This window comes from Periplaneta americana, chromosome 9 (assembly GCF_040183065.1).
Source record: "Periplaneta americana isolate PAMFEO1 chromosome 9, P.americana_PAMFEO1_priV1, whole genome shotgun sequence".
Lineage (NCBI taxonomy): Eukaryota > Metazoa > Arthropoda > Insecta > Blattodea > Blattidae > Periplaneta > Periplaneta americana.
The window spans coordinates 80598748-80659695 of NC_091125.1; the positions used below are offsets into that span (position 1 = coordinate 80598748).

The 60948-nt window shown below is 34.9% G+C and overlaps 1 protein-coding gene and 1 long non-coding RNA gene across 9 annotated transcripts; both read right to left on the reverse strand.

Annotated features, from left to right (window-relative positions):
* Positions 1 to 25459: 25459 nt before the first annotated feature.
* On the reverse strand, positions 25460 to 39500 carry LOC138705671 (uncharacterized). Of its 3 annotated transcripts, none has more exons than XR_011333725.1 (3): positions 38925 to 39500; positions 30546 to 30614; positions 25460 to 25688 (listed from the first exon to the last, which is right to left on the reverse strand). It is a non-coding gene; the product is annotated as an uncharacterized lncRNA (long non-coding RNA). The 3 variants fall into 3 exon arrangements; XR_011333723.1 differs by lacking the exon at positions 38925 to 39500 and adding an exon at positions 37149 to 37226; XR_011333724.1 differs by lacking the exon at positions 38925 to 39500 and adding an exon at positions 33526 to 33738.
* A 5918-nt stretch (positions 39501 to 45418) lies between these two features.
* On the reverse strand, positions 45419 to 59899 carry LOC138706137 (uncharacterized). Of its 6 annotated transcripts, none has more exons than XR_011333908.1 (3): positions 53222 to 53302; positions 47706 to 47774; positions 45419 to 46061 (listed from the first exon to the last, which is right to left on the reverse strand). XR_011333908.1 is itself a non-coding variant. In XM_069835124.1 (3 exons), the coding sequence occupies exons 1-3, from the start codon at positions 59882 to 59884 to the stop codon at positions 45949 to 45951; spliced, it is 333 nt and encodes a 110-aa protein (XP_069691225.1). In that variant the 5' UTR covers positions 59885 to 59899; the 3' UTR covers positions 45419 to 45948. The 6 variants fall into 6 exon arrangements, 2 of the variants coding, with proteins under 2 accessions (XP_069691225.1, XP_069691226.1); XR_011333910.1 differs by lacking the exon at positions 53222 to 53302 and adding an exon at positions 53083 to 53105; XR_011333911.1 differs by lacking the exon at positions 53222 to 53302 and adding an exon at positions 51215 to 51237.
* Between the last annotated feature and the right edge of the window lie 1049 nt (positions 59900 to 60948).

The window sequence follows — 60948 nt, forward strand, 5'->3', positions numbered from 1 at the left end:
TCTATGTCTTCCCCCGCACCGGATATGGACACTCGTTCCGGGATCCGTGATGAAACAAAATTAATTGCAGAAATTCAAATGCTTCCACATTTAAATGCTAATGTTATTAGTAATTAGAACCCGAACCAATGTATTTGTAAGACTACGACCCATGATGCCTCCCCTTTCACTATAGGCACAAGGACGCCGAACTTGCAGATAAAATTAGTCGTGCCGCGCGTAATCTCTGTGTAATATATCGGCGTTGACAGTAGCTACACACCTGTACTTCTACTCGTTTGATTTCTAACTGTGCTGTCTCCAATATTACTTAATGTGATAATAGACACGATACACTTTAAATAGATTAGAGCGAAACATTTTTTGTGAGTTGCGACTAATTCGAAATGTCGCTTCGTATGAAGAAAACATATATTGCAATGTCCTTCACTAATTATTGCTCTTATCATAGTTCTTATACGATTCTCGTTAGCACCTTTGTAACATGGCGATCGGAACACTCAGTACAAGCACACTCTGAATTGGAATGAATAGCTGCCTTGGTCTGTTCTATCCTATAGGATACATACATACATACATACATACATACAAAGTGCTTGCATATTCACATGTGTGTAATATAGAGTGGAATAAAAAAAAACAGGACGCGCTCAAATTTAATAATCCCTTCGCAGATGAAGCCTAGTTCTTAAGGTAGATTTTCGCGTGGCCTCGCTGAGTCAAATCTATTAGAGTAGAGAAAGAGGGTGGAAGAATTTTGAAAGTTGTATCGCCCATACTAGCAAGCAGTAGAGTTGGGCAACACGGTTCTTTTTCAGAAGTTCATTCCAACGATTCAATCATACATTACGAATCGATTCTAACGATTCGTTCACGATTCTTCACAGTCTGCGATTCCAACTATTCTTTTGAATCGTCAACGAGTTCACGATTCTTCCCAGTCTGCGATTTCACCGATTCTTTTGAATCGTCAACGAGTTCACGATTCTTCCTAGTCTGCGATCTCAACGATTCTTTTGAATCGTCAACTAACGACTCACAGGACACTTTCCTTTGCAAACCACAGATAGAACAAAAACGTTCTACTTCTCTCGCAGAGATGGCGTAAGAGGCGAGACGTTGGATTCTCTCTTTGTCATTGGCTGGAACCATTCATCATGACCTCCGTTACTCAAACAAAATTATTCAAGTTAGTGTTTCTTAATTGTAATTTATCAACTGGACCTTAATACCAAGTACATTTTTTGTATTATATCTCTATTTAACCATGAAAATTTCAGGTTCGTGTTCATTATTTTTGACACTTAATAAATGCGGTATTTTGATTTCACTCTCGCTCGGGACCGTTCGGCACTGTTCGGATATGTCCGCTGACAGGTTACATGAAAAAAAGTGAATAGAATCGTGGGTTACGATACCATGCCGATTCGTTACTATTCTTTTGAACGACGATTCGTTGATACCACGAATCGATTCTTACGATCCTTTATTATTAGCCGTTCGAATGAACGATTCGTTCACGAATCGACCCAACTCTAGCAAGCAATGCTTTGTGGAGGGAATAGGTGAACGCATATTGCTGGAATGTACAGTATGCTTGACCTCGGCGCTAGAAAGATGGGATTGGCCAGCACTTCATTCCACCTACGTATTATCACTGGGGAAGATTTTGTACTGTGATTTATTGTAGTCTGAATGTGATCTGATTTTTATATTTATATTTAAAATTCCGCCGTACTCTGGACTTCAACTCTTTCGATATGCAATCTGTAACTGTACCAAGAATCAACTTGAATTTGAAAGACATAGTGAGGACCGATAAGCTAATACATTAAAATTAGGAGTAATCAGGATTCGTCAGTGCTTGCTTAACAAATATTAATTGTTAGAATACTTGTCACATTAGTTTATTCAGTTTTTTTTAATGTTTTCGGCTTGAATAAGCCATCTTCAGAAAGGTTATATGCATAATTACATGAATGAAATTGGTACGTGTGTGTATAGACAAAACAGATGAATCAGTTAAAAGTATAAGTCTCTGTGGTGACAATATTAAACATAAATTGATTAAATTGTTAAAACAAGGGCTATATGAGCCATGGTCATAGATTATTAAAATACTAAAATTTTAAAACTGTGCAATATTGTTACAATTACAATATGTTGGACCATCTGTGGCAATTTCCAATGCTGACTAGAGTGAAGGTGATTCAATATCGTTTATACGGTGATTACATCATTGTGGTCGAAGGTGGTGGATGGACAACTGTCTATACAGATGTACCAATATCATTCATGTAATTAGGCATATAACTTTTATGAAGATGGCTTATTCAAGCCGAAAACGTTAAAAAACTGAATAAACTAATGAGACAAGTATTCTAAGAATTAATATTTGTTAAGCAGGTAAGCACTGACGGACCCTGATTACTCCTAATTTCAAGAGTCAACTTGGTTACATACTGTAAAATTGCACATATACGTACTGTATATGAAAACAATATTATATTTCGGTGCGACCATTTCTGTTTTGCGTGCTGGATACTAGATTCATTATTACGTACGATGAAATGTAGTCCGACCTAGAAGACGGAATGTGACCAAATCATTCATGTAGTAATTGAAATAAAGGATCTAACTTCAGTTTAATTCCAACGAGACTGTAGGTTGCGGATAGAGGAGACGGCCTCCAGATATGGAGGGTAGCTGCGAATATATTGAATAAGCAGTCGTGGACAGCCGATAAGGGGTGGTCCTCCAGCTTGGGGGTTGGGCGAAGGGCTAACAACCCATTACCGTAAAAAACAGCTTGTTACGAATTCCTACAGTAAGCCTCGGAATAGGACTGATTCTCTGGCACGACCACAGCAAAGGAATAAGGTTTTGAGTTAAACGCAGAATAAATATGGGAAATGCGTGTTATTATTCGGTTGAGAAGCTCTTATCATCCAGTCTGCTGTCCAAAAATCTGAAAGTTAGAATTTATAAAAGAGTTATATTACCGGTTCTTCTATATGGCTGTGAAACTTGGACTCTCACTCTAAGAGAGGAACATAGGTTAAGGGTGTTTGAGAATAAGGTGCTTAGGAAAATATTTGGGGCTAAGCGGGATGAAGTTACAGGAGAATGGAGAAAGTTACACAACACAGAACTGCAAGCATTGTATTCTTCACCTGACATAATTAGGAACTTGAAATCCAGACGTTTGAGATGGGCAGGGCATGTAGCACGTATGGGCGAATCCAGAAATGCATATAGAGTGTTAGTTGGGAGACCGGAGGGAAAAAGACCTTTATGGAGGCCGAGACGTAGATGGGAGGATAATATTAAAATAGATTTGAGGGAGGTGGGGTATGATGATAGAGACTGGCTTAATCTTGCACAGGATAGGGACCGATGGCGGGCTTATGTGAGGGCGGCAATGAACCTTCGGGTTCCTTAAAAGCCATTTGTAAGTAAGTAAGTAATAATACATAAAATTCTGTACTGTGGCGATTCTCAGGCATTTCAGTTCAGTATTTTCAGATATAGTACATTCGAAAATTGTTCGTCCATATTCATCGCCAAACATTTTAATTGCTGCGTAATGGCCTGCAGAGACATGAAGGTACATAACAGAGTACGAATAACACTTGTGCTGCATTTCATACAAATATATTTACATTGTTAATTACGATTATGAAATGGGGCATTCATCGGACAGGTTTGTCATTATATGCTGGATCTGTTATTTATGTAAGCTCGTATTATGGAGTCGGGAAGTGCACTAATTTACATAGTTAATTATTAGTATGGAATATTAATCATAATTTTCGGCTTATGAGCTCAGCTTTGCATATCACAGTGTTATTTATATAAGCAGATTTTAACTAGGGGATGCATAGCAATGCAGAAGAGGTCACCGTGACATAAAGAGAGGATTACAACGAACGGAATCAACGCGCGCAGCAGATACTGCTTCATGTACAACTCTACAGTGTTTTCTCTATATTCGATTTTTTATACGCATGAACATGAACTGAATTTAGTCTAAAGCAACGTTCATTTCATTGGTGCTGCGGCTGTTTCTCGTAGGCAAAACGCTAATTTATTTTGTGTTACATAATTATAATCTTCTTTGCTTCCTGAATTTCCTGATAGCGCCAAAATTTTTTGTCCAGACTTATTATTCATTTCCTTAACTGTCTGTGTTTAGACTTACTGTACATCTCCAAAATATTTGGTGTCATTTACAGAGTCTTTCAGTAGGAATAGTATTTTATGGGGAGGTAGTGTGGATTATTCTGAGTAAAACAGTTGAATTGTCAATTTCAGAAACTCCACAAGTTACAATTTTTCTCAAATTCAGTTGTTGCTATGGTTGTAATATTCCTTCTAATTATTTATTTATTTACCTATTTATTTCATCAATCTTTATTCACGTCATGGCGAATTAGATATATTCCAGTTCTTAATCCACCATCACTCTCAATACAAATATTACAAAAACTAATACATAATGAACCTATAAGTATCCTCTGTTTACAATGATAATAATAATAATACTAATAATAATAATAATAATAATAATAATACACAACTAATAATAAGTATAGCTCTTGTATTTAAAACTCCTACCTTAGCTTTTTCATTTTTTATGCTCAATCTCTTAAGAATTATTCTGTTAACTTCATTGGCTACTCTTCGTAGTTTCTTATCATGTGACTACTCAACATTTATAATTCCATCTCCGTTAGAGCTTAGACTTTCTCTTCCCATCTAATTTTAACTCTAAAAAAAAGAAATTTTCCTAATTTGTGCAGATTGCTGGCGTTTAGATAACCATTCATTTTTTTTATAAGCTACTAGCTATAGCGTTTATTTGTAGAAATTTTTTATCTACCCAACTGTGTCTCAAATCATTCGTTGTCTGACACTTTAGCGCAATATGCATTGCGTCTTCAGCTAGTCCACACAAAGGACATATCCTTCTCTACATTCCCTCTCTTATTCTTGAGTCTCCAGATACCTAATCTCCACCATGCCATTCCTGTTCTCTCTTCCCTTGAATTTAGTCTAACATATTCTTCTTGTTCCCAAAACTGCTTCATCTCCCTATAGTATTTCAGTGATCCTAGATCTTTAATATTACTAAAAATATCTTGTCTCGAAATTTCGTTTGCCCTCTCTTGTAGTATTCTTCCAATAGTTTTCGTGTTTATAGACCCTAGTTCTCTCCATAGCCAATTTAGACCTAATCTGTTTATTTCTTGTTCCAGCTCTTTCAGTCAATTCGATTTCCAATTAGCGGCTTTCATACAAAATATACATGTTTTCATAACTGCCTAATCATTCCTACACAGAATATTACCTAAATATTTGATTTTTCTTTCTAGAATAATTCCCAGACTCGAATCGGTTCCCATCTCTAGTAACGCTGCAAGGTTAGAAGCATTCTTCGGTATTCCTAGAAATGTTTTACACATTTTGGCTCTTACTTTATCGATGTTTCTGCTGGATAACCTACTACCCCAGATCTCAATATTATATAATATTTTTATGGTTGTAATATTCATACAAAAGCCTTTCAAGTGTTACAGAAATCCTACACTACCAGTGCTCGGTGTACAGTTGTGGCAAAAAAAAAAAAACGGACCGACCCTTGTAGCTGATTTCAGAGCCTTGTTCACTCCAGAGCACGATAGACTGGTAACTAATACTTTCGTGGTTCGATTCCTGCCTGGGAAGGAAACTATTTTTGTTTGTTCCTTAATCAAATTTATTCTCAGTACACTTCGATTGCTGGTAAAATTCATGTTCTGTGAATAATAAGTTAATTAATTAGTAAAAATATCGCTGCAATCGAAAAGTATTGGGAATAAATTTGATTAAGGAACAAAAAAAAAAGTTTCCTTCCCAGGCAGGATTCGAACACTGAAGTCTTAGTTATCAATCTATCGTGTTCTGGAGTGAACAAGGCCCTGAAATTCAGCTACAAGGGTCGGTCCTGTTTTGTTTTTGCCACTACTGTACATTTCACAGCAGCAATAAGTTACAGTGAATTGCAGGAAATTTGCAGAAACACCACAAATCCAGGACATGTGGAATTTTTTAGATCATTAAAAAAATTGCCTTTACATTTCTTTGCTTTTATATAATTATTAAAGCAGTTTCAAGAATTAAATATGCAATGCACTTAATGTTTCATTTTTGTATGTTTGTGTACTTTTTTCAATTTCTTAGCTTAAATAAACATTTAAAGTTCTTTATGACAGAAAGTCCACACCTGTGCAGTAACGGTTAGTGCGTCTGGCCGCGAAACCAGGTTGCCCGGGTTCGAATCCCGGTCGGAACAAGTTACCTGGTCGGAACAAGTTACCTGGTTGGAACAAGTTACCTGGTTGAGATTTTTTCCGGGGTTTTCCCTCAACCCTATATGACCAAATGCTGGGTAACTATCGTTACTGGACCCCGGACACATTTCACTGTCATTATCACCTTAATCTCATTCAGACGCTAACTAACCTGAGATGTTGATAAAGTGTCGTAAAACAACTTACTTTATGACAGAAAAAATTGTTCTTCTTCGTCTTCTTAACCCAAAAATTGCTTGTTGATTGTTGCAAGTCGTGAACTGCAGAAAGCCCACTTGTCCAGGCAATTCAGATTTTCTTCCAGATAATACTAAAAAAGGTAAAGTTCATGTATGTCCAACACTAGAAATTATTACTAAGCTTTAATAAAAAAAATCAGTTCAAAATAACAAAAGCTTTTGAAGATAATCAGTTTTTGTGCCTCCTGAAAAAATTACTCAAATGGACATATGGGGTTTCTGCAATTCACGATCCATATCATATAAACATGTGTCCAATTTACAATATGTATGGCGATATACAGTAGTTGTTTGAATGTTACTCATAACAGGCGTTAAGAGTGAAAAGAAGGAAAGAAAAATGACGTCATGATTACATTTACTCCTTAGGTATCAATGCTTTTCAACATTTCAGTGCGCTTTTCCCCTCTGTTTCTCTGTTATTGGATTCCTGATTATAGCCAGAACACTAATTTAAATTGCGATTTATTACGTAGCCATGCCTCACAAAAGACAATCCATTCGTGAACGGATAACCACATCGGTCGAGTTTGTGAATATTTCAAGATCAATTGTATCTCGTCGCTATAGAATTCCAGGTCGCACGGTCGACGATGGGTAGCTCAATATAAGGACTCCGGATATTTATACTCGTCAACGACGGTTATGATTTTGGCGTTTTTCAAGCTGATGACTCTGTGCTGGTGGACCTGACTCAGGGAAATTCATTCTATTCCATCTGAATGAAACGTATCAGTAATTTTTCCGGGTGTTCGAGAACTGCTAGGAACCTTCTCAAGGACGCCGGCCTCTAAAGTAGATGCGCGGCTATAAAAGAGCCGCTCTCCGAGGGCCACAGACAATACCGGCTCGCGTTCCTTCAAGGTGATATGGATTAAAATTGCAAAAATTTAATTTACTCAGACGAGCACGTGCTTTCTTCGTCAAAACGATGGACCGGTACGAATTTAGACCCGCATGAACCCGATATAACGCAAAATACGTGAAGGAATGTATACAATGAAGTGGTAAGGAACTGGCCACCCTACTCCATTATCTCCTGGCCTAGTTGCCTCATAAGTGGTGCCTTGTTGTATCTCTTGTGAGGTTCAGACCTGTCTTCGGAGAGTTGACTAAACAGTCTTGGATTATTGTGAAGTAACTAAATTTCTGTTAAGGATACTTGAAGATAAATGACGGTAAGGTTAATTATGATCATAATCATGATCATGATGCCCATATTTATTGTGATTACACTTAATTAAATAATTTGATTGAGAGTTCTCCGAAACTATTTAGGTTCAATCTTAATCCTTTTATTTGGGCTCAAACAGAGATTCCAGCGACAAGGGGTTAGCACGACGCCGGACTTCAGTCTAAAGAAACAGTAACTTATAGTATTAACACAATGCTTTTTAAGAATTTCTAATAAAAATATGTGTCCTGTTGTTAAAAAATAGAGGTAGCGTTTCGTAACGTTATAAAAAATATACTAAAATTAATTGAAACCATACCAACTGAGGAAAAAAGAACTAAAAACTGGAGGAAATAATAACAAATATAATTAGACAAAATTCTAATGTGTGATAAAAAAATAATACTATTAGTACTGAATTATGAAAGCAAAGTTTCGAATTCATACAAATTAGTTGTTTTAAAAAAATGCAGCTTAAATGAAGTTACATAGGACGCTAGTATGACTCCGTACTGGGCGAACGAAGTACCATAATATACGAGAAAAATTAAAGTATTATTTGAGAAAGTGAAATTTTACAACAAGAATTTCGGAAATACTAAAATGAATGGATAATAAGCTACATTTATTTCCAGTATCGTTATTCCGATTTAGATACAGAAGCATTTCCTGTAGTTAGGCTCTCACGGTGTGACCAAATGTATCTTAATCCTGAAGGAACAATTGTTAACGATGTTGTGATGAGGATAATGATGTTATTAACGACGAAGATAAAAATAATATGATAATACAAATTTAATACATACTTCATTACTTATTTCAAATCTTCCTATCCTTCAATCTTTCTTGCTTTCAAACGTCCATCTTGCGGCAGTCAGAACGTTTATTACCTTTGTACATCCGTGTTATGAAATACAACGATCCAAAAAGAACCCTACTTCTCCTTCGTGATTAATTTCAAATGAAGTGTATCCATGGAAACACAATCTAACAAATGAATAATATTTTAAACTTTGATTCTTATTCCTAACAATGCCAGTTTTCTAAAAATATGCACCGTCATGCTTTCAGAAATGTTAAATTCTTTAAAACGCCTATTACACCATCATTTAATCTGCACAAATTACTTTGGAGACTCAATAAATGTTTCGAATTGCAACTGTATTGCAGAAGTCTCTTGTACTAAATGTATTTGGTGATTTTGAAGATGGCTCTGCAATGTATCTGTCATTTGTATCTACAATATTTAGTACGTCTTGGTTTAAATGAGTACATGTAGTTTGTTATGTAATTTATATAGCCTTTAAATAATTCGTAATCGGCTTCCAATAATTTGCACAAACTTCTGTTCGTTTTCAGACAAGATGTGAACTTACTCAAATCATGCATGAGCACATGTCAGTTTATACAAATTTGGAAGATTGTGTAAGCGGTAGTTTACAATAATAATACACTCGTATTTAAGAAATTTTAAGGCGGAGAAAAAGGATAAAATTAATCAGACCCAAGTTCGAATCCCATAATATGTTCCGAGTTGTTTGAAGCGAGATGACGCCTGTAAGCCCATATCAGATTAGCAATTCTCATGTTATGAAATGACAACATAAAATGAGAACAACCATCAGAGCATCCACTGTCGAAAATGCATTTTTTGGTAATGACCGCTAAATGGTAGTAGAATAATTGGTCCATGCAATTCTATAAGCATTATAACATAACTTCCTTTGCAGTCGCTAGATATCAGCATAGTGAAATTGATAAAAGTGGTTGCCTTGAAAGTCCATTAGACTAATCATTCTGTCATATATGATCAGGGCTGTATGTCATACTGATGATTCATTCATTCATTCATAGAGTGTACTGAAACAATCATTTTTAATTCAGAAATGGATGTCCTTTATCGCAATAGTACGGCGCTACACTTGTTTCATTTTTGTGGCTGGTAAACAATCATTCATTCAAGAACCAGTGTCTTGACTCTTTGATGACTAAGCTTTCAATGTAAAACAACAGACAATGATGCTTGACAACTTGTACATTACAGAAGAGCTTCGAACTGACGCCCTCTTTCTTGTAAACAATACTGGCACCGTCGAAGCATTGATTCTCGCACCTGTTCAAATATGCCAGGTGTAGTATATATGGTGTTATAGGCGTCGACAATCTATGGAAGAAGATCATGGGCATGATCTACAGGTGTGGCATACACTAAGATCTTCAGATGTCCCCACAAGAAGTCAGGTGGATTAAGATTGGTGATGTTTCTGGTCGTGGGATCGGACCTTGATAACCAAACCGTCACCAATAATGTTGCCGTCAGCTGTTGCCTTGCCACAAGATTGAAGTGCGCAGGAGCTCCGTCATGTTAGAACCATGTCCTGGCGCCTACTAGGTATAAGCGGTACCTCCCCCGATAAAGTGGGCAAGATGTTTTTAAAAAGTGCCTGTAATTTTCTCTCCTTAAGCGATTTGTCATGATATGTGGACAGAGTAATGTGTCGTTAATGTTATCACACCCCACATTGAAACTAAATAGCGCCTGATGAGAACTGACTGCAATGGATTATGGATTTTTCTGTTCCCAAATGTGCTTGTTATGTGTGTTAAAAATACCATCCCGTGTGAAAGTTTCTTCATCAGTGAACAACACATAACTTGCGAACTGAGATATCACTACGCTTTGTTGCGAAAACCAAATGCACGTCGGCTAGTTCTTTCAGGCTCCAACGCTCCAGTTCTTTAATGTTGAGTCTCTGTTGACTGAGATGTCACTGAGATGTCAATAAATGTATCTAAAAAGAACAGACAATGACAAATCAATGCGCATAACAACAAATAATCACAATGTGGCAAACAGTCATAATATTAAAACAAGTGCAGCGCCATGTCGGTGCGAGATAGGACACACATTGATTAATGAAAAATGTTTGTTTTAGTACCCTCTATCTACCATATTGTCCACACCTGTGGAGTAACGGTCAGCGCGTCTGGCCGCGAAACCAGGTGGCCCGGGTTCGAATCCCGGTCGGGGCAAGTTACCTGGTTGAGGTTTTTTTCGGGGTTTTCCCTCAACCCAATACGAGCAAATGCTGGGTAACTTTCGGTGTTGGACCCCGGACTCATTCCACCGGCATTATCGCCTTCTTTTCATTCAGACGCTAACTAACCTGGATGTTGATACAGCGTCGTAAAATAACCCAATAAAATAAATAAATAAATAAATCTACCATAGTCTTCTTTAACATAAGTTCTGAATCACCCTGTATAATCGTATATTTACATATTTTATACTACACATACCGGTACACAAATTACAGCTTTCGATTCTCGCCAAATTTATAGCCTATATTTGCCTCGAGATTAGACTGAGTTGTACTACAAGCAAATAATATTTCGTTGACGGTTGCTGCGTTTGACTTGGTTGTCACGGTTTTCTATTCCGATTAACAGTGACAGAACAAAGCATTTTAACGTCACAGTATTCATATCTAATGTTAGATTTGGCGCATCAGGACTAACGTTTGATGTTTCCGTAAATTGACAGGCGTAAATAACATTCATGTTTGAAGTTGCTATAAACCCATTAATCAATCATACATTCAATCAATCAATCAATTAATCTACCATAATGTCATATACGTAGAACGCATTGAATTTTGCATAGCCGACGGAAATAAACAGAAGAGCTTCGCAGTCGACTAGTACACGGAACAACAAGCTCTTCCATTTGTTAAGTTTCAGAAAGTTCTTGTTTAAAATTATTATTGTAGTAATGTAGTGTCTCAAGAACGCTGTACAAAGACGTATATTTCATTACGTGTAATAATCATGGTCGTGAGTTAGAATCGTTTCTGAAGCATTCATTTCTGTGCTTTGTTCTGTATTGTCACAGATTGTAGTGGGAGTTCTGAAAGTCTAAATTTAGATACAGAATCAATACCTAAATTATGGTGACAGATATATGCAATACAGTGTAATACGTACTCTATAGTGTTTTAGTGAAAATCTGTCTCTGCTATACTATGAACTGTGAAGCATCTGGTATATCGTGGTTAAAGAAAGATAATCAATAATTATTCAATTGACTGTTTTACACTGCATTTCAATTATATTTCCCGTGTTTTAAACTCTTATGGATAGTTACTTTATTTTACATAACTTTTCTGCACAGTGCCTAACTATGTATGAGTTCTCGGTATATGTTTCGAATTTAATATTCCGAAGGTTCCCTTGTAATATTGAAACACAACCAAGACTGAGATGAGCTTGTTTCCCCGGTGGTTATAGGAAAATGTTGTGTCCTTTATATGGCACATTAAATTTTGTAGAGTTACGAAAAGAATTTAATGAAATACGCAAGTTAATAAATGACAGAACGAATTATCTGTAAAACGTAATTAATATTATTCAGATTTAATGTTCGAATGCTGGAACAGAGATATTTGCTAATAAACTGGAATGAAAGCGGAAATTAAAAATTCCTCAACTGATTTAATCTTTCAGTAGCTTTGTTAATGACAGCGGAAAGTAAAGCAAAAATATGCAATACCCGAGGAATTCAATGGAAATGAGTTTTGAACATATTTTATACTTGATTAACATTTTCAATTTGTGGTCTCTCATGCCTTAAATAACCTTAATACTACATAAAACTATCTCAATGCCGTTTACAAAGAGAACGCTTGGTTTTATTTCTAAAGTTGATAACATCGTAGATAACAATTCGGAACATATTGTTATTGAATGGCATTGCTGTGGGGATTCTATACTGTTTAGGCCTATTCGAATAAGGATTAATGCCATCCTTTACAGCTGGATAAGTTAAGTCGTGGCTTTAAAAGTGATAACAACTTTACAAATTCTAGTGCTCAAAGATAACCTGCATATTATCGTATCTCGAATGGAGAGAGCTAACCCTAAAGCCTATGTCCGCCTGAGTGAACTTTACGTTCGCCCACAATCTATGCGCAGTCCCAATACGTATAATGTAAACTACAATGCTCAGTTTGATGCGCAGCGGTCTCGAAGAGTCCATTGACAGAATGTGTTCACTTTGAGGGGTATTGGGTTAGTAGTGAAACGGTATTCAGTTCGGTCAGATCTTTGTACTGTGTACGACGTCCCGCTGCACAGTCAGTCGAGCGAGGAAAACAATCACTTCTTACACTCCCTGCCACTAACTCGACCTCTCCTCCTTAGCGACTTATTTGAGAGATGCATAACTCCCAAAACACTTTGAATATTGTATACAAGGTGTGCTGTCGACAAGCAAATTTGAATAATGCCTTATGTATTGTATTGATTAAAGCTGGTTGAGTGGAAGAGAAGGCCTTATGGCCTTAACTGTGCCAGCGAAAATAAAACATTATTATTATTATTATTATTATTATTATTATTAACAACCCACTGATACTGGCAACAGATTTACCAAAACACTCTTAGAGACAGCGAACTCATTTTTTCCGCAAGACACTAGTGACAATATAATCCAAAATAATGTGCGTTTGGAATTCCTTACTGCTCCAATAAACACTCAAAATGATGAACAGTTCATTGAGAACGAGATAGCCCATGAGATAGGAAAACAAAATGATAAGAAATTTCCGGGATTCGACGGTATTTCTGTCAATATAATTAAGCATGTTTATCACATAATTTCAGCACTATTTGTCAAGTTATACGAGTACAAAGATGTTTGGAAGCAGGAGTGTTCCCAAATATATGGAAGAATGAGCAGGTAAAAAATTATACCAAAATCGAAAATAAAAATGAAGAACAAGCGACAGGCAAATTTAGGACAATGCCTTCCTATCTATGATGGAGAAAATTCTTGAAGAACCTATCATGGAGAGAGTTGTGTACCACATAAACCTTAATAATCAATTGACATTCAAACAATATGGATCTAAGCCGGATAATTCTACAGGAATGCGGATTACCTAGTGGTACGGTGAATGGAAAACATTATGACACACCGGAAGTTTGGTCTACTCATTTCACAAGATATCTCCGGAGCTTTCAATCATTCCTGGTGGCCAAAAATACTGCAATAACTGAAAAGGAAAACATTCCAAGTAAATCTGTTTCAACCTTAGAAGAAACTATTCTGCAAACACAACTGTACAACTATCAGCACGAGGGACAACTGCAACTACAACTGTCACAACAGGATGTCTACAAGGCTCCACGTACAGCCCTAGCTTCTGGATGATTCTCAGCCTACCCAAAGGAGCAAATATTATAGCATATGCCAATGACGCCCTTATATGGTTATATGTAAACTAGCTGGAATTTAATCCTGGAAAGACTACAGCTGTGATTGTCACTAACAGATGCAAGTTCGATGTTTCTCGTATATATGGATAAAGGGGCTATAAAACTAGTGAATAATTTTAAATATCTAGGCATTATCTTGAACAGGAAATTAACATTTCGACCGCATCTCGAGAATCTCGGAACAAAATCCAGCAAACTCTTCACAGGACTCTTTATGCCAGTTAGACCTACAGTACCTGGGGACTTAACACAAATATTCTCTCAACAATCTCTCATGGATCTATTGAACCTCTACTATTATATTCTTTTACAATTTTTGAAGACATGTTAAGTAGGAGGTGGACACGTATCAAACTAGATCAGATCCAGCGCGGATTCTTATTCTGCATGACGAGAGTCTTCCACAGCATATCAACAGAGGCAGCTCTAATAATAGCTGGAATTGAACCACTGTACCTGTCAATACTAAGAAAGGGCGTGATATGCTGTTGAAGATCCCAGGTATAGAAATGAGACTGGCACCGGCGTCGACTATAGGGCATCCGAACTTGTTCCCAAACACTGTAACAGAAGTCAGTTGTGAGAACAGTCACCATTTTTATATTAACACAGAAGGCTCACTTTCAAGAAATTATTGGAAAAGCTCGAGTGGCTGTGCATTTGTTGATTATCAAAATGGCATCGAAAGTTTCTCTGCGAGGTTTAAACTAGCATCACAATGTACAGTTTTCAAGCCAGAACTTTTTGCTATAAAAGAAGCAGTGAAATGGAGCGTAGACAACAAAGATAATGCTCGTCCGTACAGTGAATGACAAGCTGCACTCAAATCAGTCAACAAGTACTGTCTTAATACAATAGCTGTGGATATCCCGGGGGAAATCAGAACAACTCATATCACATAATATAAATGTTATGTTTTATTTAACGACGCTCGCAACTGCAGTGGTTATATCAGCGTCGCCGGATGTGCCGGAATTTTGTCCCGCAGGAGTTCTTTTACATGCCAGTAAATCTACTGACATGAGCCTGTCGCATTTAAGCACACTTAAATGCCATCGACCTGGCCCGGGATCGAACCCGCAACCTTGGGTACAGAAGGCCAGCGCTATACCAACTTGCCAACCAGGTCGACCACATAATATATGGACTGGGTGTAAGTTCATATTGACATAGATGACAATAAATGAGATGACCAACTTGCCGAAACAGCAGCAATAAACAACTTACGACACAACTACAACAAATGTCCATTCTCATATTTATATTAAGAAGGCTGGCAAAATCATAACTACTGAGATGTATAATGAAGAATGGAGCAATAGCACAACTGGTGAGTTAACCAAGCGGCTCTACTTTAATACAGTTCAGGACCGACTCAAGTGTACAAGTTTTTCAACCAACGTTGTTCTTACGCTTTTTCTATCAAAACATGGTAAATTCGTCAGCTATTCCGAGAGATTTGATTTTGGTGTCACCAGTGGAAATCTATACATGTGTGAAGAAAGTGTTTCATCAGTAGAACATCTTTTGTTTGACTGCTCGGATTTTAATTTCATTTTACTGCACATCTCCAAAGTTGCACCAAGGACTACAGAACCCCACACAGTGACATTTTAATTCACAAGTGCTGGGCAAGAAAGTTTTGTTTTATGTTCATTAACTAAATCTTCTCAAAACTTCAAGCTCTGTACTAAATTCACTATTCTATTTATACTTAAGACTACATATGATAAATAATCTGGTATTTGGTTAAATCACGATCTAGTGGTAAGTTTGAATATTATAATAATTTCAGTATATCTTAGGTTAAGTCACACTACTGTACTTAAAGGTATAGTTATTTTTAGGATATTTTAAATCATAACCCTAACATACTTTTGTCTAAGATTCAACAACAACAACAATAATAATAATAATAATAATAATAATAATAATAATCATTGTACCCTAAATCCTCCAAACAGTAGCCAGTTGCTATACCAACTGAGATTTGATTTGCCTTGTTAAATACAACGTGTCCCGCTTAGAGGGATCGAGAAATAAGTGCTAATTTAAAGTATAAATAATGGTCTTATAATATAACTTTTTGTATAACTTGATGTAAAAATTCTCCGAGTTTCGGAGAATGGTCAGTGCAACTAGATGTGTGCGCCTCGAGCTACCTGAAGACTTCCAAAAGGTACTCAACCTTCTGCCAAGTGTTCCATAAAATTTGTGGAGTGATTAAAGCAGCTGCATTTATAATGCGTTGTCTCAGTTTTTCCAAAGTGCCAACTGTACCACGTTGGTACACAACATTTGTCATGAAGTCCCAGAAAAAGGTCAATGGGCGTCAAGTCGGGTGACCTAGGTTGCTAAGCAAGGGTTCTCCTTTTCCGATCAACCTATTGTGAAAATTTGCATTCAAGAACCCACGCACTGCTCCATACTAATGGGGTGAAGCCCCATGTTGCTGAAAAACCTACCCTGGGGGATTTGATCAACAACAAAAGTTCTGCACATGTCCAGATACACATTCCCTGTAACTGTTGCCTCGATGAAGAAGAATGGTCCAATGACGGAATGTTCAACTGAATGGCGCTAGGCTTGTTTCCACGATAAACGTTAGTGCACATGCAACTGTTTTTAAACCATTGGTGCATAAACTTGGACAGTTTCTGCATCTTGTCAGATGTAAATCAAAACAATATCATCTGATTTTAAATTGTGAGCATTTATTTCTCGCTCGCTCTAAGCGGGACACTGTGTAGGCCTATTAAGTAGAATATTTTCCAATTTCTAGACTGTAATATACGCTACTGAAAAACACTGCATTCCCATTCAAAATTCAGTAGCAGTCTCTGACATAGATTGAGCTTGATAAACATGTAGATTCTGCTTAGCAGACACTTAATAATGTTTCTTAAATGCTATTCTATGCCACTATTGTAATTTGAACCTTTCTGAGGTATAGCCTACTAATCTGTCAGAATGGTTATTTCTATTCGGGTCTGAACTTCAGATATAGGATTTATTTCACATATTCCTTGATACTTTAAATTTTATTTCTGACTTTGACTTAAGTTGTGAAAAATTTTCCGTGTGGAATTATGTATATCGCCACTGTCGTCACTTCGACTTTGTTCTGTAATCTCGAGCGGAGAAACGAGTTTGAATTTATCTAATATCCTTGCAAGCAATAAATTTCTGCATATGCATACAGTATTTTCCTACTGCGATGTACAGGCTTCCGGCAAGTTGATAAAAAAAATTATCATATACGATTTTAATAATCTTAATAGGCTTTTGATATACTGTCTACAAGTTATGTTTCATAATTTTACATTCATAAGATTGTAAGTTATTGACTGAAAAAAATGTAACGTCAATAGATATTCGGCTTCCTTACTGCGATGATTTCTGGACAATCAACGTTAGTATTCGTCATCGTAGTAATTATATTCAACTATATGTTACTTCTGTTTACAACGATTATAAAATGATTAATGTCACAAAGAGTTATCTTATGCGATCGTCGTTGAACACTGTTTCAGAATAAATTTTTCGACGATGCGTCTCTCGTGTCGACTAACTAGAAGACGTGAAGGAATGAAAAATGATTACTTACAGTCTTAAAAAAAACGTTTTGTCGCACAGGTACTTCATAATTCCCAGAAATGAGGAAGTGAGCATGATCAGATATACAACGAAACAAAACTAATTTTATTACCTCAACTAGTCCTTTTCTTGTGAACCAGGTCTCTCGTCGTCTGATCATGCGCACTGCCTTCTTTCTGGTATTTATGTAGTACCTGTGCGACAAAACTTTTTTCTAGGACTATACATTGGCAATCAAATAACCTGATTCCTACTAATCAATAATGATTGATAATTTGTTGGTGTAAGTGTCGCTTCTATAGTTATTACTTCTATGTATAGATGGCGAATTTATAGGTCAGTGTTGCCAATAGTACATAAATATACTCGCATTATACATAGAATTCAGTATTTCATCCTACTCTGCGTATTATAAAACAGCACTAGGTTTAGTGCGAAACCCCTCATTTATCAGTTATGTGAATAATTTATGCTTAATCAACATCATCACTGTCTCCGACATTTTTTAACTGCTCCAATAATTGTGCTACCTATTGAGAACTAGCTGAACTATTTAAAATTATGTCAATTTTTTATATATTTGGTTCTGATTTATCCCTTGGTTGGAAATTTCGCTTACACGATCATATAATCGTAGGTCAGGTATCTTTGAACGTCAGTGTACAAATGAATAGTATATAGAACATTACAATTGATGAACAACTGCGACTTTCTCAGACAGATGTCGCTTCCGTTAGTGCATGCCCTCAAAACTAGTCAAATATGGTATAAATGTAGAGGCTGAATGTGACTGCACTACTTACTATTTCATGAATGTATAAATGTACATAGGAAGAAATGAGAACGGATCTAGAGAAGTAAATTAGGGAAAAGAAGTAGTTTTGGCCATGGTCTAAAGTTTAGAAGGAAATGGAAGGAAGATCACAACTGATAATTTTATTTCTTTACAAGTTTGAACCTAGCAAGAGAGTTAGGTAGGAACCAGTTCATATTACTTGGCACAATGCGAAAAAAGTTCCAAGGACTACCAGCAGAATTATTTGTCTTGACAAAAGGATGAACTTCTCCTTCCTCTCTCTTTGCATTCCAAGAAAAACTACTGTAGTTTCTTATTTCCAAAACAAGGATAAGGTGGAGACATTGCTAAGTACCATGCACTTCAAGGAAGGGGCAGAACATTGAGAAGCAGTCATGATACTCGACTACAATGCTACGAACTCAATGTATACACTATGGACAAATTTGTCAGAACTTACACCACAAAACAATACTATGGCCTACAGTTATTTTCTGCAATATATTGGATGCCAATGCTTTCATAATTTGGATGCACATAAATTCTGAGCGGACACAGAACAATAATTATAAAAGAAGAGTTTTTCTCCTAGAGTTGGGTACGTCTCTAACATACAAAAACAGAAGCAAACGTAGTGAAGTTCCATTAGCCATTAATATTATTAAAATACTGTACGAATACTCAGTTTTGTCAATATAATGCTGTGTGTAAGTGTGTCAGTACATAAGTATAACCATATAAATAAATTTAGTTCTTAAAACAAAATTTTACCTTAGCACTTAATTTACTTACTGTAATAATAATTCTGGTAGTAGAAGAGTTAAAGTTATAATTTATGCCCTTAAATGTCATGTTATGAGACATGTTAGTCTAAAAGGGCTAATAATAATTTTTATATTTTATCTCTGGCTTAATTTTTTTTCAAAACGATGTGTTCCAATCTTCAGTTATCCTTTATCAGAAACTTCAAGTCCAATTTGATTTAAAAATTTGGACATACCCTTATTATACTACTTTACACTAAGTAACGAACAATCATATTGATGTTTTAAGACTCATTTATATTGCATGTGAAATATTCTGAAAGTACTTATTTTCCGATTGAAAATGTTGAACATCACAAATATAAATGTTAAAATGTTATGTTTTATTTAACGACGCTCGCAACTGTCGAGGTTATATCAGTGTCGCCGGTGTGCCGGAATTTTGTCCCGCAGGAGTTTTTTACATGCCAGTAAATCTACTGACATGAGCCTGTCGCATTTAAGCACACTTAAATGGCATCGACCTGGCCCGGGATCGAACCCGAAACCTCGGGCATAGAAGGCCAGCGCTATACCAACTGTGCCAACCAGGCCGACGTCACATATATTTTTCTGTCATCATAATGAATATATGAGATATTCTGTTCCTTAAATTGTAAATGTGTATCCTAACATGTGTAAAAAAAGATATAACTTATATGCCTCTATCTGTGTTAGATTTTTTGAGAGAATTTAGATTAAAAAGCAATGTTTTGAATTTAAAGGAACAAAAAGTATTTAAATAAGCTTATAAATACAGCGGAACTATTCATCCAATAAAAATTAAATTGATGTGGCATTTTATGTGAGAGACATATTGACAGATATCTTAAAATTTAGACATTATTTTAGAGTAGGTTTCAAGATAAAAATATGAATAAATTTGAACATCAGTTTCGGTCACTTCAGTTGTCAACCTTCTTTTAACCTGGTTCTGTAATAAATTTTATATATGAAAATTACTTATATTGATAATAAAGCCAATAGAAAAAAATTAATAATCGCTGCTATTTAACGGAGCCTGCTAAGAATGTAAATAGGGTTTCAGTATGAAACATTATTTTTTTGTTGACTAAACTTAGCAATTCAGTCTCTTACCGAGGGCACTTTCATGTAATAAAATTAGCAGAAATGGAATTAATTCAAATGTCGCTTACCGCTTCAATTGAACACTAAAGACATGTTATAAAAATTCACCATTTATTATAATGACAGAATGAATATTACACTTACTTCTTCACATGGAACCTCATGGAACTCAATTATTTTAATTATAATTATGAATCAGTAACAGGACCACCACTAGCGAATGATACACAAGTTGTACATGATTTTGATTACAATAAATATATATATATATAATATATATATATATATATATATTTATTTATAAATCAAGAAGAAAACAGAATATTGACAGACCAGGAAAAGGACGCAGATAGCAGTTTTATACCAACATAATTTTTGTCATACTGAAATAGGAAAATTTACTCATATTCTATAGCTTAAAATGAAAAACATTAAAATAACTGTGATTATAATTATGATACATTTTTACGCATATATTGTAGTCTTACCCGTCCATCGTCTGCCTGTCCGTAAGCGTGTTTATCTGTCCGGAGGCGTGTCTGTCTAGCTGTCCGTCAGCCTGTCCATCTGAACACATATCCACCTGTCCAACCACCCTCGTATCAAGAATGCTACTGCAGGCGATAGTGTGAATAAACCATGCCAGGATGAGGCAGGCTGGTCAAATTAGGCCATTCGGTGCGAACTGTATCTCCTATGATTTTTGGAAATATGTTTATGTGGATAAGTGGAGAATCCTATTCCATTTCGTTTAGGGACACGAGGAAATAAATATTAATCTTAATTTTGATAAAGGAAGAGCTGATTTTAGCTCAAGTTTTTTAATATAACAGGCATTAAAATTAGGAAGATGCCAAAGAAGAATGGAAAGGAAAATTCTCGGAATAAGCCTGAAAGACAGAATCAGAAACGAAGAAGTACGGCGACGAAGCGGCGTAGAGGACGTGGTGACACTCGCTAAAAGGATGAAATGGCGCTGGGGAGGACACGTGATACGAATGCAACCTACCAGATGGGCACACACGGCGACACTGTGGGATCCAAGAATTGGCTGGAGAAACCGTGGACGACCGAGGACCAGATGGGGGGACGAGTTCCAGTTGCAGCTAGGAGGACTGTGGACCAGAATAGGACGCCAAAGAACACGGTGGAAGGACGCAGTCAACCAACTTTGAGCGGGGGCAACAACCAGTGCTAGCGAAATTGTGGACAAAGAACTAGGAATGTAAATAGACCATCAGGTCGGCTCTTCTGATGGTCAAGACTTGAGCCATCCATGCCCAAGCAGGAAGCCTTGCCCCACTGGGGATTTACGGCTTTATTATTATTATTATTATTATTATTATTATTATTATTATTATTATTATTATTTTTTAATAGCTTAAGAGAATTATATTGAAACTTTCCATTGGATCTAAATATTTTGCGCGGTTTCTTTGCCGGCATCAGCTTGCAATTATTAATTACGAAAAGGAAATCAAATTTTATGTTAATAATATCTTATTTCTAAAGTCTGATTAGTGGAATATGTAGCTAATCGGCGGTTGTATGCAATGGAGGGGTAAAGAATCTGGCCACCCTACCCCATTATCTCCTGGCCTAGTTGCCTCGTGGATGATGCCTTATTGGTGTCACTTATGGGTTTCAAACCTGTCTTCGGAGAGTTGACTAAACAAAAACAACAATATCTTCTTCATAGTTTTACCAAAGTTCAGTATATACAGTCACGAAGCTCAATACGTAGGAAATAAGCATCCATAGATAGATGGTAACCACAAGGATCGGTACTATCGCCTCATCACTGACAGTGCGAAATAGTACCGACATAGTCTATTGTTCCTAGTAGCCTCAACAATCAAGCTTCGTGAATGTATATACTAGACTGTGGTTTTACATTGGAGACGATCCTATAAGAAAATTAATGGTCTGATGAACTACTGCGGACATCATGACGAATAAGGAACTGTAAATTATTTGAATACTGGTCAAAAATTAATTTTAAGTGTAGTCCTTCTTCATAATTGTAACAAATTTCTGTAAATTCTAGTGTTGTCATGGAAAAGATCAGCTATGTTCAAAATCCAGAATGTTATGAATTACACACTTGAATGGTGATCTTAAGATGGTCGTACCAATTGTAGAATTGCAAGGAGGATTATCCAAAAGTCTGATATTTCCTTTGACTGTTGGATAGATCTGACAGTAAAATATTATAATTTTAAAATTTCCAAATACATAAAAGAATTTACGTAAGGAGACTGCCACATAAACCCATTACATTAGCAATTTTTTTTTAAATTTTCCATGTTTCCGTTCAACAATAAATTATTGTTAATGAAGAGCTATGTTAAAGAATTGGGTAAAAAGACAATGAACTTTAATGTTAGGAAAGTGTGTTCCCTAGCTTATGGTGTCTAAGCTGAATTGAATGAAATAATTTTTTATTTAACCTGGGATAAATAAAGTAATAAGAGACGACCAACAGATTTTTAGGAAGGTAACTTACGGTGTTCCTTGGGCATAGAAAGAGTTAAAATATAAATCTCTGCAACAAATAGACTTCAATATAACAAATACAGGACACCATTATCTACAAATTATTACCTCTATTCACATTTCGTCATTTTCGTTAACGTCTTGGGGCCCTGTAAAGGACGAAAATGGTAAGCGTGTTCACAAAGACATGTTTCCAAAGAAAGAATATTATGGGAATAGAAAATGTGTGCACGACAGGAACTTATAAGGATTTCGGTCTTATGCCTTTGATTAAAATATGTTCGTGTATTATTTCTATGCTTCACAGGTAATTTAAAGTATTTTTCAGTGAATATGGCTGTAATATATACTAATAATATATCTGTAAACAAAATCTTTGTGGTAATTTTAGCTTTTCCAAAAATAATTGGTGTTAATATATGTAATTAATCATTCTGAGATCAGAAATCACATTTTTTTTCAAATTTTTGTTTGTATTTCTGTCTGTCTGCCTGCTAGTCTATCTGTCTTTCTGGATGTTTGTTACCTTTTCACGCAATATGAAAATTAGTACATAATTTAAGTTAGTTCCAACTTAGATTTTAGGCTATATCACATTCAAAATACTTGATTTAAAAGGGGGTAATGAGGGGACCTGAATTAAATAAATCGAAATATCTCGCTTATTAGTGATTTTTGTGGAAAATGTTTCATAAGAAAAAGTTTCTTTAAAAACGATTTCCTATACGTTTTATTCTATCCAAAATTTTGATAGATTGATATTTAACGAGATATACGAGTTTTAAAATAACAATGCGTTTATCAGTGCCGCCTCAGGCTAAAAGGCTGTAACGAAATGAAAACAAATGACGGCGTCTGTTTAAGGCGGCCTTGAACAAAAAAGGAAGATATTCATTTAACACTATTTTTATAAGGAATATAATTATTGTATTCTATGACAGGAATAGGATTTATAAATGTTTATCAATATTAATATATAGAGAATGTTTGTGTGTTTGTATGAAGTAATCTCAGAAACAACCGATTTGGATAATTATTTAATCATTTGAAATTGTAGTTTCTCTGAATGGACATAATGCTACGTGCCATTACGGCAATTCCTGAGTGAATCGAGGACTGAGATAGGGTTAAAATAGATACTTATTCACAGAAAACTTGATATTATATCGCAATATTGTATTACTTGATTTGGCCGGGTAGCTCAATTGGTAGAGCAGCTGGCTATGGACTGGAAGATCCGGGGTTCGATCTTGGATGATGACGGGATTTTCTCGTTGCCAAACTTTCAGAATGGCCCCGAGGTTCATTCAGCCTCCTATCAAATGTAATACCGGGTCTTTCCCGCCAGTAAAAGGCGTTGGAGCGTGATGCCGACGACACTACTTCATTCTAGTGGCGAGGTCAAGAAAGCATGCCTCCCCCAAGTGTCATCATGGCATGTGAAGGGGCTACATTTACCTTCACTGTTGTGGTACTCTACCAGAACCGATTACTTCCGATGACACTACACGAAAGAAAACATCGAGACCATAGTTGACTTAATAATATTAAGATATGCAGTTAGATAATCTGCACAATTTTAATTTAAAGAAATGGTTCACAAGAGAAAGACTAGTTGAGGTAATAAAATTTGTTTTGTTTCCCTGTATGTCTGATCATGCGCATTGCCTCCTTTTTGGAACTTATGAAAGTATCTGTGAGACAAAACTTTTTTCTAAGAATGCACATTATGAAGAATGAATTAGCATATTTAAAAAATATATACCGTAAATTACTCTGAACTCAAAGTCCTCTTAAAATACTGAAGAAATACATTTGAAAATGTATTTCTATATCTTGTGATATATTAACAAATCTAAATTAGAGCTAGTGAAACAGTAAAAAAGAAGCCAAAAATCACCCCTGACCAAGTAAATGAGAAGATAGTGGAGGATATTTTTGTTCTCATCATTATATAGCCTAACTACGATATAATATTTCTGAAAACAAGTGAATTGAAAGTCGGTGAATTAGTGAATGAATTGAATATGGCAATTAAAACAGAAATACAATTTATTTCAAATACAACTGTATAGAGGCACTCGTTGTTCTCTACGGTTGTGAAACTTGGACTCTCACTTTGAGAGAGGAACAGAGGTTAAGTGTTTGAGAATAAGGTGCTTAGGAAAATATTTGGGGCTAAGAGGGATGAAGTTACAGGAGAATGGAGAAAGTTACACAACTCAGAACTGCACGCATTGTATTCTTCACCTGACATAATTAGGAACATTAAGTCCAGACGTTAGAGATGGGCAGGGCTTGTAGCACGTATGGGCCAATCCAGAAATGCATATAAAGTGTTAGTTGGGAGGTCGGAGGGATAAAGAGGATAAAGACCTTTGGGGAGGCCAAGACGTAGATGGGAGGGTGGTATTAAAATGGATTTGAGGGATCGATGTCGGCCTTATGTGAGGGCGGGTTATGTGAGGGTTCCTTAAAAGCCATAAGTAAGGAAGTAAGTAAGTAAGAGACACTCGTGAGATAATCTTAATATATAATTACTAATGTAGCCGTTGTTACAGAGGCAGTCAGTATCTCTCTAGCCGAGTTACAAAGGTGTCAGATAGATATCTGTTATAATAATTATATATATATATATATATATATATATATATGGCATGATTTCAATTGAATATACTCCGAGATTCAGGCTTCCCAATTGAATTCTTCACGCATTCATCCCGCTATCGCTTGCACAACTTTGCCGGTTAACAATCCTTCACCAGCAGTCTTGACTCCCTTGACTATAAATTTACCAGCTTTTCCAAATGCGTGTTTGATTCTGTGCCAAAATCCATGGTGATGTTTTCCTTCGTAAATTGTTACCTGTAAGAATAATGTATTCATTATCACAGAATTCTTATCTGCAAGAATTTGGTCCTTTGACCATTTTATTGCATTGCAGGAAATACGACCGTGACCGTCAACAATATGCAATTCGGCCGACTATACGTGCAAATGCAGTTCTGAGATTTTTCTCGAATACAGGACTTGACAGGGTAATTTAGTTTTTATTGACCCTTTTTGAGTAAGCTCCGGACCTTTTACATCCGGAGGTTAGAGCTACATTTGTTTTATAGCTATTTGTTTTCTTCATATCTGACATTTCGGACCGCTTACAGCCGAATATTTTATAAAATTTTATTGTTTTGAAATGTGCTTTAGACTTTTTCTCGGGTGGCCTTTGTTTTATAATTTTATTGGTTCGTTTTGAATACTACCGAGATCTAAGAACTGCTGACTTTTATGAATTTTTATGAATCACCTTATTGATGCTGCATTTGTGTACCCGTTTTTACCGTGACAACGTTTTTTTTTAGTTCTTTTTAGCATTGTGGTTATCGTATTGTTTGTGTTTTTGAGCGCCCTTTTTAAACCCCGCTAACTAGACCATTTTAGATGATACAGAACATTAGATATCGGCGGTGGTTTATTTTCATTGAAGTCAGGATTAGATTCTGAACATTCTATAGCCTAAGACTTTCGGAGTAAAAATGATCTTAAAGCTAGTTTTTTAACATCCTCTTGTTTCTTCAATCACCTATAATTAAAATATAATATAATTCAGTGGCGTGTATTCCATAGAAGCAAGGCAAGCAGTGCATACTCTGTATTTACGAGAAAGAAAATGATGAGATGAACGTATTATTTTGTACAGGATATTCAAGTATATTGACATATAATATAAAAGAAGTAATTTTTGTTATCCAGTTTGCAGCGAGGGTCCTCCATTGGACCAATGTCCATGCCATATCTTAGTACGTATTCCTTAGTGTTGTCACCACCATGTCCGGCCGAAAAATCCCAACCGCAGCCGGGTCTCATTCACCCCGCTCTCCCATTTCAAGATCCCAAGCTGTTTCCTTGGTTGGAATCAGGAAGCACTGCTTTGATCTGCTTTACTTTCGCTCGCAAAGAAAGCCTTTTTCGGTTAAAGCCTTGGTTTTTCTGAACCGACGCATGCGACGTGCGAGGTGCGAGGCCCGCCTCGCACAAATCTGGACTACAGGAGAGATAGTGAGTGGTTTCTAGGACTGAGAGATGCGAGGTCTGCGCACCTTGCAGCGTTAGAAACCACTCGCTACCTCTCGTGTAGTCCGGATTTGTGCGAGGCCCGCCTCGCACCTCGCTAGTCGCATGCGTCGGTTCAGAAAAACCTAGGCTTTAGTGAGGTTGAATCTACGCCCAATCCGAAACGAAGAATGTTTTATCTTTACAAAAATATTTATAGTTAACATCATATGCTGTGTTTCGTAAGTGTTTGTAACAGTTTTCTTTATCTTATTTAGTGATAAACTGAACCTAGTGTTGCAGTGAACTACGGTGCTCTAGGCTATTAGGAGGCTGGGGTATGGAATTGCATAAACTGCATAAACTAAAGTACCAGCGTTAATTGTTCGAAAAGGAGGCGGATACCGGACCTCCAGCTAAATGTGACTGTGTAATATGTGATCTTTCTCGTTGCAATTTTTTTCTCTGTCGTTTGAAAAAAAAAAACATTAATTTTGCAGAAAGATCATTCAACTCCAGAATTAAATATTTGCACCAAAGATTAAACTTGCGTAAAGCATTTTAATTTTACTTTATATTTCAACAATGACTGGATGTTCTTCAGTTGAAAAATTATGCTGCTGGCCCTGCCTTCCTTTTTCAAACGATAAAATGATTTGGAATCACGGAGGTTATATTACGAACATTATGTGCAAGGCTATAAAAAGCACAGTTTTTCTCAGAATCACCTGTATCCAATAATATTGTAAAAAGTCTTTTGGTACGGTACATCTAGAATAGATCATATGACTGATAACCAAAAGAAAAGGGGGGGGGGAGTGACCAAACCATAATGAACTTGTTAGCAGATACAGAGACATTGTGAAACGTTTGATCGATATTTTGTTTTTGGGAAAGCAAGAAGAAGCTTGAGCACAACGAGGGCAGAGATTCTTCAAATAGTGAAAATTATGTTCAGTACTAGGCTATATAACGTCTTTGAACTGAACTTAGTATTGTCACAGTCGGCTTCTAATATCAGAGACTGCAGAGTATTCTTGTTAATTTTGAATGAGCTGGCAATCGTTTTTTTTTCTAAGTCAAATAAGAGAAGCCATGCCCTATATGAGGAAGTCAGGAAGAGATTGCCCAAAGTTTCGGCCATACGCAAGAACTTCAGTTCACGATTAGTAGGAAGAGTTTCGGAATATCGCGACCAGCTAATCGCACTATTTGAGAAGATGACTGATCTTGATGAAAAGTGGGATCACGAGGCGTTGCTTTCTGCCCGTTAGTTTTTAGATTAATTGAACTTCTATTTTATGTTGACGGTATTTGGAAGTATTTCCCCTCTTACCGACGTTTTGTTCTCTATATTGCAAACAAAGTCCCCTCATATTGGTTAATGTGTAAATAAAGTCGAAGAGTTGAAAATAGAACTTCAAGCAACTAAGTGGGAATTTAAATGAGCCCGACAGAAAAAGCGCAAGATAATATAAAGTACTTGATATTACGACATCCTTTAAATACCTGTTTTGTGAAATTATTGCTATAATTTTATTTTGCAATAGCTCGACAACAGGTTCGATAATCTCGATTCCTTAAGCTTCTTGGAACCTATTAATCCTATTAATTCAGATCAGAATAAAAGGATGTTCCCCGAGATCGGTTTTGATTCCCTTAAAGGTAATTAAGGCTGGTTCACAATAAACCGGGAACGAGAACCAGAATGAAAACGAGAAGCAAAGGACGTGAATATGAAAATTTTTGATTCGCAATAAACCGAGAACGTAGACGACTATGCATATCGATATGCATGTCAATAACGATTTGTAAAGTCGATATTACGCATTCTGATATTATTTGTGTATAATTGACCAATGGCGTTCTCTCATGAGTACAAGGCAGCCAACATAAACACAGGTTAACCAACTTCGAAATTTCAACTGAAACATTTCATTAGGTACGGTACTGTAACTATGCCCATGCACCTTTAATTTTCACAACCTATTTTAAGTCTACCATAACGTAAAATAATTAGAGAAGAAACATTTGTAATAGAACAAAAATGAACACAACAGTAGTTATTGAATAATTGAAGCAGGAATATATAGGGTGTAATACAACCAATACAGTAATAAAATATTATTCACTTACGATCAGTGTTCAAAGATGCAGCTATTGAAAGCCACGTATTCTCCTTCATTTTCTCATCTTTATACGAGGCGCGCCGCTTATCGCAAACGTGATGATTTTCCTCAACACTCAATATTAGAATCTCATCAAATAAAACTTGCTCCATGATGCACAGCACAGAAAAAAATAATGCATAGGTTATGTCACGGTCTTCTTGCTACAAAATATGCGACAAAATAACTTTTAGATGGCAATAGAATGAATCTAGTGGGCTGTGATCGGAAACGTGAACGCCAAAGTTGAAACTTGGCCAACTCTCCGTTCCCGATCCCGGGGTCCGGCAAGCTTTTCTTTAATTGTAAATGCTCACATTTAAATGTACACATTTTATCAATTTTACCATTTTCCTTCTCGTTCTGATTCTCGTTTCCGGTTTATTGTGAACCAGCCTTTGCACCAACATGTTTCACTTTCCTGCTTTTCGATCTCAATTAACTGTCATAAATATTTCCGTCGACCTGCGTAAAAAAATGTTAATGGTCTATTAGTTTTCATCAAACTAAACTATCTGAATGCAGTATTAGGAGAGGTAGAGAAACTCTGTGAATTTATTTTATCAATTCCTGCTACAATTGTCTCCATAGAGGGAAGTTTCACTGCTTTTATTATTAATATTATTATTATTATTATTATTATTATTATTTTAATATATCATTTATTAAGGATTAGGTGCATTAAATCTTGTGCAAAAAAAACTTGCATTTTATTACTGTACTCTTATTTATTTGTACCGTAATGTTTTAATTTCTCGTTGCTTACTGTTTACCCTTTAAAAAATGCCACCACACGCCACTGCTATAATATAATTGTAGGTAACTACTTACTATCATTAATTTTGTAACATATTTCTTAAAATAATTAGGCTATAATTCCCCTCATATTTACTCGTGAACAAAATACAAATAATGTACAATCAGTTGTTGTGGAAATACATAATACTACATTACGATACAAGGTTGGAAAATGCTTTTCACAAAATCGAGGTAAAGTTTGAAAAACGAGCAGAGCGACAACATTTTTAGCACAATCATATTTTTAAAATTGCAAATACAATATTTTTCCATTGAAACTTTAGAGCAATATTATTCAAAAGTTTTTGAAAAACTGCAGTATAATGATAACTAAGTAAAAATAAGTGCACTGTAATGGGTCTATTTCAGTATAGTTTTATGTTATGAAGAATGGTTTCTCTAGCAACAAATTTCTGTGTGGAAATTGTAACTTTCAAGATCTAACAACTATAATATTCCTGTAAATACAGCAAAAAAAAAAAAAAAAAAAAACACACGATCGTGCAACAAAATTATTTTGAATTCTCTGCTCGAAATCAAACTCGTGCGCACGAGACTAAGAAACATAAATTCTACCATTTTAACTATAGTTCAGTGTATGTTGTGGGTATTTATATTACGATATGTATTTCTTATTAATGCCTTGCTCATTATTATTTTCGTAGGACGCAGCAAAGAGTACAAAAAAAAAGCCAAAAAATCATACCTGAACAGCCAACAATAAGAAGATAATGAAGGCCACTTTTGTTTTCATGTTGACGTAACTGGGATTTTCCTGAAAACAAGTCATTTCAAGGTACATTAAATAGTGGTTAAATAGAAAATTAATATTGGTACAGCAAGAAATAGAATTTACCTATAGAGAAAGGAATTTAATTTATCTTTTACGGTATATATTCTCTTAAGAACTCTAAGGTTGTGTCTTAACGGGAGAGTAAAATGTCCGACACTAGACTCAGACATCATATTTCAGTATTACAGCGACACTGCTCTACTGGCCGTCTTAACACTGAAACTTGATATCTGAAAACATTTTACTCTCTCGTTAAGACCCAGCATTTAAGTAATTTGTATGATATTCAATTCCGCCACTTAGAAAAAATTGGAACAGTTCAGCATGTTTGGAAGAAAAGGTTTTATTAATTGAAGTTTTTTTTAACAACCATAGTCCAAAAACAGAAATTTTAGGAGAAACAACAAAATTTGTGGCATGGGTGTTGTTGACACTTCGCGTAGCATAACACAGGTCACAATTCTGTCTATGAATAGACATCCGTTTGTTGGACAGAATTTTCATCATCAAAACTTTCTCATAAATTAAATGTGCCCAGCCTAGCAATTGACTGCAGACCAAAACATTAATTCCATTTCTCAGTATATTGCAGACGTGCTCAAGGCGGGCATTTTTCATTTTGGGCGCCAGAGCACTTAGTAGGCGGGCGCGTCCACACCTGTGGAGTAACGGACAGCGCGTCTGGCTGTGAAACCAGGTGTCCCGGGTTCGAATCCCGGTCGGGGCAATTTATCTGGTTGAGGTTTTTCCCGGGGTTTTCCCTCAACCCAATACGAGCTAATGCTGGGTAACTTTCGGTGCTAGACCCCGGACTCATTTCACCGGCATTATCACCTTCATATCATTCAGACGCTAAATAACCTAGATGTTGATACAGCGTCGTAAAATAACCCAATAAAATAAATAAATAAAGTAGGCGGGCGCTGAAAGACTGTTGCAAATACGCATTCAAGCGTAGCGTAATCAATAAGTAACATCGCTGGTGATTTGTAAAATGGATAGTTCTACTGATACCGTATTCATTCATTCATTCATTCATTCATTACTCATTTATTTAGTTATCGGTAATTTTTTATTTCTTTCTTTCATTCTTAATTTCTTTATTCCTTTCTTTAATTCTTTATTTATTATTTCTATATTTCTTTTCTATTTTTCTATGTCTTTTTACTTCTTTTTTTCTTTTTTTTATTTAATCCTTCCTTTCTTTCTATCTTTATTTATTTATTTCTATATTATTTAATCTGGTAGAGATAAGATCATTAGGCCTTCTCTTCCCCTGTGTCAGGGGATTACGACTACAATATCAAGAATTTAAAACTACAATTAATATTAAATTTACAGTTACAATAAAATCAGAGTGCTAAAACATTACCTGACTTATAACGACGGAACAATTTATTGTATAATTTAAGAACAAAGAAAGCTAAGTTGCTATGGTACAAATTAAACGTAGGATAATTATCTACGAGATTAAAATATTTTATGCTACAACAAGGTAACTATTTACAAAGAGGACAGAACAAGTACCGGCACTACATTTAAACTTATTCAAGATTCCCAATGAGATGAACTGTTTCTCTCTGTTCAAACTGGCGAACGTGTCAAGTGTGGACATGTTATACTAAAAAGTAACGTTGAACCACATTACAACACCAGGCATACTCAAACATATAATAATACTGTTGGAGATAAGCGTATGCAATTAATAAAAAAATTTAAGCAATCCGTCATGAAAGAGGTAAGTTGTTTTAGGAAAGTAAATTATTGTTTCAGACATTTCCCTGCTTATTACAAAACACAGAAAACAAAACATAAGGAAAAACATAAATCAAAATCATAATAGCATTTCATTGTGTGGATAATTTGAAATATATTGTAAAAACAACTCTCTGATTTGAAAAAAACAAATTGAAAGTAAGTAATTAAATATTATTGGAAAAAACATAAAAGGATATGTATTACGTAAGCAAATCTTTTTGTTGTTTAGATAATGTAAATATATGATATAAATACAACTCTCTAATTTTAAAAGACATAATATTCAAATAAGGGGATAAAATAATCGCGTCAATTCCACTAGGAAAAAGGTTCTTAATCTTTTTTTGAGTCTCGGGCCCCTTAGAAAATCTTGTGAAAGCTATACATCCCTTCTTAGAAAAATGTAAAAAAAAAAAAAAAGTGAGATACAATTTTAAGTACGCTTTTGCTTTTTACGTTAGAAAAAATATAGTGAATAAACATGTTCATTTTATGTGACTTTCACAGACCTCCTGAAGCCCATCCAAGGACCTCCAAGGGGTTCATGGATCCCAGGTTATGGACCCCCAGGTTAAGAACTCCTACACTAGGAGATTAGCGACTAAATGGCCGGTACCGAACTCTTCTTTCCTCATGTTAAGATCAACACCTGCATAGTACATGCCCACCCAGCCTAGAGCACTCCCGATTCCTGCCCACCTGACCACCTATGGTATATTATACCAGCGGTCATCAGCACAGTGCACTCTCGGGGTAGCGTCTCTTACCCGCGGATAAGAGACTGCACTATCGTGCATCCGTGGCTGCTAGCGGGTATGCTTTCTCCCTATCCCTTCTGCACGATGGTGCATATTCAGTTACACAGCTTACCCGTTACTCATTTCAGCGAATGCTGACGACCACTGGGATATAGTAACAACACACTGGCACTTTCGTATCCTTCAGTTCATTAATACAGAAACGAAAAAATTTTAACAACACCTGCTTTCGTATAATTTCCAGATTTCGTGACTAACTTATTTAACTGTTGAACTGATGTTGCCAGCAACATATTTGGACTTTCTTAATTACTTAAGTCAATATTTCGTTGTACTGCAACAAAACAAATCTAAAGAACTGTAAAACTTTGTCTTACCTCAAGAACCAAGCCAGAGAAATTAAGAATAGAATACTTTTGAGTGTAATATATAAAATAAAACCTACATATATCTCAAGTCATAAAAGTATGTCAAAAGTGAAAAATACTGAGTTGATACGACTTTTTTTAGTTGTAAAATTCCCGAGTACCTAGATTACACACAGGGAAGAAACAGTCGTAAAATAAAATCATTAAGACAGCCGTAAAATGTTACGAAATGGAAATAATTTATGCACATTTGTAAAGTTTGAATTACTGAGTACACAATGTTTCCTTGTTGCAATTTCGCCTACACAGTCTTAATAGTATAGCTGAGTGTCGCTAAACTGAAATCGAAGTCAAAATCGTACTTTTGGAGTCAAAAGTTATTAAATATACCGAATCCGACTCCTATTTTAAGAAATAATTGTTTAATAAATGTCCTACTCTGTAAGGAAGAGTTATCTCGCTCTTGAGAGATTCAGTAACTCAATGAGTTACAGTTTGTATTTCAAGAACCTGTTCTTTCCGTAGTCTAAAATAACTGCTGTGATTTTACTGAAATATAGATTGTAGGTCTATAAAGAATTTTATGATTCGATGGTGGTAATGAATATCTTACCATGCCTTTGTCACTGAAATATAGTCTAACACACATAGATTTCAAATCATCCGTCCTCAAGTGAGGTTGACCACTGGGATCCGGAATTAACAAACATAAAAGATAAAGGGAAATGAAACGAGCAGAATAATGATTCGATTTGTACATTAAAGCAAACATTTACGTGTTAACATATAGATGATAGTGTAGAATTTGATGAGAGGCCTTCAGAGTTTCATATTCCGGGTGGATTGACATACTGCATTTTACCTATTGCTGTTTGACATAAAGCAATTTGACACATAACTTATTTTACAGACAAGTATTTGGTTTATTTATTTTTCATCTAATTAAATTTGACACAACCTTTCAAGTATACTTTTTTTTCTGGCATACTACACCTTTTCCAGTTGTATTTCGAAAATATCAATTGTATTTCAGATTTGTCATTTGTATTTCAGAAACTATCATTGTATTTCAGACGTTACGGTTGGCATCTTATTCTTAAATGTTTTTTTAGTTGGTTATTTAATGACGCTGTATCACCTACTAGGTTATTTAGCGTCGATGAGATTGGTGATAGCGAGATGATATTTGGCGAGATGAGACCGAGGATTCGCCATAGATTACCTTGAATTCACATTATGGTTGGGGAAAACCTCGGAAAAAACCCAACCAGGTAATCAGCCGAAGCGGGAATCGAACTCGCACCCGAACGCAACTCGAAACCGGCCTCTCCAATGTTAAATGCAATCGAGGTCATTTGGTGTAAAGTGAAGACGTACGTAAAAACCCATCTTGGAATTCCTGACGTCATAGCTCCTGGTGTTGTAAGCTAATTTAGCTACTGTACAGTAGAGAGTAAAATTGATGAAGTAACACACATCATATTGTTGGTGGTGATTGTACTCGTGTAGTACAACAGAGTACAATTCATCAAGCTGCAGCTTTAGCTATGGTGAATATATCTGTCGGACGCTAAAATGCAATAAAGTTGAGGATTTTTAAAATCCATTTTCCAATTTTTTTAATATACGTTAAAATTTCAAGTAGGCCTACATTTGTTATTTTGTAATATAAAAGTGTCTATGTAATCTTAAATGCATTGCTTATTTTCTGAAATTAATACCATTTGATACCATCTGAAATACAACTGACAAATCTGAAATACATTTGATGCTATCTGAAATACAATTGATACCATCTGAAATACAATTGACAAATCTGAAATACAATTATTGATATTATCTGAAATTGAATTGACAAATCTGAAATACAATTAATAAATTCTGAAATTAAATTGACTAATCTGAAGTACAGTTGATATTTTCTGAAATGCAACTGGAAAAGGCGTACTTCGTTTCATTTGTATATTCACATACCATGTTTTGATATACTCTACTGTCATATTGTGCGCATATTTAGTAGTTCCTGTTCTAGTTTCTAAGGTTACTTGTTTCTGCTTAAAAATTATAAAGATTTCGGATGTATAAAAATTATGGAGCGTGGATTTATAGAAATAACAAGAGGGGCAACATTTGTATTTTAGGGGATCTTATATCATAAGCAGAGAACGAACAACAATAATGGACTACGTATTGGTTGTGCATCAGGAAAGCAATGTGCAGAGGACGAGCGATCTCTGTAGGTAATACACCAATCTTAAAACACAAAGTTCACAACCACACCTCAAATATAGCCCAAAGATATCAACAACATAAGGATGAGGGACGCATTTTGGATTAATTAAGAACATGTGGTCACAATTTTACTTTATAATTTGTTGTATTATTTTTTTTTAAATGTCGGTGCATTATACACAGTACGCCAAATGAATACTATACCAAATTAATAGCATGCAAACAATAAGTAAGTCAAATTTAATGAGTAGGAAAAATGTGAAGCAAGTAAAATATTGTGTGCAAGAAAAAGATATGTATATTAATAATATATTAAAATGTTGTATGTCAATTTTGAATATGTCGGGTAACTTGTAGGTGAAAATTAGTATGTTAATCAGCTCGGTACGAGAGTTTCATGGTTCACTGGTAGTAATAGAAATTCTACGATACATCGTCAGTAAAAGTAGCTTTATCGTTATTAATACGGAAGTTAATGAATCAGAAGCGGCAGTTTTGTGTACCTACCCCACAGTTATAATAAGGTATACATACCAAATAACGCCACCTTAATACTTCAGTCACTTTTGCTCTGGAAATAAGTTATGTGCAAACACGAAAATTATGAAATAGAAACTGCAATCTTATTTTTACGAAATAGCACAATGAAAATGGATATATTATATACCGAACAATAATTAAAACTTAAATAGGAAAACTTTGTAAACTAGCGTTATTAGGAACAGGTTGTCCAATTAACGCCACCTATTTTCTAGTAACCTAACACTTATAATTGTTAATGAATTATTTTTCCTAAGCAACACAAATTGAACTAAGCCACTAAATTTCAGTTCCTGTTAATAAAAGATACAAAATCACTCAATACTAATGAAATATTCTTGATCTGAAACTGAAAGACCAGATGGATTAGGAAAATTTGTTTTTCAGTGACTCCTTACTTTAAAACAAATAAGAGACAATGTGACACAGTAGAAAGTTATTAAACACAAAAGCATTTACCTTAGTTTAATATGAATGTTTTCCAATAAGTAAAACACAAAAATTAAGTTATGTAAAATAAAATAAAAAATTAAGAGTTCGATAAGCAATTGAACCAATATCATCACTGCACATTCTGAACATTTATAAGTTGAAATCTTAGTGATTTTCCTGATGTTTTTGCTGTACTGTCAGCCTTAGTACTAACATAACCTAAAATTTTGTCTGTAGAGGACCTTTAACACCACATGGCGTTAAAGCGCTATACTTGATAATATGACATGCCTGTTTCTCTAACATTTTCAAATTTTATAGATAGCAAATACTTTCTATACATAGAAGAATGTTTAAGAATCACGAAAATATATAATTTAATATAGTTATTATTTGCTCAACACACAAAATAAAATATTGCCACTTACCTTGATATAAGAACAGCCATTCACTATCAACACACAACAGGAAAATGATGGAATATAATGTCACTCGTAAATGTCAGCGGACAGCTAGTAACTTATTTCATTACTAAATTTCAAGCGAATGCAGGCTACAGTACTGCAGTACCGAAAACTTGTGTCGTTAATAAATTTTAATAGGGTGGCCTTAAAGGTATACATGGCGTTATTTGGCTCAGGGACCTTATTAATGCTGACATACGAAGTTCTAGAAATCACGCCGGAGCAATAAAATTTGGTTCTGTGCTGTAATTTTTGCTTCCCACAAATATACAATATATTACAAGCATGTTAAGAAATTATTATTTATTTATATCTAACATATGCAGTTTTAAAGGAATTTGTCATAAAGTTCAGAGAAATATGTTATTAGCTGAATTATTATTCCTGTAATATAGAAATTTAAACAATTAAAAATATAAAACACTATTTTTTTTAAATAAAACGTTAAAAGTGTTAAGAAATTTAAAAAATAATGTAATATTCCTTGATGAAAATTAATGTTTTCGAGTTTTAATGTAAGTGTTAAAGTGAACAAAAGAAACAATTAAGCAATTAATTCTCCATTCAGAAATTTGAAAGTACAAGACATTTTAAAACCTACTTTTTATCAGGTAGGCTACATGTACAGCCTTATTTGTAATTATATGAGGTTAAAGGTAACCTAAACCAGCCGTTGCCTGTCAACGGAGAGGCGTAATTAAATTAAGTTATTGTAACTCATAACTAATGTTATGGATGTTGCAAACAAGTCGTATTCTTACGAAACTGTTGGTCTGGCAGTGTTTGTAAAGTAGAAATAATATAAAATAAATAACTAAGGAGAAGAAATAGAATAATGTGAAGGGATAAAAGTAAAAAAATGCAGAAGTAAATATAGAGGGAACAAGAACACTAATAATAGCGATAGTTTGATTATTATTACTATTATTATTATTATTATTATTATTATTATTATTATTATTATTATTATTAGTCTCCATCTTTCTCTGTCTTAATTTTTCCGTATCTCGTTCAATACATTTTAAGTGAATGCAAGTTCGATTGTATACTTGTATAATTTCATAATACACCAACCTACAATTTGAAAAAAAAAAAAAAAAAAAAAAAAGAGAGATATTTGCACAAATCAGTTGGCTGGATTATTTAACTCGGAAAAAATCAAGAATGTAATACCTGCATTTTGCTGCTGTTTATAAGTAAAATTCATTTCTTGCATAAAATTATTTTATTTATTTTGCTTTGCAGTATTAAATCAACTGCTGGTATGTTATCAAAAAATGGTTAGCCTTTTTTAGTACTATTTGTGCTATTTTTTGTAATAGTATGAATATTACAAAATGCTTCTTGCATAAAATATTTAATAAAAATCAGATATATTTCAATGGTCAATATCTCGAAAATAGGTTTTTGGCGGTTGGCCTCTTATTGCGTAACTCCGTTCAATATATCCTGGTTTACGATATTTATGTACATTGCTGTGTATTTCATTGACCTAATAGTTTAAACTATAACACTAGTTTAAGAACTTTTTTTTTTACATTCTCTTTATCTTTTCTTGCAGTTATTGGGATAAACATCTATTTCCGCCGTTTTATTTTATCATTATTTTTGCCGAATTCAACAGACTAAATAGTCTTTACGCTAAAATGCTAAATGCTAAAAATTATGTTTTAAAATTATTCAAACTTAATTGCCTGTTCGCAAAAACAAACAGTACTTATTGTATCATACGGTACTTACCTAAATTTTCCATGAGTTCTTTAATACACTGGAATGAATAACCTTCGTCCACATTTTGCTTTTTGTGAGAAGTAACATCACCACACAATAATCTTTCTTCGTACTGGTCCATAGCACGTTGTCAAATCCGCGAAATGGTCGAAGGCGTTACCTGAAACTTTATTGTAGCAGCCTTCATAACACCCTTCTGTAAATTAGTCGTACCACATTTCTTGAACGGAAGCAGGAATCCTAGAAAGGCATTACGGCATTTAACTGTTAACTATTGTGCCTTAGATGTTCTATTCAAAATTGACTTGGTTGGTGTTCCATTTTCTGCAACAGCAACAGCACAGCAGGTGCCCATTTGATTTCTGTCCATAATGAACTATATAAGTATTATTTATGGTTTGATGCACTACAGAAGACAAGAAACATTTACAACTGCACTGTATGATAGTCGTATCACTACAGAACAGAACACCGCACCACGAAACATTTCGTGCGCGCTTGCCTAATAATAAAACTTGTTTCGTTTGTTGCTGTACCAAATTTTGGAACGGAGGGAGTATTATAACGTAAAGAGATAACTGTCGCCTACGAGCTCTTCAGTAGCCATAATAGGTTTTCTTAGGAATAAAATCTTTAGGCCTACTTTCGTTTTGCTTGCTTGTCGTTTTTGTCTTGCATAACAAATCAATTCATAAAAATATGTATCCTGATATAAGCTTTCAGAATATTTGAATCCTATTATTTCACAGGTTTCATATTGTCTACTATATGAAAGCCTGCGTACCCGCTGAGGATTCGGGTGCTGTTCTCTGTTATATTTATTTAAGAAATTTCAGTTGCATTAAGGTGACTTCCCAATCAACTCGATTATTCATTCTACTGCAGAATTTAAAATGTTATACAAATTGAGGAGAAGTGGACACTCAGAAAATTTGTTTTATGACTTTGCTATTGAACTGCGCAACGTCTTTCAAAAAGCAATTTTAATAACAGAAATTCATTAAAAATTATATAATTCATTCGGCTATCAAAATATTATTTCATATCTCTCTGCATTTAGAAAACAAGTGTTTCACACACAACATCAATGGAAATCGAAAATATGATGCTATTTCTAAAAGGCAAGAAGTGCAAAAACTGTTGGATTATAAGAAATACATCCTAAACTTGATGATCACTAGGTGTCGTTAAGTAAACTTCGGTCATATTCTTTAAAAATATTTTGTATGTGTAATGTAATCTAATGTAATGTAATATAATGTTATGTATGTATGTATGTATGTACGTACGTATGTATGTATGTATGTATGTATGTATGTATGTATGTATGTATGTATGTATGTATGTAATAACTCCTCAGAATATTCTGGGCTCAGCTATCTGAAGTTTGGCACCGGAACACAAAATGTCCTGTCTTTGGCACGGAAGGCACGGAATCAAGGCTATACTGCATATCATTTTTTCAAATAAGTCATCTAAGACCTTTTGAAATTCCTCGAGGTCGATTCAATTTATCCCAAGAATTTGGGATTTAGTTGGAAGGGTGGTATCCATCTGGACATTGGAAAGGATTGTTGTTTCATTATTAAAGTTAAACGTGTGGATGAATTACTCACAAGAAATACTTGGGTTATATATTTATACTTTGAAATTGGTACGTTTTTGTGTAACATCTTTCTGATATGGGCAGTTATATACAACCTCTATCTTTTGCCAGTGATGCGATTTTTTAATGGGCTCACTTTGGCATTAATAACGCTCGTTCTTTCAAAGTTTATGTGTCTCACTTTACTATTTCAAAATCATTACGTCAAGTTTTCCTTGTGCTGAAATAGCTGATACGAAAGTAAAGTAGCTTACCTTGAAATACATATGAGGCTATGAAATGCAAAACTCGGCTTATCAAAAAAAAAATTACATATGGGATGTTGTACTACTTGCAGCTCTCTATCTACTGATATAGTCGGTTTGTGAAATCTTGTCTAATTCCTCTTCCATAGAGCTCAGAAAACTAGTATTAAATGCAAAACTGTCCATATCCATAACGGATTTCCTGTTTTCTGACAAATCACTTTACCTGGATAAGGCGAGTTTTGCATTTGATAGCCTCATATCTTAGGCCTAGTTGGAATTCAGAAGAAAAAAATTCAACTCGAGTTTTATCGGAAGGAATATTTAAAAATATGTATCGCATAATTATCTTATTCTGCCGTGCAATATCGCAGTTCGTTTTGAAACCGAGTGCAAAATGGACAGGTTTCTGCTTCTAGTAATAAATAATGTACCTATAATCACATCATAATCGTAATACACGTTCGCAGCACAATGTGTTGCTATCATTGCCAAGTCATCAGACATCTCTATACTCAAGTTCTTTGTTAATAGGCATGGCTCGCTGCTCGAATTCGCTGCCGTTGGAAATCAGGAATAATCTTAGTCCTCATTCGTTAAGAATTAAGTTATTTAGAAATATTTTAAGTGGACAGAATTTTTTTTTGGAGTTATATTTTTTATTGTTATACTGCAATTATTATTATTATTACTTTTTAAAATATATTCATTACCTTTTTTCCATTAACACTAATATCTAGGTAAGTGTCATATTATTTAAATTATGAAATCATGTTAAACGCTTGGAGAAATCGCTCTACACCGACGAATGACTGGGCGAAACAGACAGACGCGAATCTCGTAATCGCTTTCTCATTGTCAACGATGCCGAAAAATATGTCATTCCGAGAAAAGAAAAAAAAAACTTTTCAATGTCCCCAATACTGAAACATTGTGTTTTATATGTCCTGTCCTATTTCTAGTTTGCAGTAGTTTCTTCTGATCTATTACTATTTAATTCAAATTAAATTATTATTCTCTTCAGAAGTCCAAAGTGTTGCAAAATGGACTAATCTAAGTGTAAAATTATGCTGAAGAAAGTTCCTATTGCGAACTTTGTATATAAATATAGTATGTTTAAAATTCGTAAGACTTTTTATCAGTTTTTGTAACAATATACTATATTGTTCCTCTTTTTTAACTGAAAACTTTTCGTAACGAAAAATCGAAAATTCTGATAAAATTTCTTAAAACTTGATATTTTTAATGAAACCTTAGAATTATCTTGGAGACATTTTGGATTTAGAATTATTTACTTGGGTGCAGTTAAGGTCATCGGACCTTCACTTACTTCACCATAAAACAAACCGAGCTATGAAGTCATTCGTGCAATATATAAAATTCGATTTCATAGAGTAATGAGACTTACAGTTTGGAAAAAACGAAAGTTAAAGGCTACCCAAAATAACTTCGTCAGTCATACAAAAACACACTAATAACAACATTGTAGATACCTATTCAGATCAGTGGTCGTCAGCACTCGCTGAAATGGGTAGAGTGCATGGAAGGTAAGGAAATATGCTCCGACGTGCACAAGGGATAGAGAGATAGCATACCCGCCAGCAGCCACGAATTCACGCTAGTACAGTATCTTGTCCGCGGGTAAGGAACGCTAGCCCAAGAGTGCAGTGTTCCAATGACCGCTGCTGTAGATGATGCAAAGGAGGAGAGTTCTGCCGGCTCCGTCAATCGGGTCCCGGTATAGCTCAGATGGAAAGAGCGCTCAGCTCGCAGAACTGAGAGATCTAGGGTTCGATTCCCGGCGACGGAACGAATTTTTCTCCAATAATAGGTAATAGAATTGTAGATAGGCTACTTTTTTTTTCAAAGCAACTGATATTTTCTTTAATTATTTAACTATAGGCCTATACCGTAATGAAGGTACAGAATTTCATTCCTTTTTTCACATTCTTTGTATAGTTCGCTTTAATAATCTAGGCCTATTTACAGTCAATTATTGTGGGAAAATTGAAGGTTACTAACTTGCTTGTACACTATGTGATAATTTTCGTATTTATACGAGAGACAAATTGAAAGAAAATGAAAATTAAGCTCACTAACTTAAATTCTTTGTCGTTGGTGGGGGTTTGTATTCACTGTAAGCAGTTTTATTTTAAGTGATCATTTAAGAAAAACACAGTTTCTGGACCCGTGAATTTTCTCAGCGAAGGATGAGCTGGTTATCTGTAAAAGTGGGAATGATGTTTTTTTCTAAGTGTTTGATAAAATATTTCATTCTCAATTAGTCCCTCTTATGATTATGTTACTATACTTCATTTTATCTGTGTCTACTAGTTTATAGTATCAATGGATTATTTGGTATTTTTCTTCTTCTTCTTCTGCTTCTCCTTCTTCTTCTTCTTCTTCTTCTTCTTCTTCTTCTTCTTCTATGCATGTTTCAAGCAACATGCCCGGCTCATACAATAATTACAAATCTTTTACATCATATAATCTGATAATAGGAATGAACAACGATAATATAATTTCTTAATGTGTATAATACTTACTTACAAATGGCTTTTAAGGAACCCGAAGGTTCATTGCCGCCCTCACATAAGCCCGCCATCGGTCCCTATCCTGTGCAAGATTAAGCCAGTCTCTATCATCATACCCCACCTCCCTCAAATCCATTTTAATATTATCCTCCCATCTACGTCTCGGCCTCCCTAAAGGTCTTTTTCCCTCCGGTCTCCCAACTAACACTCTATATGCATTTCTGGATTCGCCCATACGTGCTACATGCCCTGCCCATCTCAAACGTTTGGATTTCAAGTTCCTAATTATGTCAGGTGAAGAATACAATGCGTGCAGTTCTGTGTTGTGTAACTTTCTCCATTCTCCTGTAACTTCATCCCGCTTAGCCCCAAATATTTTCCTAAGCACCTTATTCTCAAACACCCTTAACCTATGTTCCTCTCTCAGAGTGAGAGTCCAAGTTTCACAGCCATATAGAAGAACCGGTAATATAACTGTTTTATAAATTCTAACTTTCAGATTTTTGGACAGCAGACTGGATGATAAGAGCTTCTCAACCGAATAAAAACACGCATTTCCCATATTTATTCTGCGTTTAATTTCCTCCCGAGTGTCATTTACATTTGTTACTGTTGCTCCAAGATATTTGAATTTTTCCACCTCTTCGAAGGATAAATCTCCAATATTTATATTTCCATTTCGTACAATATTCCCGTCACGAGACATAATCATATACTTTGTCTTTTCGGGATTTACTTCCAAACCGATCGCTTTACTTGCTTCAAGTAAAATTTCCGTGTTTTCCCTAACCGTTTGTGTATTTTCTCCTAACATATTCACGTCATCTGCATAGACAAGAAGCTGATGTAGCCCGTTCAATTCCAAACCCTGCCTGTTATCCTGAACTTTCCTAATGGCATATTCTAAAGCGAAGTTAAAAAGTAAAGGTGATAGTGCATCTCCCTGCTTTAGCCCGCAGTGAATTGGAAAAGGATCAGATAGAAACTGACCTATACGGACTCTGCTGTATGTTTCACTGAGACACATTTTAATTAATCGAACTAGTTTCTTGGGAATACCAAATTCAATAAGAATATCATATAATACTTCCCTCTTAACCGAGTCATATGCCTTTTTGAAATCTATGAATAACTGATGTACTGTACCCTTATACTCCCATTTTTTCTCCATTATCTGCCGAATACAAAAAATCTGATAAATAGTCGATCTATTACGCCGAAAACCGCACTGATGATCCCCAATAATTTCATCTACGTACGGAGTTAATCTCCTCAAAAGAATATTGGACAAAATTTTGTACGACGTCAACAAAAGTGATATTCCTCGAAAGTTACCACAGTTGGTTTTGTTCCCCTTTTTAAAAATAGGTACAATTATGGACTCCTTCCATTGTTCTGGTACAATTTCCTTTTCCCAAATAGCAAGTACAAGTTTATAAATTTCGCTATATAATGCACTTCCACCCTCTTGTATTAATTCTGCTGGAATTTGATTGATACCTGGAGACTTGTACTTTTTCAGATTTTCTATCGCAATTTCGACTTCTGAAATCGTGGGTTCGGGTATAAATGGCTCAGCAGTTTGTATTTCAATATCGTCCCGATCATTTCTATTTGGCCAATGTACATTTAGTAGTTGCGCAAAATAGTTTTTCCATCTGTTTAGGATTGATGAAGAGTCTGCAAGCAAGTCACCATTCTCATCCTTGATCACGTTTACCCTTGACTGATATCCGTTCTTAAATTCCTTTATACCCTTATATAAATCTCGAATGTATAATATTAACAGTAATATATATCGCAATACCACTGCCAGCTCAATTCTGCGTTTTCTTGCTTTTCCTATTTCTAAATATGAGTGCAATATCTTTCAGATTTGACTAGAGATTATGGTACAAAGTTGAATTCTCAGAACTATAGCATAATACTGCAGATATTATATTTGATACCGGGTGATAGTTACATCATACACCTGTTGTATTTTAATGAAGAAAATGCCAACGCAATAAGATTTTAACAGATAAAACCTATAAGTGCTAGGAACATTTACATGTAAAAGAAATTAATTTTTTTGTTACTCAACTTTCTAACAACATTTCAAATAACAAGAGCACAGAATAATTTATTAAAAATTTATTGTTCGGAATTGTGCTAGAATACATGCCTGAATGATTTCCACACGAATGGAGAAATCGAACATAATACACATTTGTAATTATTTGATACGTATTAATTAACATTATGCGGAGTTTATGGTGAAGGAATATGTGTATATACGCTTTAAGTATCTGAAGTATCTTCGTTTTAAAAAGTATTAGGCTACTCCGGATTTAAACTACCTTAAATGTCATTTTAAAAGAGTTATTTGTATAGCCATAAATTTGTAGTACGAAATTAGTGTAGATAAACTATAGATAATAACAGCAAAACAATTTTTATGTTATAGAATCTGACAGCAATGCACTCAAAATATTATAGTTCTGCAAATGCCGTTGTTGAATCGCTAACACTCGGGTGTTCACTACAAAGAGTCCATGACTCGGGTATCTATTTTGGTACCTAATCGCACAGATACAAAATTGAAGCAATAAAAATTTCTCAAATTCGTTCTTTAAGCATTCGTCCAACAAACTGTAAAACCTACAATTTCAGCTCCTTATCGTCCAAAAAATATTTTGCCGACTGTGCCCAATCCACGTTCCAGTTTTTTCCAAAAGTGGTGGTGATGATGGTGATGATGCTTTCCTTCGGAAATAGCCACCTGTAACAATGAAGCATTCATGAATACGTATACTGTGGCCGAAAATATTCGACCCTTTGGCAATTTAATTAATATCGAATACGAGGTTAGTTTTGAAAAGTTTTGTCCCCTAATTTTTTATTTGAAAATGACTATAGTTATTTGAGTAAAGGAAAAAGTGTTAACCTTCAACAATGTTATTGTTGAAATTCATCTAATTAGTTCCCCACATAGTAGCCCTGGCAATCAACACATCTCTTCAAACGGGAGACAATTTCTTGATACCGTCACTGTAGAAAATTTCACTTTGACGACCGAATCACAGCCTTACTTCTGTCTGCACTACATCGTTAGAATCAAGGAACGGTTCTCTCACGTGTTCTTTAAGTTTAGGGAACAGCTGACAGCTGACGATAACACCAGATCGAGACTGTATGGAGGATAATCAAAGACAGTGAAACAAAGTGTCTGCACTGCATTGTCAAAATCAAAGTGCAGACCTCTCAGGTGTTCTTTAAGTTTTGGGAATAGATAAAAATCTGATGGCACCATTATCCGGACTGTATGGAGAAGACAGTGAAACCAAGTCCCGTCGTGCACAAAGTTTTCGGAATCCACTTCTGCGATTATTGCCTGCACACGCTCAGTCCTTAGTCACAAAAATTGAGAGTGGCACCAGGTTCATTACAAGCACGAACAGACCAATGTCGCACAGCACTGATGTCTACACATCCATCTCCATAAACAGCGTTCATTCTACCGATAAATATCAATAGGGGGCCACATTTTCTGCCGTCAGAAACTTTATCACAGCACGCTGCTTCAGTGCTGTTACATGACGCCACGTTTCAGACCAGAGTCCGTGGATATCCAGAATACCGCAATCCTTTGCGCCGGAAATGCCGACAAATCAGCCATTGTTATTCCAGCGCGCGCTATTTGACTTATACAGTTTTATAGGGAATGAATGTAGCTTATGTAGCCTATATCAAAATCAAATATTTTTAATTTTAAGAGCCACGGATACCGGCCTAAATTGAGTGTTAATTTAAATGTTTCTAGCCCAAGCTTGTTGAAATGGAATAACAATGGCTGCCGATTGCGCTACTCTGGGTATCCACGGACTCTGTTCCAGACTATAATTTAGAGCTCTCCAGCGGCAGAGATACAAAACTTGCGTCAGTTAAGCATGAGTTAACGGAGTAGAATGTATGGCAGCTAGTACTCCGAAATTTGGTAACAATAACACAAAACATTAGGAGGAATTACTTTTCAAACACCCTCATACTAAAATATTGATTTACTCCAAATAATTCAAGGTTACATTTTGAACATCATATGTGATATTTTGCCACGAAAGAATGAAGGGACAATTATAATTAGGCATTATTCAACACGTAAAATGTAATGGAAATGGGAATAGGTATTCGTGACTACTTCGGGGCCACTGAATTCGAAAATGGCATTTAAATTTCCAGTTGAGCTCTAGTTTTTGCATTACAGTCATGGCATGAAATTGCGATTCTTTCCACCAAATATTGGGTCCCAGCCTATAAACTGCAAACGAATGTCATAATTCTCACAACACGGTGCCACGTGATCAGTTATTCTCGCTGCATTCTTGTTCATCGCACACTTGTGTACCAGGTAAGCTAGTAGTCTTACCTGAGCAATTAGCAGCAAGAAGATAATGAAGACTACCGTAGCTCTCATGTTGACGTAACAGCGATTTTCCTGTAAACACAATTAAACGTGAGACTCTTAAAGAAAAAGATTATAAATAAACATTCATTCACGATAAAACTCCTTATATAATAATGAAGATAGTGTCTTCTGCTATGGTTAACAACTTGAATGTTGAAGTAAAAAGGTAAAATATATTGAGAATTATTCTAACGGTTTATTATTGTTTTGTACTTTTTAAACAGCCTCTTATCAGTAGTTGATAAAAGTAAGATATTGTAAGGTTAAGAAGTTTTGATAGTATATTTTGATAGAATTTTGAATACTGCAAATGCTACATTATATTAAACACATAGAACATACTGTAATTCATATTAAATTATGTTTTGAAGAGTAATGTCTTCCACGGGTCCGGTCACGTTACAATCACATGGTTCCCTCCCTTCAATCTTTCTCCTTACGCGCCGACATATACTCAGGACTATTTACATTGCCAGTATTTATGTGGTATTATGTTATGACCAGGATTCGAGACTTCGGACCCGATAGAGCAGTTCAGTGAGAAATCCGCATAACGGAGTACTGAGTGGTAAACCGTACAGTGGATGGGGGTACTGTAGAATGAATGCCAACAAATACGCAAAGGAAAACGCTCGGATTTGAAAGTTCTGAGGAATAATTTGCTTTTCATATAAATCTATTTTCAAACTGTGTCTGAAACTATTACACGGTTAGAAAATTCAGAGCAAGAGATGCCAGAAGCCCTCAAATTAGTTGAGGAAATGACACAGAGAATTAATAAGACACCAAGTACATCGGTTACTGAACGTGTAAAATAGAAGTGGAAATCAATTTGACGTAAAAGTAACTGATATGGATCACTGTGTAATATAAACAGCAAATTAGTGGACATAGAGTCACCCGAGAATAAAGGACTGTCTCTTAGAGACTGCAATGATGTTAGGTTTTTTTCGTTTTGCTCCTATCACGTGAGCTTTTCACAGTACAAACTGTGTTTGGCGGATAACCGAAAAAGATTTACGTTTGAGACACTGAAAATGTATCTTGTAGTATATCGCAATTTGGTACTGTAACTGTACTTCCTAAAGACGACCAATAGGATAAATGAAGAAATTGAAATTGCTACATATTTATTTCCACTATTAACACTTTGTATAATTAAACACAAATGCTTATAAAAGACAGGAGAATACAGTAAATGCTTTTCGCATTCTTTTGACATTGTCGTTGTGTAATGTATATTTACTTTCAGAATGTACATATGTGAGTGTTTCCCCATACTACCGTACTCTATTCTAAATAGCAACGTTGTTACCTCAGCACATCTCTACCTTTAACTTCCTACAGTGAGTCCACACCTATAGTACATGCACAGTAAACTTATTGTATCGGATCCCGAGTCTCGAAGCCTGGTTATGACATTCTTTTGTAAGCCAACTCTACATTTTAGTTATGGGTGAACTTTTATATTTCAGTTATTGAGTTCACCATCACTACATAATTTTTTCTCCTGTACACAGTAGTTTATTGTTCTTCGCTTCAACTCAAGTCGTTGCATCTTATTCAAATTTATTTATTCCTATTATCACCTGTTTTAAGCTCAATCATCTCACATTTTGAAACTGACATACTAATGAAATACTACATATGTTATACCTAAGTTATTATTTTATTATCTGATCATTTCTAAATTATAATCCGCTAACATAATTAACACCAACACTGTCCCATTTCTATTTCTCAGCCTTGTTACATATTACTATCTACCTTTATTGTTTCATTATTCTACGTAATTTCTTTATTGCAAATGCTCTTCACTATTTTTACTTTTACATTAATAAATTGTCATTTTTATGATATTTTGATTTCAACGTTAAAATGAATGAATGAATGAATGAATAAATGAATGAATGAATGAATGAATGAATGAATGAATGAATGAATGAATGAATGAATGAATGAATGAATGAATGAATGAATGAATGAATGAATGAAAGAAGTGCATTTATTGGTAAAAAATAATACAGGGATATCATTTTATTTTTACTTCAATTTTTATTGTACCTGAGTTTTTGAATGTACTTCACTCCCACCCCTTCTACTAGTAAACTTCCAACCGTTCACGACACAGAGCTGAGGGCGCGTAAGCAGTACTGAGTGAGTACAGTACGTTCCAGAAATATGTTCGCATTTTCCAGTGACGAAAGAGCTTTCAATATTGAATCATATTTTCGCACAGGTACTGTCGTCCGTTTGCCTACGTCGCATCCCGGTTTCCCCCACCTGCTTCTGTTCACTCCTCTGTAAAGTCTCGTAGCTGGGCTATCTTAGCTCTTTTCTGAAAACATTAATTTCTGTTAGGAATTGGACGTCTACGTAATATTACACAAGTGTTTAAAATAACTCAAACAAAAGGGCCTCGTTAAGTAATTAACTGTCACGTGATCCCCCCCTTTCTAGGACCCTGCGACAAAACCACTAGAACGGACAGTAGATAGCATTTCTGAGTAATTTTATCTTATCGGATCGGGCAGAAGTGAAGATTGAATTTACAATACGTAAGGTACTCTTTTATAGAGTAGGTACAGAATTATTTCAACGTGAGTTACTCGTACGAAGGACGAAACTGGTAATTGGAATTAGGTACAATAGTCTATAGTGTGATAATATGCACAAAAGAACTGAAGCCTGTATCGAAATGAATGCCACCATTTTCAAAAATGTGTTTAAATATCCATAATATGATAATTTTCAATTTAACTTCATTCTCTATATTGTACGCTAATGCGCTGCAACAGTACAATATACACTGCATAATTAATACGTTCGAATGGATAGCTCAATTCGTGAGTAAAAACACTAAGTGTTAATACTGTACTGTATTTTGATTAAACAAAAACCTAATAAAAATTATCAAATTCAAAATTGCGATATTTCTTAGTTTACATAAATGGATGAACTACTTTTCTTCCCTCCTATACCTACTCCAGTCGTGGAAGGGGTAGCAAACGGTGTTTCCTGTTTCAATCGTTAATAGAAAGGTATAGCCAGATTAATATTAAAAATGTTAGTAAAAATAAAATGATGTCCCTGTACAAACTCATGCACACAAGATCCTTCGCACGAGCCTGTACGGCCATTCATACTATAACCACAGTCTAGTATATACAGTCACGAAGCTCAATGCGTAGTAGATAGATGGATTTATTGAGTAATATTATACATACAGATTTTTATATTATCATAGTTTTCTCTAAAATACAATGTACGGGTCTTCTGACCATACGTGCTTTGTACCTAAAACAAGTCCTACTTTGTAGGTTTCGCCCCCCCCCCCCACCTATGATTATATCCAACTACTCTCTAAAAGAACACATATTAAAATAATACGTAGTAAATATGCATCCATAGATAGTTGCTAACCACTAGGATCGTTACTACACCTCATTACAGACAATGCGAAATATCACCTGCACGGTCTCTTGTTTCTAGTACCCCCATAAACTCAAGCTTCGTGAATGTATATACTAGTCTGTGCTATAAATATGCACAGTTTGCATTTTGAAAGAAAACAAAAAGAATACTACTACTACTAATAATAATTTTATTATTATTACTACTGTTATCATTAATTATCACAAATACAACTAATCTAACTTCATACCAGATTTCACAAAAATAAAGTAAATTTAAGATATGGAAGAAAGAGAAAAACAGTGAAACATTATACACATTCGTGACATCTCTGGAGAAAATTAGCATTTACAAGTGAAGTTCGTCTTCTGTAGGCTAATTTTCATACAATAGTGTCTTTTAACTCACAGATTGTGTGCGGATTGTCTTTGTATACTTTATTTTTTAGATTTACCCATAAATAAAAATCACTGCTGACAAATCGGGGGAGTGAGAGGCCATAATCCTCTACAAATAACTCTCTCCATAGGCAGTTGCTGAATCATCTTGAAATAAGCAGTCTGACACTCGACTGTTCAAAAAATGAGTTGAATATTTGTGTTCTGTATTTGTCACTATTGATTGTATCGTCAAAAAATATAGGGCCTATAATCCTATGTGTAGCGCACCATATCCCAAACTTCTCATCATGTAAAGGAGTTTCATGAATGAGATGAGGATTTCTGTAGTCCAATATCTATTGTTTTACTTTATAACATGGCCATGTAAGTGAGACTATGCTTCTTCTGAGAAAATAATTACTGTAGGATCCACAACGTCATCGGAAACACTTTGTTAAATCCAGTTACAAAAATTTCACACGATTCACATTATCTCCAGTCTGTAATTCATGCACTATTGCCACTTTGTAGGGCTTAAATTTAAGATTTTTAGTGACTCTAAATGCTGTGGTTTTCGAAACACCCGTTTCTTGTGAGTAACGGCGGAGATATTTTCGAGGAGAATTTCTAACCTTTCTCGTATCTAATCGAGTTTTTCCATGTTTATTGAGAACTGACCCCGTTTCTCTAAACTTTTTACAATGTTTAATATAATCGTCCTATGTGGAACGGGAGCACCAGGGAATTCCGTTGCAAAATATCGTCGCACCGTTCCACGATTCTTCGTTATCAAGTAACACTCGACAAGAAAAAAATCCTTTGTTGTAATGTATACTTTTGTGGTGCCATATTAAGCCACAATCTTCAACTAAGTCTACGTACGTCAATACCAACATCAACAGAGCTCATAGGCAACTGAAGAGCAGCTATCAGTAGCAATTTGAACATGTGCTGTGTCCTTGAAGGCAGGGACAGAGAGAGAGAGAGAGAGAGACAATAGCGTGCGATTGTAGCGGACCCCGTTCACCGGGAATAACAAGCGCTGACGCCGGGCCCGCTTGCCGCCGAGTGCCGTAGACAATGTAATAGACCGCTCTGTATATCTCTGCTTTGGGAGTCGTAGCTTCTACACAACTTTCATAATGCACACACAAGGAGTTCGGCATCCAGCTAATAAGTACTTTTTCTCTATATAAGGGAACAACTAGGAAGCAGTATTTTAGAAGGAACTATCACTAACAATAAAAGCTAGACGTATGTGTCTCATTTTAAAATTCTATAATTTATTTTGTAATTAGGCCTACTTTCATTCATTCAAAAGGCAGGTTTTTCACTGAAAACCCAGCATTCTCCAGTCTTTCTTATTTTCTGCCTTTCTCTTTGTCTCCGCATACGATCCATATATATCTTAATGTCGTCTATCATCTGATACCTTCTTCTGCTCTCCCGTTCACTATTTCTTCCAGTGCATCCTTCAGAAGGGAGTTAGGCCTACATTACCTATATAATTTTAACGAATTATACTTGTAACTAATCTATTTCACCTTGTGTCAAGTGAAGTATAATTATGTTCCTAGCAGTTGATATGGTCGATGGAATGGATATTTCTTACACTACGTCCCCTTGAAATTCTTTAAGTCATACTAGAATGAATCGAAACTCTATCGTTGTATTTTGTCTTACCTGAAAATTCAGCCCGGGTAAATTAACAATAGAATGATTTGACTGCGAAATATATACTGATATATAATATTTAAAACTTCCTCCTCACGTCATTATACAGCGATAATGAGTTCAATAGCGAAACATGCAGAGTCCATCCGGTTCCAGTCTACTTGCGATAAGTTGTGAATTTCCAGACTGCAGGCCTACACGGAAACAAAAGCTGCACAAAGCAACAAAAGCTATCCAAGGGAATACATTTTTCACCAGTAAATACACACAACATACGGATGTACCGTAATAAATTTTCTCAGATTTATGTTCCTAATGCGAAATATTTGATAATAAATTCCAGTTCTCGTCACCTAATTCTCATCATGAAGCGGTGTCAGAGTCTTGAATTTGGATTGGAAGTCTACAAGAATGTAAGGCATCCGACTCGATATAAAATGTTAAGAAATACTTATTTAATACTGTTGCATCTACACTACCTCAAGGTACTGTCGAGATCTTGAAGTCATAGAGATCTATCTGTACTCTCCAAATACTCTTACGCTCTTCATGGCGTCTAAGGGGAAAGGTTTCCCATTTAACTTTTACTTTTGTATCTACGTCCTTTCGGTGAATTTAAGCTCTAGGTTACTCAATAATACATCTGGGAACTTACTAAATAATTCTTCCAGAGTTTGTGGTTGATAGCTTAAAAGTCTAATTCTGATGTAGTCTACAGTTAATAGTAGATTGTATTTTCATAAAAGTTACAAGTTTCAAAGTAATTTGATGATGCTAGTGATCGTAATGAAATATGTTACGGTAAATTTTACTATTACAGCAGACACATTAAATTATCATTATTTACTTCCTATTTAGGAAGAGGGAATTGTAACTTATCAGAATAATGGAAGAATTCCACAATCGTATCTATCTTTAAAAAGAGGAAAAATACTTACAGTAGTAGCTTTCGGGGAATATTTTATTAACGTTGTACAAATATTTTGTCAATATTCTTTTGGAAAGATTAATTCCTTATGTAGATTAAATTATCGGTTTTAGGCGTAATAGATAGACTATTAATAAGACTTTTTGTATTGGACAAAATAATGGAGGAAAAAAATGGGAGTATAAGGGCACAGTACATCAATTATTCGTAGATTGAAAAGGAGCATGTGATTCGATTAAGAGAGAAGTTTTTTTTATAATACTGTTATTGAATTTGTTATTCCCAAGAAACTAGTTCGATTAATTAACTCTGTATGAAATATATTAGAACAGGATTATGGTATTGTAAAATCTGATTTCGGAATTTTTATCACAATGTGTTATCGGAATCATTAATACAGGACAGGAATTTATCCCAAAATGTTTGACGATTTTGTTCATATTTGGTGCCTACTCGTCTATTTGATTAGCAATAATTGTAATGAAATATAAGAAGTTTGGGAGAAAGTTAATGGATGCTGTTTGAAATCAAATACACACAATGAAGTTTCACAGAAAAAGAAAGGTACCATTTTCTTCATAGTTTTTTTGTTACATAGAATAAGCTGAAGCGTTGTCAAACGAAAAATAAGTAATTTATATATACATATATATGTATTATTATTATTATTATTATTATTATTATTATTATTATTATTATTATTATTATTATTGTTATTATATGGAATCAATTTTAAATTCAATTTCTAATTTACTGTACATTTGTTTTGCAGTTCCAAATACTGAAGACTACGCAAGGAGAGAAGGTAAGGTCCTCCTTTCTTAAATGATTATCTGCTAGTTATTTACTCTGAAACGTGGTAATTTTAGATAGCAAGAATGGTTTTATATGGTCCGATTGATAGTACTGCTGGTTAGCATATTTAGAAAAGGAATATGCTTACAATGTCAATATATAGCATTACATCTCACGAAGTTTACATTACTTTAAAAGTAACAACACTCGTGACTTAAAAGAAATGGTTTCAACGTGAGAATAGATGTCTTATGTGATTTTATGCAAAATTAATCCATATAATTAATATAATTTATGTGTAATCCATAAAACGAAAGTTGTCTTCTTATATACAATATATCTATGTATGTGAGTGGTCATTCAAGAATATAAAATATAAATCGTAATATCATTTGTAGCATGCTAAAATAATTTAATTGTTGAAAGGCACATAACATGCATAGTGTAATGGAGGGCCGGGCATGAGAGCGGATCCATTTAGCGAGCCAGAGCTGCTCTCGCTCCGCAAGGCACTTCAATTCCAAGCCAGAGCAGAACGCTCACGCAGTGGCGGACTCGCATTACAGCTACTTTCCCTGCATTAATATAACAAGAGCCATGGTTGTTCTTGTCATTCAGTCTGTCAGAACATAATAGTTTATAAGGATATTACATCAATCCATTGTACAGTACAAACTTTATAACACTCTTATTAATTTAATGAAATAAACTTCGCTCTATGCACACACACAAATCAATAGGCTTATTTACATAACCAATACGCACATACTGCAATCTCCTCAACACGGTTCTACGAGACAGGCGTATGGCTTCCACTTCCCCTACTTGCTGTGGACAGAGTTCATCTGCCAATATAATTAAACATCGCTTGATGAAGTTACCTTCGTTGAATGTTTTCAATTCCTTTGCAATTTCGTGGCAACTTTTGTAGCTAATTCTCATAGCCGATTCACTAAGTGCATTATTGTCATCCTGTTAATACATAATAATATAATATAATATAATATAATATAATATAATATAATATAATATAATATAATATAATATAATATAATATAATATAATATAATATAATATAAGTATAATATGATGTTAGATATATGATATGATATATCATCACCTGTAATATACTATACTATGATATAACATAATACTTGTATAATTTAAAATTATATATTACTAAATGTATTATAACTTATAATGCAATATAAATATCAAATAGATACTCTAATATAATGTACCTGAGAAACATTTTATTTAAGTTGTGGTATTAATTTATGGCGTTCATTACCAACATATTTGTCATATTCAGTAGCATGTTGTAAAGAATAATGCCGTTGGATATTGAACTCCTTAATCAGTTGGACTGTTTTATAACAAATTAAACACTTTGCTAATCCACTGCTCTCTACGAAAAAGAATTCCTCCTTCTATGATACATTAAACGCATTGGGAGTAGGGGGCCGCTTTAATGTAAGAACGGAAGCTCCGTCTTCAAAGTTCGAAATCATACTGCAGAGTCACCACTGCACCGACACTGAATGACGTACAGTATGCATACGTCACAGCGCTCCCAAGAACCGCTCTTTAAAGCACACAGCGCTCATTTCTCAGATTCACGTAATGTGCCCAGCCCTGGTGTAATGAAAGAATATCTTGTCATTTGATGACACTGATTTTATAGCTGTTAGATTCAGTAGTGCGGCTTGTAATATTATTTTTAATTCCGGAATCTTTTGCATTTCTTTATGTTCTTTGAGAATCTCATCTGTGAGTTTTGTATTCTGGATAGTTATCTCTACGTACAGCCTAAATATAGTTGCCATTTTAAGACTACAGAAGGAGGACACATATCATAATTTATTTTCATGAATTCGGTCACCATCTTAGTCGCCCCAATTCATTTCCTGAAGTAGAAAACATAGTTAGCTAGACATTTTCTGTCAATTTTATTATCTTAATCATGTTACTAAGGTACTAATCTATTTTATTGTAATTGGTTGTTATGTCTTTCTAGTGAAACACTACTTTTGTTATTTATTTCACTCACTGTACTAGTGTACTTCACCTAGTTCTTATGTTTTTTATTTATGATTTTTATATTTATATTATAATTAATATTATTTAACTTTATTTCAAAATTTAATTTCGGTTCTATTTATTTAATTTGAGACTTTTTCTCGACTTTTTTTTGTATACAGTCTCAATTGTCATATCCACATGAGGTGATCAGTAACAAATAGTGACAAGTTTCAATCTTACTTTCGTTGTTAGAACGCTTCGAAGGGACAATATTTATGAAACGATCTACATCTTATGTTGCTGTTTTAAAATAGTAGTATATATTATGCAAATTAAGTATTGCAATTAAACATTGAAAAGCTTTCTAATTTCGTGTCCATTTTTTCAATTTCAAGCTAATAGAATTAATTAATTTAGCTCTTGGACGTCTTATTCGGTATTTAATACCTATAAGCTTCCTTTATTTAAGCGTTTACTTAATACGTAATAGTTATTAAATAAACATGGTCAAGTATTTCTGTAAAGCAAATATAAAATCACTCGAAAAGTTGTTTTGTAAGATAAGACTTCCCAAAATGAATAAAATAACGATTACGCCTTACAATTTTCACAGAAGTAAAATATAGACTTACATATTACGTGGAGTAGGAAGTTAATAAGGGATATGAATAAGACTTAGCATATGGATTGGAGTGCGAATTGCAAGAAAATGGGCGAAATAAAGAAACAAGATTGCTTAAAAATCTCAATATTTTCGGCATCAGGAAATATGTTAAACATAATTTAATTACTAGTCTGGAGATATTCTAAGGAAAAAAAGATGATGGGCATGTAGGATATCCATTCAATTGAAGGAAAAATTATAGATTTATTAAAAAAATTAAACAAAATAAAGATATATTTCTTTGGAGATTAATTCTGTAGTGCTCGGGAAAAGTGGCACGAGTCAAAAATGTTAATTTTACGGGAGAAGGAAAAAAACTGTCTTTACACTGGTTTATGTCGATTTGATTTTCTTCTGTATGAATTATTGTAATGAAAGAAATACTTATGTCTCTTTTCCCAAGCAAGCAGATGTTCCGTAAGTTGTGAATAAATTAATAAAAAAATTTTGTGGAAACTGACTTATGCCACTTTTCCCAAGCATTGCAGAATTGATCTGTCGCTGTTCAGCCTTGATGTAGTATGTAGACGATTGAGGATGATGAATAGCTTACGTATATCAATATTCAGTTGATGCATATATAATAAGAGGTATTGAAAATAATGTCCCTTTGCTGTAACACATTCCTGACATCTCCGGAGGAAATTGCCAGATATACTCATTTTTATCGTCTAGCTCTGAAATTTATGATGACGAAAAATTTTGTAGGTATTATAAACAGCTTCTTCTTTGTAACGTCACTATTTAAATGTTAATCTCCATCTAACAGTTACCGACAGAAGAGTAACAATTCATATTACTCCTCCATAAGAAAGATATAAGTTCAGATTTGCGCTGAGTAAACGTTAGAAGTTCTGTTTTGACATTGGAATTATTTTAAAATCACAAAAGTCACATAAATATGGAAACTCTAGCAATTCATTTTTATCACCTCATACCGGTATAGATACTACTGTAAGTTAAAAAGTCGAATTATTTTAATGTTGGTTACGGTGTCGCTGTTTGTACCGAGTTATTGATCAGCGCTCCATAAAACGTTTGTAATCTGAAAATCGGGAACTAGTTTTGCCGTAGAGGCTTTGAAACAAATTTATTGCATGACAACATGCCACTTCTTTGCTGGATACTCATGGCCTTGGTTAGGTTGAATCCCAGCAGGAGTTAGGACTGAATATAAGTTGGTTTACTGTGATGATAACTGGTACGTGATTGTATATTCCACAATATATTAGTTCACCTAACTGAAATGTTGACAGCCATGATATGAGTTAGTATTCTGTGTTATGAAAAACACAGTACCAGTTTTATGGAAGAAGTACAGAAACGACAGTTAATTATGTATGAGTAAACAACTAGAATAGATTAGTTTATCAAGATAGGCTAACAAGGAACCATCCCAGGTTGTATATCTCGAATTTAATGAAAATGCATATTTAAGCAAATTTTCGTTCGTTAAGGAATGTGGTGATAGTCGTTCGTTTCGCTTTCTCCTCGTTCGAAATATGACTTGAAAATCAATGCTACTTATGCCGGTTCTTGTGCGCACTCGGATCCTCATAGTTCCGCGACACCGTATCACAGCTCCTGCATTAATGCTCTAGTCTATTTTCCTTTTCTCTTAACTCACATTATTAGAGTACTCCTACTGAAATACAAATTCAATTTGAATTTAAAATATGTATTAACTCTATTACTCACCTTAAATATGATAGCTGGATTCGAAATGAAGTGGTCGGGACAAAGAGCCATTGAAAAGTACAGACATTTTTTTATAGGCTGGTTTTCACACTCTTCTGTAAAAAAACACACGCACACGCACACACACAGTTTCTCACATGTTTCTCCGTCACATATCCACACATCTACCACGCATATATTTGCATGTCTTTCGGGACAGGTGGATGAAACTGTTGATATACAACATAAATAAATGTCATTATGAAGCCCTTATCATACAATGTGTCTGTAATGTTTTCACAGATAATTTTATATCTGAAATACTCTTCTAGCTTTCGAATTACAATAATTTTATATTGCCTAACATGTACCCATCCAAGGGTTGCAAAAATCTTGAAGATTTTGGAGGGAAAATTTGTATTTTAATTGTCTTACCATGTAAAGTATTATTTACTGCTTCAAAAGTAAATATAGTATCATCTACAGTATGTGACCACCCCAGTTCAATGACACTGTTCATCAGATTCAGTATGTGGTATTCCACTGCATCCTTTGTCACACAGGTTGAGAGTTGCACCAGGTTCATTACAAGCACGAGCAGACCAACGTCGCAGAGTACTCATGTCGACAGATTGATCATGATAAAGAGCCTTCAATCTCCGATGAATGTCTATCGGGGAAGCATTTTCTGCTGTTAAAAACTCGATCACAGCACGCTGCTTCAGACGCATCGACATAGTGCTGGTTCACGCCGCCATGCTTCAGATTATAACTTAGAGCTCTCTAATGATAGAGATACGAAACTTGCGTCACTGAAACCAGAAAGTTCACTGAATACAATGTACTATCACTAATATTTTAACTATATTCATAGCGACAAAAAGATAGGAAGCATTGCTTTTCAGCATATCTTCGTATATCTAAGGGTACGGCGTCTTATGACGTAGAAACCACTCACTATCTCTCGTGTAGTCCAGATTTGTGAGAGACGGGCCTCGTACCTCGCATGCGTCGCTTCAGAAAAACCAAGGCTTAAGTTAAGACAAGTTAAGATACAATGTACATGTCCCAAAAAATGAACCAGCACTTTATCTGGCATTGACACACCGCTTTATGTAAACAACGCCTCTGATAGCTGGCAGATACACTCCACTAAACACGTATAGCTAATTATAAAGTCTAATTTTATCTGAAATTCTATTCGCGTATGAGTTTAGACATTATGGACACTTTTAAATCAATACTATTAAAACTAACATGTGGAGAAATCCCAGAAATGCATCAATCATAACCTGCGTAGTTCATCACTGCTATTGTCTATGTGGGTATCATTTTACAATAGAAGTGCGTTTATATTCCAGCTGATGAACAGCGTTTCATATTTGAAACTCCAGAAACATACAGCGTTGCATGAATTATTAGTTGTGCAAGTTAGACGTTGTGTGATATTGGTGGCTTCATTACCTGAGTGACGTAACACGCAGCTTCACAACCAATTAAGCGTCCAGCCCTTCCAGCAAACTGATTCGCGTCCAATACCATTCTCCCACATAAAATATTTGAAGGATCGGCCGGTAATTCTGACAGGTAGAGTTACGTCATTGTTCCGACATACACCTCTGCAAGCCTGGTGCACAATTATTTGAATTC

What these genes read in the sequence shown, in the direction of transcription:
- LOC138706137 (XM_069835124.1), bottom strand. Translation starts at nt 59,884, where the DNA reads ATGAACCTGGTGCAACTCTCAACCTGTGTGACAAAGGATGCAGTGGAA. An exon ending in AGTAAATAATACTTTACATG is followed by an intron (nt 47,775 to 59,733) that starts GTAAGACAATTA and finishes TTGTGTTTACAG; the next exon opens with GAAAATCGCTGTTACGTCAA. An exon ending in TCTTGCTGCTAATTGCTCAG is followed by an intron (nt 46,062 to 47,705) that starts GTAAGACTACTA and finishes TCATTGTTACAG; the next exon opens with GTGGCTATTTCCGAAGGAAA.